The sequence below is a fragment of the Haliotis asinina genome, chromosome 11 (genome assembly GCF_037392515.1).
Source record: "Haliotis asinina isolate JCU_RB_2024 chromosome 11, JCU_Hal_asi_v2, whole genome shotgun sequence".
In the NCBI taxonomy this organism is placed as follows: domain Eukaryota; kingdom Metazoa; phylum Mollusca; class Gastropoda; order Lepetellida; family Haliotidae; genus Haliotis; species Haliotis asinina.
This window is the reverse complement of record NC_090290.1, coordinates 51536828-51608916: the sequence shown is the minus strand read 5'-3', so window position 1 is coordinate 51608916 and position 72089 is coordinate 51536828. Positions and strand designations below refer to the sequence as shown.

Sequence of the window (72089 nt, the reverse complement as noted above, 5' to 3'; positions counted from 1 at the left end):
GCTCAAGTAGGTATTTACATGGTACAGAAGGAGCATAGCCTAGACCTATGTGTGGCAAGATTATCCTATAAAAGAAGTACATCCGTAAGTGTGCACCGTTGTAGTTTATTATCAAAGTCGCTGTCTGAGCCCCGAGATTTGGTGGTGACAAAGGGTTATCAGAATTATGAGATTTTGGTTATTAGTGGTTGCATTGCATCTTCAGAGGAACTGAACATTTTTTTCCATTATATGTAATTGGCTGAGCACGTGCACGTAGAGGGGCTGGATAGGGAAAATTGATATTAGCTGTTAAACCACATTAAAGGCATCGCAATGCAGAGTTGGGAAGAAGTCGTACTGACCCCGAAGCAAATATATCCAAGAAAGCCCACACAAGTCTAAAAATGTGTCAAGTCTCCAGGGCTCCGTTTCATTATGTTTTATTTTGTTTACTGTTATTTTTTCTGTAAAATATGGTCATTTCAGAGACTAGTCTTGCAGATTTACAGATTTGATCTTCGAAGCATATCTTTAAAACTTTCTTAAACGACGCGACATTTAGACTGGTGAATCACACACATTCAACAGGACAGACATGGTCAAGCAAATGTGACCGTTTATCTTGCCTTGTTACGTTACTTTGTTGACAGGCATTAAACAGTTAATGTTAATTTGGCCAAAATAAATGTTTAGCTCATTAAGTCACTAGTTACTTTCCTAATGAAGTAAAAATATGAACTAACATTTTCACCAAATCAAATGCACTGCATATATCGTTCACTTCAAACATACACTTACATACCCTACATAGCCCTTGAGTGAGTAAGGGACTTATGCTAGTTTGAACGTTATTTCAGTAACGCCGAATGCGATAGTATACTCGGGGGATGAGGTGATGCAAGTGTGGTAACACCCCATGGGCATTAATCAATGAGAACATTGTTTACATACAGCCAGCAGCAGATCCTGGAAACAAAGGGAAGTAACTAATCAAACCGAGGTGTAACATTTTGACATCAGGCTCTCGTGGACGACGCCTACCAGCTGACGATCACTTCGCGAATAGAACGGTGTACTAGTTTTATTCAACGCATTTCTGAACATCATAAAAAGTCAACGGCCGTCAACTGGGATCGGGAGTTGACATATATTCCTGTAAAAAGAAATCGGATTAAGTTGTCATTGTTTGATCCAGGCATTGCCGTTGTCGACCTTATGTTGTGCTGTGTATGTTGACCCTTAAACATCTGATAGCTGGTGGAGTAGCGTGGGTGCTTACATCAACACCTGACGGAGACTGCCATGGACGTGTACCTATTGTATCGGCAATGTTTATCCCTGGTGTAGTTCTGGCCAGGATCTTCAAGGAGGACATGGGTGAGGGTCAGGTTAGGGACGCCCTATTGGTGACGTCATGGTGACGTTCACGTTGCAACACCTGGGCGCGTTCTCATTCATTACCATTTAAACTGAAACTGCGGATAACGTATTTAAGTTTCATCCTTTCCTTGATAACATTGTTAGGATCTACACCAAATCGTGGCATCTATTGCAATAAAATGTTTTCTGTCCATGGACAGTCTTCCCCTTGATGCTGCAGACCCGTGAAGGTCCCGGGGTAGAATAGGCCTTCAGCAACCCATGATTGCTATGAAAGGCGACTGTGCTTGTCGTAAGAGGCGACTAACGGGATCGGGTGATCAGGCTCGCTGACTTGGTTGACACATGTCATCGGTTCCCAGTTGCGCAGACGGATGCTCATGTTGTTGATCACTGGATTGTCTGGTCCAGACTCGATTATTTAAAGAGCGCCGCCATATAGCTGCAACATTGCTGAGTGTGGCGTAAAACTAAACTCACTCACTCACTTACTCGGTCACTTGATGCTGCACATTTGATAAAACCATTTAGATAAGAATGAGTGAAAGAGTGAACAGAGTTACATGCCCTTGGTATCGTGAGCTGTCGTGCTGTTGGGCAGAGATATTTTCCTGAATTGCTCTGTAAACCTCAACCCTTATATACACTTTCCTGGTGTAGTGCGTACGATCACACATTCTACCCGAGAATATGATTGCAATCGAAGTGTATAGAGCCAGAATTGGACCTTTCACTCACCCGAGGGGTACCCGCAAGTCACACTTCACAGAGACAGTACTCGTCATACGTGGCCGTCCCGGATTTTCACTTTAGACTGTTTATCTGCCTCCTACTGTTGGAGATCCATTTGTCAGCATCTTTCTGTGTTATTAACGGTTGTGAAAATTTAAATGTTGATGTATATTTGCCAACAGAGACGAACTTCTTTTGTGTAGTGTGTGACGCCACGAGGTTTGATTGTGACCCAGTTTTGTCTATGACGTCGACTCATGCTCCACGTGCACACCGGGCTTGCTTTCTAGGAGGCCAAGCTCTACTCGCGGGTGTGATGTCACAGTTACGCATGTGTTCTAACGACATCGAATCCAGTCCCGGCCCACTTACACTTGCAAGAGTTAAGGGATACTTTAATGATCGAGCTGCGTGACGTCAAATCAGGAGTGAGTGAGTTTAGTTTTACGCCGCACTCAGCAATATTCCAGCTGTATGGAGTATAATCGAGTGTGGATCAGACAATCCAGCGATCAACACCATGAGCATCGATCTGCGCAGTTTGGAACCGATGACATGTGTCAACCAAGTCAGCGAACCTGATCTCCCGATTCCGATAGTCTCCTCTTACGACAAGCATAGTCACCTTTATGGCAAACATGGGTTGCTGAAGGCCTGTTGCACCTCGGACCTTCTCGGGTCCGTCAAATCAGGACACTCCGACTTGTAATCTGAAGTTAAAGCAATCAACTCGAAATGTATTGATTTGGATGAAAGGGTTAGTGAGCTCAAGTCAGACATTAACGAAGTAAAATAGAACCATGATGTTATGTACAACGATGTCGATGCCCCAAATGAGAAAGTGGAACGTGTATCCTTTAATTAGATTTCCCCGCGTAGATGATGAACTGGACAAGCTGGAGTCATATAGGTGACGTGATAATATTATTCTTTATGGTGTGTCAGAATCAGGAAAAATCCATGGCTTGTAAAGAAAAGGTCCTTTCAGTCTTTAATGAAATTTAATTAACCTTTAAAACATGGCATCCGTGTGACATCCACCGTGCTCATAACCTTGGAAAGCAAAGCCAAAACGATGATCGACCACGCGCCATTATTGTGAAACTTACGGTGTTTGACGATAAGGTGAGAACTCTCAAGGAAAGACCAGCACTCAAGGCGAACGGTTACGGCATATCAAGCGATCTGACAACACAGCAACGGCAACAATTGCAAGCTCTCAAAGGAACAAATCTGTTTGGCTTTTTCAAGAACGGTAAACTCATTACGAAATCACGCTCAGTTGCGGAGGTACCACGCTCATTTCGAGAGGCAACGAATGTGAAATCTGAGCAAAAGAGATGGCGTATCGTCCAGTACCGATACTGAACCTTCGACTCCCTTTGTATAGGACGTCGGCCAAGACCCGATACTTATTTCCTTGTATAAAATATACGCATTACAGATCAGGAAATTTGTGAAGCATTGATGCACTTAAAAACGAAAAGTCAACTGGTTTGAACAAAGTTGTAGAAATGTTGAAGTGTTCACAATTTATCATTATGTCATTTTTGAATAAGTGTTATAATACGTTGTTCGAGACTAGTATATTTACACGCAGTTAGGCAGTGTCAGTTATCATCCGTGTACATAAAAAGGGGGATTGTACCAACCCTGATGATTACAGAGGTATTTCCCTCATGAGGTTTTAATACTGTTCTAAATAATCGACTATCAAAATGGGCAAATGTGAAAAGTGTTATTCCCGAAACGCAGGTGTTAGGAAAAAATACTCAAAGTCAGATCATTTATTTACACTACTTGCCCTAGTAAAAAAATGTTTATCTCACCGAAAACGGACAGTTGGATGTTGCCTTTGTCGATTTTCGCAAAGCTTTCGATTCTGTTGATCGTCCCTTTCGTCGATCGATCGCTTAACGGGAAAATATACGAAATTCTAAAAACAATGTATGATAATGGGAAAACGTGCCTACACTGTGGTGATGATTTAACTGATCTTTTTGACTGCCCGATCGGCCTGAGACAGGGTTCCTTTTTCGTCAAAAGTTATACTACGAAATTATGGCAAACGGAAAATCTGGTGTCCAAATATTTCCAGATCTAGTAGAAATCTTAATACTATTATTTGCCAATCATGTTGTTCTTCTGTCAGAATCAACTGCTGGGCTTTAGACACAATTAAATATGTTAGAACGTTACACAAAGACATGGGACTTATCCATGAACCTTCACAAAACACATATGTTAGAACGTTACACTAAGACATGGTCTTATCCTTGAGCCTTCACAAAACCCATACGTTAGAACTTTACACAACGACATGGGACCTATCCATGAGCCTTCACAAAACACATATGTTAGAACGTTACACTAAGACATGGCCTTATCCTTGAGCCTTCACAAAACACATATGTTAGAACGTTACACTAAGACATGGCCTTATCCTTGAGCCTTCACAAAACACATACGTTAGAACGTTACACTAAGACATGGGACCTATCCATGAGCCTTCACAAAACCCATACGTTAGAACTTTACACAACGACATGGGACCTATCCATGAGCCTTCACAAAACACATACGTTAGAACGTTACACTAAGACATGGGACCTATCCATGAGCCTTCACAAAACACATATGTTAGAACGTTACACTAAGACATGGGACCTATCCATGAGCCTTCACAAAACACATATGTTAGAACTTTACACAACGACATGGGACCTATCCATGAGCCTTCACAAAACCCATACGTTAGAACGTTACACAACGACATGGGACCTATCCATGAGCCTTCACAAAACACATATGTTAGAACGTTACACAAAGACATGGGACCTATCCATGAGCCTTCACAAAACACATATAGTCATTTTCAGAAAAGGTGGCACAGTTGCAGTAAGAGAAATATGGAGTTTCGACAATCAACTTGTAACTGTAAGAAATCAGTTCACAGATCTTAGAAATCAGCAACCATTATTTTTTAAAAAGAGGCTGCTGAACTAGGCTTGAGAGCAAAGAAAGCATTAATTAGTGTGTTATCAGTTTTGCATAACTTTGGCGTGTTGACAGCAAAAATATTTTTTTAAGTTATGTGATTCACAAATACAGCTTAGTTTACTCTACGGGATTCCATTGTTAATGGCACAGTGTGTGGCGAATATGGAAGATCCTCTCTATATTGATTCCTATATCAGATGTATAAAATATTGGCTGAAAATTATACATATGTATGAAAATAGACTACCTATGAAGTCTTACAATATGCTTGTTTATCTGGATGAGTTGGGTAAAATAACATGGGCATCTCATAACTGAAATCTCCTTTTTTCTCATAGTTATAGTTTCGTGTGTCCAAATCAGTCAACTGGCATTGTGAATCTGTTTTTTGTATCAGTTCCGAGAAATAACTTTCAATATATTCAATCTTGACAGGCATTCAGTTTTAGACAATAGCTCACGATACTGAGAAATTCATTAAAACGATTTAGATTAGGACTATCAAACTTGATTAGTGAGGGTAGACGTGTGTCCATCGACAGATATGAAACGCTTTTCCCATTTTGTAAATTCTCTATGGACAACGAAATTTATTTTATACTTGTGTGTCCATCTTATATTGATAGATTCTGTTAAAATCATCTCTGTTCAAACAGCATGTGAATGTTTAATGCAACTCTAATGTATATGGTCCGTAGGCCTTAAACACATTAAATATCTTTGACATTTGAGGGATTCAGTGAGTGAATTTAGTTTCACACCGCACTCAGCAATATACTCAGCAACATTCCAGCTGTATGGCGGGAGTGTGTAAATAGTCGGGTCTGAACCAGGCAATCAAGTGGTCAACAGCATGACAATTGATCTGTGCAGTTGGGAACTGATGACACGTGTCTACCAAGTCAGCGAGTCTGACCACATGAACCTGTTAAGCGTCTCATGGGACAAGCATGAGTCACTGAAGATCAATTCTAACCCGAACTTTCACGGGTCTTCAAATAAAAAAATAACAACAAAAAAAACCCCAAACAAACAAAAACAAGCCAAACAAACAAACAAACAAACAAACAAACAAACCAAAAAATACTCCCCATAACAACATAACGTCAAACCCCAGCACCTCGGTTATCCAGCCACACTGGGTGCCACATTGCGATGAGGCAGGGGCATGATATCGACAACTGATGGGTCCCAGATTCAAACTTCATCTGACTTCCTCACCGCTATAATTGTCGCTGATGTAGTGAGGTGCAGTGTTCTAGCAGCACCACTGTCGGCTTGGTGACCCTGATCTCTCCATGTACCCAGGAATGTACATACACACTGTGTTTACACACGTGAGGCGTTACAATACATCCATGCAATCTGCGTATATGCAACACATTTTCACCCATTTTCCAAAGTGTTAGCCGTTTTCACATCTATTACAAAATTACTTATTTTGCGTTGAAATAATAATATTCATAGGTTCATGGAACACTTGGTCACTTGTCCATGGGTACATTATTCTCTCACATCCCAACTGTCGGGGGCGGACAGTTCATAGTCCAGATTCCTGGCAGATGTCACTATTTCTGTTCAAATTGCGTATGTTTCATGATAAGATTCTCTTTAAAGTCAATTGTATTATAAAATATTCATCTGTAGTATCTACATCTACTGATGGAAAATATAAAACTTTGCCAGGAAAACATCGCGAATAGACATAGGACAATAGCCATAGGGACAAAAACATAGCGACCAAACACACATTGACCAAACACACATTGACCAAACACACATTAATGTGTGACTGATTTCTTTATTCCCGAACAGTGATGTTCCTTGTTCTTCGACAATCAATAACAGGAGTTAACTGTCATGTTTAGAGATTTGCCTTCCTGGGCGGAATCTAATTACAATTATACTTATCTTACCTCACACATGAATGTCGCTTTGTGATTGGCTAAGCGCTATTTTATTATATTCAATGTACCCCGCTTACAGGCGATGTATTATTTTCAGCGTACACCGCTGGGAATTCCGAACTCTTCTGGTGCTTCATGGTAGTACTTCTTTATTTCGAATAACATTGAATCACGCATGAAGCATGGAAATTACCGATGTTTTGCGATTGAAAAATCGATGGAAAGGGAGATAACTCCAAATCTGTGTCGTCTGCAAAATGACGATTCGCCTCGCATTCAACAGAAGTGCTTCAATCATTTTAAAATTAAAATTCAGGTGTTCGGTGAGATAAATATGTACGTTGTTCACTGGTCTCTCGGGGTCCATGGGCTCATGTACCCTCGAGGTTTGTTTTAAATTATGTTTCCCTCGCCCTGCGGGCTTGAGGAACATAAACAAACATGTGATGTCATCAGTGTTAAGATAAGGTAAGACATAACTTTGTTATTCCTGACGAAATTCTTTCTGCATAAGAACGTCCTTAAAATGAATAATACTAAATTAACAAACTATACACAATATGTACATGCACGATATGTATAGAATTAAACCACATAGATAGGAGGCATCGTAATCCCCCCCCCACCATTGAATGCTCTGAAAAATAATCACGCCGATGTTTTTATCTATATTATTGGCATGTTATGTACAAAGATAATAAGTGTTTGGTCTAAAGTCGACACATTACGTCAACATGTGCTTAGTATGGAATACAGGATGTCAACGTAGACATGGGCATCGTTAATGTCGTTACAGCACCCAGGCTGGAGTCCGATGTCAGCGTCAAACCAGCGGCTTGTAGTAATATCTATATCTCCTGGAATTTGAAACGCAAAGTTCATTTCTTCTCCTTAATGACAGAGAGCAGCATCGCGAGGCTTTATGCGTCATCAACTGTATCAACACCGACTTCCACGGACTATGAGGTTGATTTTGCCCAGCTCGACTTACCGATTCGATACGCCGAAAAAGTGTCTTTGATTTTCATATAAAAAGTTCATGCAGACTGTTTATCCTGGATATATCTGGCCGCACGTTCATGAAACAGGAATAGCCGATGGAATCCCTCCCTGCAAAGCGGTGCTCGGTGGCCTTTCATGGATAGATGGCGAACTCTAACACAGATTACAGTTAGTTATCACCTACCTATTCTTTACAGTAGACCTTATTGTATTTTCTCTGATGTTTTCAAAGGTTTTGCTGGCTTAGATAGGTGAAGGTCGACACGTACTCAGTTAATGTTAACCTAATGTTACTCTATCAAATCCTCTGTTGTGACATTTTACGTGGTATATTGGCTTTATTCGCCGCTGCAAGGAACACCCACCGACTAATATTTCTTCATTCTCCACTTGTTTGGTACAAACTATTAAGAAATACATGTTTTCTCAATGACGGAATGTTTTTTTTCGGCTTCACATTGTGCGACCTCTTCTCGCAAAAAAGACGAACACATATTTTCACAATAAGGAGAGAACTTTTTTGTCTCGAGGCATAATCAAATTGTGTGAGAAATGATTTCAGCTTCAAACACACATGTGTTTGTCTTGACAGAGGACTCGCTAAATGCTGAACATATTTGTTTCACCCCTGCACCAGTATGTGGGTCTTGTATTTGATACCATTCAGCAAACAGGGTGGTGGAGTTGCCAAGTGGTTAAAACGTTCGCTCGTCACGCCGAGAGTCCCGTCTTTGAATCCTCACGTGGGTACTATGTGTGAAGCCCATTTCTGGTGGTATTGCTGGAATATTGCTAAAAGTGAGGTAAAACCCAACCCCAGAACACTAGGTACTATATAGGCACTGTGTACCAGATAACCTGTCAGTGGTTCATCCTAAACATAACTGGCCTGATCATGCGTACCCGACATCGCACTGATCTGACAGGGAGTCATGAAAACGATGGGTTGTGATGTCTCCAGGATGTCCTGTGGCTGGGTTGTGACGTCTTCAGGATGACCTGTGGCTTGGTCGTTATGTCTCCAGGATATCCTGTGGCTGGTTTGTGACGTCTCCGGGATGTCCTGTGGCTTGGTTGTGACGCGAAATGTGAGGTTTGTTGGTCTGGATGTGTCCAGACACTATAATCATAATTTTCCATCTGTTTCCATCCATGTAGTTTGGTCGTATAATGGATGGACCTCTGAATCGAAGACATAAGTGAAAGATACTTGCCATGGTACTGTGCTTGTGCCATCACTTAACATCCACTGACAAGGTTGCTCCTTGCTTGTTCTACATTTCCCACATATTTTGATTCATAATCAATATCTGACGCTACGAGTGGCGGTGACAACCTTAGCTGCCTTGAGTAAGCCTTCAGGCTAGCCTCCTTGAGAGTGTGCCTTCCTTTGGCAAACTGACGCTGGGCCGAACTGATACGACCCTCTCCTTGGTTAACGCGCATTTAAGTATAGAACCAATGACATAATCAAGCTGGACAAATGGACTTTTAAGAAGACTGCAGAGTGCTTTTCATCATACCTTGCTATGCTTTATGCAAGAAATATGATGCACTCTATAATTCTGTTGGGAGGGGCGTCAATGCAATCGAAGCACATCTTCCTCTAGTAATTAATACACACAAATGTTAATGGGAGGTTGATGGCGTTGTGATGGTGTTGTATGATGTGTTGTTTAACATTATTCTCCGTGTACTTGAATTCTACCCGAAATGCGTCATATTTATCGCGGAGCTTGTCTCTAAGCAGCAGTCCTAAGTACGTATAGGCCTGAGCATCCACGAGATGATCCGGAACTCTGTCCCCAAATCCATGAATAGTGACTGATCCCTTTTCTCCCAGCTAGCAATGTTTCGGATAAAGAATGTGAAGGTACCGTGTACAAATGCTTGTTCATCTTCAATGCACCAATGTTATTTTGTGACATTAATTTGGAAGCAGACTTCTGTAGCATAATAACTTCCCTGTTATTTCTTTGATGTTCTGTTGGTTAACTATGTGGCTAAAGGGTTCTCCCACTACCACGAAAACCCAGGCGTGGCTCCAACATCGGTGCAAGGTTTGAGGATTGTCACCCTCAGTGCTGCCGCTAGAGTATTACTACTAGCAATCCATGCTTGTCGTAAGAGACCACACAGATCATGTGTGGTCAGGCACTCTGACCTGGTTGACACATGTCATCGTATCCCACCTGTGCAGATCGATGTTGCTGATGATGTTGATCACTGGATTATTTACTGACCTCCACCATACACAGAGTGTAGATGGAAAATTGCTGAGTAGGTCATATACAAACACAACACGTAAAATCATACTCGCTCATTGACTTCTTTGGTTAATGTTTTTGTTCTCTGCCATTAAAAATTGCGATCTATATCTATTCATGAACATTAGCCCCAGGAGCACCTGGCCGCGAATTGGGTTGTTCTTTTAAACGTTGACATATGCAGCTGCTCAGCATTATCTTTGGCAGCTCTGTAATGAGATCAGCAGGTGGGCCAGTCTCATGGTGTGTCGCAGCTTTCAGAAGTGTCTGCAATGTCCTTTCCGAGCTCTCGCTGGTCACGACATCACCAACTTATCACCGGAGTCGGAGGGACATATCTTCCAATTATACATGGTCTTGTCACACTTTGTATATGACGTCATCATCATCCACGTCAGTCAAGTACATAGTAGGGGACAAGGTGAACTCCAGTCAGTCAAGTACATAGTAGGGGACAAGGTGAACTCCAGTCAGTCAAGTACATAGTAGGGGACAAGGTGAAGTCCAGTCAGTCAAGTACATAGTAGGAGACAAGCTGAGCTCCAGCAAGGGAGGGTAATGTCATCGGCGTGGATGAGAGTGAAGGGCTCCTCCTTGCTGTCAAGTGCCTGTCGTGAAAAGGGACTTGATGTCTACTATTGTCTGCACTCGGTTCCTCAGATAATTGTGTGAGTTGCAGCTAGACTCAATTACACGTCTGATGTAACGGTCTTCCTGTGAGAAATTCAAAACCCAGAAAAGAGTATACTGAGTACGCTTGGAAATTGTAGCCGTTTAATAAACGTACAGTCATCTGACGAGTGTGAATTGTGAGCTACAAGACCTTGTCTAAGTCTTTACTCGTAGGACATCGGTCAGAATTGCTGTACTGTTTAGGATTATGTAGACAGTAGGAGATGCTCATGCGAAAGACGTTATATACAACAGTTTGTATCTATATCAAGATCAAGATCAAGATGGTTTATTGTACATAAGGCCTCTGGCCCGTATACATAGTGTTATAATGACAGACAGCATATTGACATGATTGCAAAGCGTAAAAAGCATCATAGCATTGTGAAATTAGTTACCAGGAGAAATGAGACTCTTCCTTAACGACAATGAATGTATTAGAAACAGAGCTAATTTAAAATTCTTTTGATGATAGAATTCTTGTAAGTGATTTCCTTGTAGGGTGACGCACTTGTTTCTGTGGAATGTACTCCTTTCTTAACTCGGTATAAGCGTCACATATAAACAACGGATGATATTCATCCTCGATATCCGCCATACAGACTGGACAAAATCTTAGATGTTTGGCCAGTGACTTGTGACGGCCAGTATTGATCATTATATCTGTTAAGCCAAGTCTAAATCTAATAATTGTATTTCTAAGTTTCTTGCTTGTAATGTTTGTCAAATATGTCTCAGGTTCTATCAACGTTTTAAAGGATTTATATACATCAAATCTAGAACTTAAATTAAGGGTATTCATCCAATTCTGTCGAAACATATCCACGGTTCTTTGACGGAATTCTTTCATACACAGCCGCACGTTACCGACCCCTTGGAAAATCCACACATACCCGAATCCATACGAAAATAACAGATGCCCAATATTATCCAGATACAGTAACATGTTATAACACTTTTTGGATAGACGCTGTTCATGCATTTTCAGTATTTTGAGCCAATATTTAATACAACGAAGCTGAGAGTTTATGTATAGTGGGTATCTTCCACATTCCCCATACACCATATAGTTTGGTGTTGTAATATTGACATTAAGGAACTTCTTACATGCTAGCAGATGTATTTTTTCAATCGGTTCGAAAGTCTGGAAACCCCATATTTCTGCCCCATACAAAAGCATTGGCTGAATCTCTGCATCGAAAAGTTTAAAAAATATTTTGGCGTTATTGGCGCTAATGGATAGAGTGACGACAGTAAATATACCAGAGCCTTTTTCGCTTTTACCGATAGGGCAACGGCAGTTTTACCCATATTCAATGTATATATTAATACAAAAGTATTCCAAGATATTTGTATTCAGGAATTATTTGCATTGAAATGCCGTTATAGTACCATTTTTCGCCACAAGCGACATGCCCTCCCCTTCTAAATACAACAATATTTGACTTGTCTGGATTGACATCTAATTTCCATACTTTCGAGTAGTTCTCCAAAATGTCTAGTTGGTTCTGTAGACCTACCACTGTGTCCGATACTAATATCACGTCGTCGGCAAACAGCAGCATTAAAATCTCCAACATATCAGGGTATAGTTGTACTCCATGTTTCCCTGTATGGATCATTTCATTTTCTAATTCGCTAATGAAGAAGGAGAATAGAATAGGACTTAACAAACATCCTTGCTTCACACCCAGTGGGCACTCTAAATAGTCCCACATTTCTGCGCACACAAGCCTTTACGGTCACCGTGGCATAAATACCTTGTAACATAAATAACATTTTCCCCTCTAATCCCGTCCGCCTTAAACAAGACCACAATTTTTGTCGATTTACCGAGTCAAATGCTTTCCTAAAGTCGATAAATGCTACATACAATTTACGTTTTCTTCTTATTAAGTACTTTTGCACAATTGCATACAATGTGAAAATATGATCAGATGTGGAGTAGCCTTTCCTGAAGCCAGCCTGTGTTTCAGGGATTTTGTCTCTAATATTTGCCCACATGTTTAGTCTTTTGTTGAGGATAGATGTAAACAATTTACCAATACCACTCGTCAAAGATATGCATCTGTAATTACCAGGGTTATTGATGTCGCCCTTTTTGTGTAAAGGTACTATAATAGACTGTGCCCAGGATTTTGGAAAATATCCAGTCTTAAAAACACAGTTAAAACATTTATGTAATGGCAATATTATGTTTTGGGAGGCTTTTAGCATCTCAACTAAAATCTGTCACTGAATGTCCTCCAGCCATCCACTGACAATGAGCAAGAACACAGACAGTCTCAGCAGCTATCTTACATAGGGTGATACCAGGAACTGTCGCATGGCGACAGTAATAAAATTATCTCATTGCTTGATGTATGCATTGCTTGTATCATCACTGAAATAAACAAAATGTAAAAAGAAAGAACAAGAAAAAAAATATGATAATCTCTCGTGGAAGAACTTGTTGCCAGTTGGATCTAACCGGACGGCTAAAAGTGTCCAAATCACTTAACTATCTGCATTACACCCTCATGGCAGCCTGGTGAAATAGCTGATCAGACGAATACTTATGGTTTCCAGAATTAAAAGGCCAATCGTAGAATTCTATTTGTTAAATTGTCAGACAAGAACAAAAAAAATCACACGATCAAGGCCAACAGTCAAGAATAACAATGCAATACACAGAGTGCCGGTTGCAATCAGATCACAAAGGATCAAAATACTTGTATGTGACAGCAACCTGCTCACCCTTGTGTTGGCAGTAGTACAGTGTCATATATCATCCTTAGATCGTTCATAGAGGAGTGTGTGTGTTTGGCAGCTATATGTGTGTGGACTCTAGCTCGAGGGTATAGTGTGAAGCTCAATACTAATGTACAAGAAACTGGATTTTTCTGCTTATCGTTCATTTAAATGCTTGTAAAATGACACAATCCCATTTGCCATTCTCGACATCTAAGAAATCCGGAGCCGATGCCCTACATGATAGTCCAAGCTGTCGTCACCGTTCCCGGAGTACGTCCTGTCTGTGTAGTCCCAGCTGTCGTCACTGTCCTCTCTGTCTTGCTGTCTTCGTTGACTCGCCCCGCTGTACTTCCTGTCTCCACTGTCCCTGCTGTCGTCACTCTGTCCCTGTCGTTATTTCTGTCTTCGTTGTCTCCACTGTCGTCGCAGTTCCCGCCGCACTTGCTGTCTTCAATGTTCCACCTGTCCCATCTGTTCTAGCTGTGATCACTGTCCCCGTCTTACTTGCTGTGTTTGTTGGCCTCTCTGTTCCATCTGGTCCAGCTGTGATCACTGTCCCCTTCTTACTTGCTGTGTTTGTTGGCCTCTCTGTTCCATCTGTTCCAGCTGTGATCACTGTCTCCGTCTTACTTGCTGTGTTTGTTGGCCTCTCTGTCCCATCTGTGATCACTGTCCCCGTCTTACTTGCTGTGTTTGTTGGCCTCTCTGTTCCATCTGTTCTAGCTGTGATCACTGTCCCCGTCTTACTTGCTGTGTTTGTTGGCCTCTCTGTTCCATCTGGTCCAGCTGTGATCACTGTCCCCGTCTTACTTGCTGTGTTTGTTGGCCTCTCTGTTCCATCTGTTCCAGCTGTGATCACTGTCCCCGTCTTACTTGCTGTGTTTGTTGGCCTCTCTGTCCCATCTGTGATCACTGTCCCCGTCTTACTTGCTGTGTTTGTTGGCCTCTCTGTCCCATCTGAGCCTGCTGTGATCACTGTCCCCGTCTTACTTGCTGTGTTTGTTGACCACTCTGTTCCATCTGGTCCAGCTGTGATCACTGTCCCCGTCTTACTTGCTGTGTTTGTTGACCTCTCTGTTCCATCTGTTCCAGCTGTGATCACTGTCCCCGTCTTACTTGCTGTGTTTGTTGGCCTCTCTGTTCCATCTGTTCTAGCTGTGATCACTGTCCCCGTCTTACTTGCTGTGTTTGTTGGCCTCTCTGTTCCATCTGGTCCAGCTGTGATCACTGTCCCCTTCTTACTTGCTGTGTTTGTTGGCCTCTCTGTTCCATCTGTTCCAGCTGTGATCACTGTCCCCGTCTTACTTGCTGTGTTTGTTGGTCTCTCTGTCCCATCTGTGATCACTGTCCCCGTCTTACTTGCTGTGTTTGTTGGCCTCTCTGTTCCATCTGGTCCAGCTGTGATCACTGTCCCCTTCTTACTTGCTGTGTTTGTTGGCCTCTCTGTTCCATCTGTTCCAGCTGTGATCACTGTCCCCGTCTTACTTGCTGTGTTTGTTGGCCTCTCTGTCCCATCTGTGATCACTGTCCCCGTCTTACTTGCTGTGTTTGTTGGCCTCTCTGTTCCATCTGTTCTAGCTGTGATCACTGTCCCCGTCTTATTTGCTGTGTTTGTTGGCCTCTCTGTTCCATCTGTGCCAGCTGTAATCACTGTCCCCGTCGCTGTTTTAGTTGACCTCTCTGTCCCATCTGTGCCAGCTGACATCGCTGTCCTCACGCTGAGGTGTCCTTTCTGTCCTTACTGTCCTTTCTGTCATCACTGTTCTTGTTTTAATAGCCTGCTTTATTTTCATCATTAGTCTAATCTATTCTCCAAGTGAAGCCGGAAGTCGTTCAGTACTGTTACAATCCATTCACGTTCTTCGATTCACTGACGTAGACTTAATACGCTGGGAAGTGCCATAAACTGGTACTGGCTTAATGGCCTGAGACAGCGGGCAGAGTGACCGAAAATAGATCCAGGTATACGTGCAACCATTGTTTTTCCCAGAAAAGTGAGTTCCACTGTCGGTTTGCTACAATGTGTTATGCGTGAATATCAACAACTGAATAATAAGTTTTGTCGTGATTCGGTTAAGACGGATGCAATAGCTTGCGAAACAAAATTCCACACGTCTTACGTGTACTCTAGATGATTGGACCAGATACGGTTCCATGAAAGATAAAATCACGATCAATAGGAAGATGTTCAAACACTGATGTTCGTAAAAAGCCCATTTTAGATGATTACTCAGTGAGCAGCAGCATCAGCCTATACGACACACACCGCGTCTCTCCCCTGCAACATCGGCCTATACGACACACACCGCGTCCCTCCCTTGCAACATTACAACATTACGTAACACGATCGCTTCAGAAGTAATCAATGTGTGAATGATCACAGTGGGATTACCAGCAGAGAAACATGAGAAAACAGCAAATCCATTTGTGTAATCCAGATCAATGGACAAGTACGACTGTGGCGTAAAGAGGATTCGAAACTACGTGGTGATTGGTCACATTTCAAACATGAGACGATAACGAGGCTATTACATCAATAACAATGAGTCCACTTTTGAGGAGACGGCATATCCAGAGATACATCATCTTCCATTAACACATCAGCCACAGATATAGCTCCCATAAGTAATCATCCATGAATACGTCATCGGTGTTTCAGATCTGTTCAGTTTCTGCCCACTTAGATGTATGTTGCTTTACGTTTTGACCAACACCGTGCAGCCAGTGGAGACAGAGACACATCGGGTTACGTGATCTGGAGGTTGTTGTCCACCACGTCGTAAACCTCCACAAGCTCACGTTGACGTATGTACGGAGTCCACGACTGATCCCTCTAAACGTAACATACATACCAGCTTGTAGGAAGCGTGACCTGTGTCAGTCGAGAACTGGCATTAATTAGTGTCCCCATTGCCAACCTTACACTGAGGCTTTCGACAGGTTTAACACAGGATAAACATTTTATAAATCTTGATTTGTTCATATCTACATGGAAAAACAAAGTTAGACAACTCTGTCGTTTAAAGGCTATAATACACAACAGTGTAGGGATATTTGAAATGTAATTTAAAAGAAAAAAGGGTGTTAACGTCTAGCCCTCTGCCGTGGAAATAACAAGTGTTTCCTTCATGTCGTCACATTCCCAGCCACCAGGGTCGAAGTAAACTACTACAGTGTAGGTGATGACTGTATTGGTAGTGGTTGAACTAATCAGACGGAGAGGTAAACTACTACAGTGTAGGTGATGACTGTATTGGTAGTGGTTGAACTAATCAGACGGAGAGGTAAACTACTACAGTGTAGGTGATGACTGTATTGGTAGCGGTTGAACTAATCAGATGGAGAGGTAAACTACTACAGTGTAGGTGATGACTGTATTGGTAGTGGTTGAACTAATCAGATGGAGAGGTAAACTACTACAGTGTAGGTGATGACTGTATTGGTAGCGGTTGAACTAATCAGATGGAGAGGTAAACTACTACAGTGTAGGTGATGACTGTATTGGTAGTGGTTGAACTAATCAGATGGAGAGGTAAACTACTACAGTGTAGGTGATGACTGTATTGGTAGCGGTTGAACTAATCAGATGGAGAGGTAAACTACTACAGTGTAGGTGATGACTGTATTGGTAGTGGTTGAACTAATCAGACGGAGAGGTAAACTACTACAGTGTAGGTGATGACTGTATTGGTAGCGGTTGAACTAATCAGATGGAGAGGTAAACTACTACAGTGTAGGTGATGACTGTATTGGTAGTGGTTGAACTAATCAGATGGAGAGGTAAACTACTACAGTGTAGGTGATGACTGTATTGGTAGCGGTTGAACTAATCAGATGGAGAGGTAAACTACTACAGTGTAGGTGATGACTGTATTGGTAGTGGTTGAACTAATCAGATGGAGAGGTAAACTACTACAGTGTAGGTGATGACTGTATTGGTAGTGGTTGAACTAATCAGATGGAGAGGTCATCGAAAGCTGTAGCATCTGAATCAACCTTGAAGCATGATTAACTATACACTTTACCTGCACCAAGAACAACACTGATTAACTTATTGTTGTATTGCAAGCAGGTGTTGTAATGAGAATTCTGCAAAGGACACTTGATCCACGCTAGCATGTTTGGTGCCTCAGCTAAACCTGGAAGTGACTTAGATGGACTGGAAATACAGCCGGCTTTTTTTCATAAACTTGTTATTCCTGCTTCGTGTGTATGTTGTTCCATAACATTTACATTGCATTTTTTCTCCGCTGAGGTTGAACACTATTTTAACGGCTTTATTGGCGACGCGAAAGAAAAGGACCGTTATGTTTTATGAGGAAACATGCGGCTTAGGTAAGTTCCATATGTCCGCAGTTTGCCACTCCATCAATGGAGGCTGAGGTGTCGATGTCACAGACTTTACATAATTGACAGTTAGTTAAATGATCGCACTGCCTTCTTATATAGTTGCAGCATGAAGTTCGAGATTTTAAAGTGTCGTTATTAAAGATAACCTGCTGCGTAAAAACTGGATATTGGAGGATGTCACAGACTCAAGACGGGGTGCAACCAGTAATACATGACAGAACAACCAGTACAGTTACTCACTGACTCAAGATGGGGTGCAACCAGTACTGTTTCTCATTGACTCAAGATGGGGTGGAACCACTAATACATGACAGAACAACCAGTACAGTTACTCATTGACTCAAGATGGGGTGCAACCACTAGTACATGACAGAACAACCAGTACAGTTACTCATTGACTCAAGATGGGGTGCAACCACTAGTACATGACAGAACAACTAGTACTGTTTCTCATTGACTCAAGATGGGGTGGAACCACTAATACATGACAGAACAACCAGTACAGTTACTCATTGACTCAAGATGGGGTGGAACCACTAGTACATGACAGAACAACCAGTACAGTTACTCATTGACTCAAGGCGGGGTGCAACCACTAGTACATGACAGAACAACCAGTACAGTTACTCACTGACTGAAGATGGGGTGCAACCACTAATACATGACAGAACAACCAGTACAGTTACTCATTGTCTCAAGATGGGGTGCAACTAATAGTACATGACAGAACAACCAGTACAGTTACTCACTGACTCAAGATGGGGTGCAACCACTAATACATGACAGAACAACCAGTACAGTTACTCATTGACTGAAGATGGGGTGCAACCACTAGTACATGACAGGGCGGGCAGTACAATAACTCACTGACTTAAGACTGGGTACAACGGCATATATTCAACAGTTGAGTTTGTTTCATTGGTTTGAGGATATATATTTTTGTTTTGCGTTGGGAGATATATTCATAACTGGACAAAAGTGTACACAGTTCTGTATATTCCATACACATGCAGATAAGGTAAACTCTAGAATCTCAAGGGGCATCAATAAGATTGTTTATAGATATAAGCGAACGTAAAAAGACATTGTATGACGAAAACAAGAGATAAACAAATGCTTATTTGATGAATGTTCTGAAACTTTTATCTTGATAAACCGAGTTGCAAGAGAACCAAGAAATATTAAACAATGTTTGAACTGGTTAAGTGCTCCCTAAGTCATTCAAAGTTCTGACTATCTCCTCCTTTCATTTGGTGGATCAATAAAGACAACACCAAACCGCCTACGGCAAACCAGCAAAGGAAAAGGTGTTACTGAATTTATTTATTCATTGACCCCTGTTTGCTAACTTGGAGAACAAACACGATTTCAATCACAAGTACCTTTTGTAAAGTGTCTATTAATACTTGATGTAGTGAACATATATTTATATGTATGACGGACTCTTATCAGAGTGTATTGTCTCTGTTACCACAACACTGAAGCGTACACAATTCCGACCAGTCAGTCAGTCAGTCAGATTTCAAAGTATGTTAACACGTCTTTGAACTCAGGACTTGATTCTAAATCTACACTTTTGAGTGGTTTGCTCTGCATAGTGCTCCCTATAGCCGTGTAGACTTCATTCGACTTGATGCGTCATAACGTCTGTATTTCACAGGTTCATATAATATATCCTTTATGTACATGCATTTTCTTTTTTACAGCCTTAGTTCATATCCCTGCAAAGGGAGCGGGATGGTGTGGTTTGTGGTGTGTGGTGTGTGGTGTGTGGTGTGTGGTGTGTGGTGTGTGGTGTGTGGTGTGGTGCGTGGTGCGTGGTGCGTGGTGCGTGGTGCGTGGTGCGTGGTGCGTGGTGCGTGGTGCGTGGTGAATGGTGCGTGGTGTGTAGTGTGCTGTGTGTGGTGTGTGGTGTGTGGTGAGTGGTGTGGTGTGGTGTGTGTGGTGAGTGGTGTATGATGTGTGGTGCGTGGTGCGTGGTGCGTGGTGCGTGGTGCGTGGTGCGTGGTGTGTTGTGTGGTGCGTGGTGTGTTGTGTTGTGCGTGGTGCGTGGTGCGTGGTTTGTCATCAGTGCTGGACTTCAAACATAGTACAGATACCGAGCTCCCTTTCAAGGGATGACCAATTAAGTCACACAGTTACCCGTTCCCACACTCGCCATTCCACACGTATTCATGTAAAGCGCCAAACGCCATAACAGACAAAACATACACCTCACAGTTATTAGCCAGTTGGTTCCTAGGCACGCTTACGGATCTGAACAGAGAGTGAAACATCGTGACTCCATCTTGTGTGCAGAGAGAGGAAGTTCGGTGGATTCCACGGGTTCTTGTATCTCTTAGAAGCTTAGAAATGGTGATAGAAAGACATATAGGTGCATCGACCCAACTCTCTCTCTCTTTCTCTCTCCCTCTCTCTCTCTCTCTCTCTGTATATATATATATATATATATAGAGTTATATATAATTATATAGACTATATAAAGGTAAAGAGGTGTAACGACTAAACAGCACCCTCATCAATCAAAGTTAGATTCACCATTTAAAATATGTTAAAGCCCAATCGAGGCCTATGGATCGAAAGGCATGTGATTTCCCTTTAAAATAAGCTATAAATAGTCAGAATCGGATCATTATTTCTCATCGAAAACAGCATCCTCCGCAATTCCATGCCACTATCATGACGGCGACACCCAAGACGGCGAAAACGCAGCTATTAAATTCATTTATTAATTTCAGACCCATTGACAGCACCTATGTAGGCCTCCATTCGATCTGCAGCAGCATTCCACCGTTCTAAAAACTTTTTGCAGCATCTATATAATATCATTTTCCCGACAGTACGCAGGCACTTTTTCTAAAATCCTCGGTAATCATACTCACTGGTCGGCCATAGACGGCTCCATCTTGTGGACAGACAGAGGAAGGTCGGTGGCTCCATCTTGTGGACAGACAGAGGAATGTTGGTGGCTAAATGTTGTGGACAGACAGAGGGATGTCGGTAGCTCCATCTCGTGGACAGACAGAATCATCTCGGTGGCTCCACCTTGTGGACAGACAGAGGAATGTTGGTGGCTCCACCTTATGGACAGACAGAGGAATGTTGGTAGCTCCATCAGCGGCATGCCACATTAAAGGGTATGTGATGTAACCATGATTGATCTTCATTGCAAAGGCGGGATATTTCATGCTGAAGAGACATATTATCTGTTTACGATCGAATCTAAACCTTCTTAACAGAAAAAGAACATTGTCTTTAATTGATCAATATAGGATGTTTATATAGGACATATATCCTTGCAACTAGTGCTTGCTCAGGACGCTGGTATTTGTTTCGATCAATGGATTTCAGTCTCAAGGACACATCTTTTTATCAATCTCAACTCCCTTGGGAGAATGCAACTCTTGCTGCCACCTAGTTTATTGTGGTTCACTCATCGTAACGAGGTACCCAATTTGCAGCTAGGTGGACTGGGACCCATAGTTACAGTTCTTTGTCCAAGTTTACTCCACGTCGCTGTACCCGCAAACTAGGTGTTTGCACGTATTCATGTGGCCACCATCTGGTCATATACCAATGAATTTGAGGGGTTATTTTAAGTGAACAGTGTTGTGTACTTACGCTAGCGGTTGTGACAACACTGAAAGAGTCTGCACTCGAAGGTTTTTACACCCTGTCAGTGTCATCAATATACTATCTTAGCTTGTCGGCCGGTTTGCTGGAGTCAGTATACTGGGAGTGGGTATACATGTTACACCGTGGCGTGATATCTCAGTGTCCTCCATCGATACACCGGACTGATACACCCAGCCACACACTCTGATCACTCTCATCCACTTTATCTCCCATCAAGTCATCAAGTGTCCTACTCGTTCATCCTAATCACATGAGAGTTCAATCAGTCATTCTGTCTGCCCAGATCCTTTGAACATATCTGTTAACTCTCCCTTTCCATGGAGCCAGATTATCACTGCATGTGGATTTGCAATTGTTGCCAGCAGTAGCCACGCTTCCCCGTACTGCATTTTTTCCTCTGACTAAGTGCTACCTCTCGACGACGCAAGCAATAACACAGCTTCTTCCGACTGTGTATTCATTGAGCTATTTACGATCAACACAGTCGTGACAGATCCTATTTAGACCATCCCATCTCATCCCACGCTACCTTGCCAATCGCCGATAAAGTACGATTATTGTTGGTAAAAAACATAATGTTAAAGTAAACGCTAGTGGTTTTTCTGTCTGTGGCTGTAACGTTTGACAATGTCTGCCCGTTTCACATCCCAAGCGAAGTCCGTGGTTTTATTTCAAGTCGTTTGTGCCTCGTTATAGATTCATCGCCTCGTTAAAGGTACTCAGGGTGCTCCCCTCATGTTGTGTGCTAAATAACCTTATCGTTGTTCAGCATAGGCGTAGGAAATTCATTTGCTGTAACAGTATATAATATGTGTTCACTGACCCACCCACCCCTTTAATAACGTCAGATCATCCAGATCTGTTCACATAACAATAACGACAGATCAGCTAGATCTGTTTACACAACTATAGCTTCATATCATTTAGATCTGCCGGCGCACCAATAGCGTCACATTGTCTACATCTGTTCACACAACAATAATGTCACATCATCTACATCTGTTCACACCACAATAATGTCACCTCCTCTAAATTTGTTCACTACAGCTGACTGCAGAAACAGGAGACAGAGAGACTTCTTGAGCATGGTTACTGTGCTGCTCTAAACCACCCTTTAAAATATCACTCTTCTTCATCAACTTTGTTAGCAAAACAGTGCTCCGTGTTCCTAAGAACAATGCACTGTACCACGTCGACCCCAGACAACACCCGTCTCAAGTATCCGCTGAAGCAGATGCGTTCATGTACAGCTGGCTGTATCTGTCAGACATGACGGAACCGACAATTACATGTCCAGCAATCAATGTTCTATTAGATCATGCATCCATTCATGCCGCAATAAACGAACATGTCTGATGTAACCACCAGAACACAACCTTCAATATCGATGTTCCACAAGGAACAGGTTGCTGTTTGTCCGCTGCTGTAATTTAAAGTTATAAATCTGGTTCAAACGGCAGTCGTTTGCTTGTGATCTCCAATATCAAAACAAAAACGGATTACCGCCGTTCTCCTCAAAGAACCAAAATAATCTTCCGTGCAGCTGGTATATAGAATAATGTGTTCAGGTGATGTCTGCAGCTTGCCATCTTCAGTCTCTGGTAGCTGCTGTCGGGCTGCTTCATACTGCTACTTACTGTTATGTGCTGATTCAGTGCTGTCATCGTCATTAGCAGAGATACAGAGTCCTTTGAATACTATGTTTGTAGTGCCAGCTGAATACTGTGTGTAATACTATCTGTATAGTATCTGAATAATGTGTGCAACATACATAGTCTATAGTATCCTCTAAATACTGTGTGTACACACTATGTATAGTAGCCTCTGAATATCGTGTGTATAGTGTCATCTGAAAGTTGTGTGTACGGTGCAATCTGAATAGAGTGTGTATAGTCTCCTCTGAATACCGTGTGTATAGTCTCCTCTGAAACCGTGTGTATACTTCGTCTCCTCTGAATACCTTGTGTATAGTTTCATCTGAATACCTTGTGTATAGTTTCATCTGAAACCGTGAATATAGTCTCCTCTGAATACCTTGTGTATAGTCTCCTCTGAATACCTTGTGTATAGTTTCATCTGAATACCGTGTGTACAGTTTCATCTGAATACCGTGAGTACAATGTCCTTTGAATACGGTGTGCATTATGTCCCTGAATCCTGTGTATACAGTGTCCCTTGAATACCGTGTGTGTAGTGTCATCTGAAAGCCGTGTGTATAATGTCCTCTGAATGTTGTATAAATATAGTATCCTTTGGAAATTATGTATATATATTTTGGTTATAGAGTCCCCTGTGTGTACAGTATCCTCTGAGTGATGTGTGTACACCCTGTATGATTACTGTGTGTAGAACGTTGTATTGCAGAGGGTGTGATACTGATGTGGGTCATTGTCCGCAGACCTGGCGCTCCTTTCTCGAAGCAGTCTTTACTAAGGTTAACGTCCATTCTTTAACATTGCACTAGGGTCACCTTAGGTCTTCTTGAAAGGATCTACCTTGTCCACACTAGGCAGGGCGGATAACCAGATTACCCTGCAGGGTCTACCTTGTCCACACTAGGCAGGGCGGATGACCAGATCACCCTGCAAGGTCTTCTTTGCGTCCCCTAAGTACAGGACAGCCTGGTTTCAGGAATAACTAGTACATCTAATAAGGTAGCTTCCAGAGATAAATCAAATGATGGTTGTTGATCTACATGAAAATAACACCAAGGCCATGTGGAGGTGCATCTCCATATGCCAGTGGACAAATATAGAGTGAACAGCAAAACCTGCATACGTGGAGTGCGATTTCTGGTTGTCAGCAATGTGTCAGAAATAGTATTTCGATCACTTTTGAAGTATTTAACGCATTCTGGGTTGTTTAAAAATGGGAAAATGTAGAATGTCAGTTTCAGACCAAAATACATTTGCTGAAAGAAATGAGGCTGTATAAACTGAGGTTTGTGGACCTTGTAGCTTGAAATGAAAACCTGTGTTTGTTCAGGATACAAAATGCTTGAATATACATGTATCTTCCTTTCCTCTGAGCTATGCTTTAGATCGGCTTCATGCCCATTTTGATCACATCCAAAGACTTGAGGAATAAGCTAAAAAAACATCCATCACAAACACACGTGTAAGCATGTCAGTTGTCCACCAAACATGTCGATTGTGAATTGTGTAACTGTGTAGCCAGCCAGCTGTCGTTACCCGAACACCGGGTGTCGTCACTGGTAGGTTAATGATTATAATGATTCAGCTCTCTGTTACCTTTCACGTCCATCAGAATCTTTCTGAGGTGATTAAGTTCCGGGGCTCAGTTTATGCTCAGAAGGTGAGATAGTGTGTTCAACATGAGTTTATCTACAGCACTATAGAGATACTTCAAGAAGTCACGTCGAAAAAACGTAAGGAAGATCATGTTTTAGATTGTGGATACATATTCTTTAAATGCTAAAATGAGGAATGCCCGATCGAAATTGTGATAAATGAAAGGCTTTGGTTACAATGGATACTTTATTGTTTTTTATTTTGTATTCCATACATATATATGTATTTGTTCTGAGTATATCTGCACGCATTCTCTCCCTACAGAGGTTACTTGTCATATATTCCTACGAGCCTCTGTTCTCTGCTCTTATACAATCCCCTAGAGGCAAAACAAAATCGCAACACGAATTATCTCCCTTTCTATCCACCCAGAACACGTGATACCTCGACTTAGATCTAACTTGACTGATACAAGCAAATGTGGGGCCCACAAATATCGCTCCTCTGCCAGGGACGTGTGTTGACGTGAGACACAAATCATTTAATTACTACCTTTACGTTGTCATCAAGGGCGATTGAGACGCCAGATAAAAAAAAACAAAACAAAAACATTTGCGCATTGCGCAGAAGAAGAGGTCCTAGCATTCCCGAACCATATGGAAATTACAGAGGCCTTTCGAAAGATCATTCTTGAAACAACGTCGCTGATTGCACAACTAATTCTGATTGGAACCAATCACGATTCCCGAACACTCGCACCACGAAAGGGTCGTATTAGAACAGAGGTTCACAGGAAGATATGACAAGTAACCTCCTTTGGAAGAGAAGGACCTGCACGGGACGAACGATTATCAGAAAGAGTCTTCAGTTTAGTACCATCTCCCTGTATCTGTAGTGTTTGATGTCAAAGGAATTAGTTGATGTGAATTTCCACAGCAGTGATTTCGTCACTGGATGTGACACTGAAGCCGTGTAGAGGAGAAATCAAGACCGTCAGGTTGTAATCACGTGAATTTAATTTGCAAATAACACAGGACCAGGTGACAGTAAATGAACTGAAATGTAACTTTTTAATTTCAAAAATAGCGTGGTGTTCAGGGGGAAGAAAACGCTCAGTAAGTCTTCCACAGTTCTATTGACTGGACGTTAGACTGAGATCTACGTCACGTGAATTGTGTTGTCAGTCCACTGGCTTAGTTAAAAGAATCTCACCTTGATCACTGTTTGTTTTGTCCAGAAATGGGTTAGAAGCTCTTTTTCATACAACATGAATATTTCCTGAGCCTTATTTCCAGTAAATTCCATGTCCCTTTAGAACTGTCATGTTGTTAACCTTGACACATGAGTTTTAAGGAATTCTAGTTATTCCAGTCAAAAACGTCAGCGCACAATTTATTCTTCAAGTTTCTTTCTCCCAACACCCAGAATAACGTTAACACAACCAGAGGATTAAACATAAACATTTTATTGAAAAAGAAAATGTCCAACAGAATGGCATGTAAAGTTAGAGATTAGACCTACCATGAAATGTTGTAATTTTTGTGATAATTGTCTGTATTATTTGACGAAGAAAGACGTTTACATATGATCTTCTCGAGGTCGAGATGCTTGAACCTATAAAACCAAGCTGGTAATTTGAGTGTCTTCCGGACATGCCTCTCCATCTTGGAGTAAACGCACACTTTGTCATCGCTCATATCTTCAATAGGGCGTGGACACGAACGACATTCCATAAAGAAATCACTGGTCTGGTATGACGAAGCTGCGATAATAATTTTCGACTACAGGCTGGTATCCTGATATGGACCTGAATGTTGAGTTTCCCAGGTTTGTTGACTAACCTGGAGATGTCCAGTGATGTTTTCGTGCCTTGGTGCAGGGAGGTAACACAAATGAGAGACTCGTGAAAGACAACAGAATGAGGTGGGTCTTTTGTTGTAAGCTAAGGCGCGTGCAAAGTTCACGCATTCGCACAACACAGACGCGTCTATTCTTCAGGGGCAACTCTCTTCTCGCCATTGAAGGTGCTCTTCCAATCTTGAAGCCCGTTCGTAAAGAACCGCTGGTAGTTTCCAAATTTGTCTGGGAATCCAGACAGCTGCCTCTTCCCTCGACCGCCATCAAACACGCTTCCCCAGTCCAGGAACTTGCCGCCATCTTGCAGGTAACGACCAAACGACAGGTCGTTGGACCCAAGCTGCCGCTTGACCATCCATTCATACCATTTCTGGTAGCGTTGGTCATTGTTTTGACCGTCCCCAAACGACTGGGCACTCTTTCCCATCCCCATTCCGCTGACACAGACACACAGGGTTGCCACGGCAACGACAGTAAACGCCATCCAAGAATTCTGCATTGTCAGGATCTGTCAAAGACAAGACATATCCATGAGTGAGTGAATAACAATTTAACGTCACAAAATCTTATTTAATGAATGCTACATGAAACAAATTTTAAATGATTTTGCTGAAAATATGAAACATGAACATATTTTATAGATGAGTGTTTCGTTAATATGAATCAAAATGTGATACCCGAAATATATTGCATAAACTTCTGATTTGTGTTTAGTATTTCGCATTGCTCCACACGCGGCTACATACCAAATATATACCAGTTGTGTACCAGATGGTGTATACAGCTGACCAGCAGCAACATGCCAGTTGTGTACTAAATGGTGTATACAGCTGACCAGTAGTAACATGCCAGCTGTGTACTAAATGGTGTATACAACTGGCCAGCAGCAACATGCCAGCTGTGTGCCAAATGGTGTATACAGCTGACCAGCAGCAACATGCCAGCTGTGTGCCAAATGGTGTAAACAGCTGACCAGTAGTAACATGCCAGCTGTGTACTAAATGGTGTATACAACTGACCAGCAGCAACATGCCAGCTGTGTACTAAATGGTGTATACAGCTGACCAGCAGCAACATGCCAGTTGTGTGCCAAATGGTGTATACAGCTGACCAGCAGCAACATGCCAGTTGTGTGCCAAATGGTGTATACAACTGACCAGCAGCAACATGCCAGTTGTGTGCCAAATGGTGTATACAGCTGACCAGCAGCAACATGCCAGTTGTGTGCCAAATGGTGTATACAGCTGACCAGCAGCAACATGCCAGCTGTGTACTAAATGGTGTATACAGCTGACCAGCAGCAACATGCCAGTTGTGTGCCAAATGGTGTATACAACTGACCAGTAGTAACATGCCAGCTGTGTACTAAATGGTGTATACAGCTGACCAGCAGCAACATGCCAGTTGTGTGCCAAATGGTGTATACAACTGACCAGTAGTAACATGCCAGTTGTGTGCCAAATGGTGTATACAGCTGACCAGCAGCAACATGCCAGTTGTGTGCCAAATTGTGTATACAGCTGACCAGCAGCAACATGCCAGCTGTGTTCTAAATGGTGTATACAGCTGACCAGCAGCAACATGCCAGTTGTGTGCCAAATGGTGTATACAACTGACCAGTAGTAACATGCCAGCTGTGTACTAAATGGTGTATACAGCTGACCAGCAGCAACATGCCAGTTGTGTATCAAATGGTGTATACAACTGACCAGTAGTAACATGCCAGCTGTGTACTAAATGGTGTATACAGCTGACCAGCAGCAACATGCCAGTTGTGTACCAAATGGTGTATACAACTGACCAGTAGTAACATGCCAGCTGTGTACTAAATGGTGTATACAGCTGACCAACAGCAACATGCCAGTTGTGTGCCAAATGGTGTATACAGCTGACCAGTAGTAACATGCCAGCTGTGTACTAAATGGTGTATACAGCTGACCAGTAGTAACATGCCAGCTGTGTACTAAATGGTGTATACAGCTGACCAGTAGTAACATGCCAGTTGTGTGCCAAATGGTGTATACAGCTGACCAGCAGCAACATGCCAGTTGTGTGCCAAATGGTGTATACAGCTGACCAGTAGTAACATGCCAGCTGTGTACTAAATGGTGTATACAGCTGACCAGCAGCAACATGCCAGTTGTGTGCCAAATGGTGTATACAGCTGACCAGTAGTAACATGCCAGCTGTGTACTAAATGGTGTATACAGCTGACCAGTAGTAACATGCCAGCTGTGTACTAAATGGTGTATACAGCTGACCAGTAGTAACATGCCAGTTGTGTGCCAAATGGTGTATACAGCTGACCAGCAGCAACATGCCAGTTGTGTGCCAAATTGTGTATACAGCTGACCAGCAGCAACATGCCAGCTGTGTTCTAAATGGTGTATACAGCTGACCAGCAGCAACATGCCAGTTGTGTGCCAAATGGTGTATACAACTGACCAGTAGTAACATGCCAGCTGTGTACTAAATGGTGTATACAGCTGACCAGCAGCAACATGCCAGTTGTGTACCAAATGGTGTATACAACTGACCAGTAGTAACATGCCAGCTGTGTACTAAATGGTGTATACAGCTACCCAGTAGCAACATGCCAGTTGTATACCAGCTGCGACATTCCAATCGCATAGGAGCTGCCTACCTGTAAACCAGCTGTAGACCAGCTGCGACATTCCGGCTGTACAAAAGCTGCGACATTCAGGCTGTATACTAGCGGTCTGTCGATGGCATGACCACATAATGACTGACATCAAAAGTATAGCTCCTCGTAGTTTGGATATGATGCCATGCTTCAGCCATTATCTTGGACTGAATAACGCCGTCACAGTATTACCCAGGACCAAGATTTTACAAGCTCTCAATGTTAGGTTAGTCGTAGTTAATGTGAATGTTTGTCACTTACGACCATCTGAACACTAGGAGAGCTAGAAAGTCTTGGGTCAGTCTCCGATCTAGTCACTGCAACACAACTACTTGGCACCCCGCGACCTTCCATCGTACCAGCCAGGGCGGCTATCGGTTTCCTATACGTCATTTCATTGGTAGGTCAAAGTTCTGAAAAGGGACGTCATAAGATCATTTGTGACGAGGTAGCTAGCACTAAGGCCTAATCTAAGTGGCACAAGTTACAGACACACTGTTGGTTTTGGTTCATGCAGATACTCTTGTCTTGCTGCCTGGTAAAGGTTAATAGACATATTGAATATGTAAGGTCTGTTAATAATATTGAAATGTCACGTGACAAAGTATTTGCGAAGTTCCGTATCCCTGGTCTACAAGGATTGAGTTTAGTTTTACGTGTAGCCAAACTCCAGCAGTATTACGAGGGGCACAGTAGAAATTGACATATCAAGTTGTGCCCTTGTGGGGGATCCAACCGGGTGGTCGGCGTGACGAGAGAACACCTTAACCACTAGGCTAACACACCGCCCTATCCCGCGGAGAGTCCGACCAACGACCTCTGCTTATCATGAGGCGACTCGTGGATCTGGAGGTCAGCTTTAGTGTTTTGGCTGATTGATATCTTACCCCGAGGTCATGTAGCGTTCCTCAGAATATCAATAACAGGTTTGTCTGATTCGGACTGGATTCGTTGCAGACTGCCGCCATAAAGCTAAAATAGTGAGTGCGGCATAAAATAACAACCACACAAGCTAATACGTGTGTGCAGCAGGTCTCTCCGTTTGCGTCATGAAGATCCCCGTGAACCGTGAAGATCTCCTTTGACCGTGAAGATCTCATTGGACCGGTGTGTCTTTTGACCGGACACTGATGGGATATATCGCGAAATACTGGAGGCGGATTAGAAGGTGTCAGATACGTGTTCTAATGTTGGCGTCGAAAGTTTTGCCATTCAAGAGCCTGTGAAGGACACGGTACAAAATGACAATATGGTGACGTGAATTTGCATTCTTAGCAGCTGGTACTTGTGTTATGCAACATTTCCGTTTTCGGAATGATGATATAATTCAATTTGTTCCCTTTTCTGACTGAATAATTCCTGTCCCAGCAGGAATGTTGCACGCCAGACTGATACGGCACGCACCCTAATTGGATGAAGCTATCAACATTATATGCTGGTCGGGCTTATGACGCACGCACCTGCGTTAGTTAATTAGACATACCTACACGCTACTGATATCCTGTTTTGGATATACATCCAGTACTGTTATGCTATAATCTACAGATACACGAAAAACCTGTGGGAGCTTCATGTATCACATGATCTGTCACACCACAGAATTATTGGTCCTTCGTATGAATGTATTTTCAAAAAGCCGGAGAACAATACTGTATCATAATATTTCATTTGTAAGAGTCCACATTCGCGATGAGGAGCATACAGTGGGAACGTTAGATACATGCGATAACTTTCACGTGTTTAAAATTTAGTTTCATCTGAAGTCTTTAAAAATTAAGCCGGCTTTGTTGTTTCAGATCCTGGTGCAGCGTGTGACCAATAGACGCCATGAAAAGATTAGTCTAAGTATATTTGTAGTATGTGAAAGGCTATGATCGTGAATCACATAATACCGAGTTATTTCGCATAATGTCGACTTTTGCAAAAACAACATAACTTGTATAAACTAATAGTGACACTGGCGAACGAACTAAATTTAATAAATTTTCGGTGCGAGAGACAGAACAAGTAACCATGAAAGTATTGTCTTTGAAAAGGAAATCGTTAAAAAATGAAGTTTTTACTCGGGGGTTTTTATTTGTAAAGATAATTTGTGTTTAGGTTATCTGGTAATGTTTCCTTGTCTCTCAGCTTTCAGTTTCACTATCGATCCCTCTCTACAGCCGCACTACACCAGAGCCATTCTGCCGCAGCCAGCCAGTGCTAAAGTTCCTCTGAAACCGAAACATTCCACCACGTTCAGCTGTGTGGGTGTGGGGACGTGGGGACGTGGGGATGTCACGTGCAAACAATTATTTATCAAAGTATATACTGAAACAAGACCACAAAACTATGTGTGTGAATCTACCAGTCGAGGAGGATACGTTTAAACTTTTCTGGAGCACTTGGTTCACTCCATCGTGTATTGACATTACTAATTTGCCTGTCATGCCTATTGTTGGCTCCCGGTTTGTAGAATGAAACTATGGACGTTCATGCGACAGAACAACTAGTTTCAATTTTCCGACCAAACTGTTTCTATTTAGCCGTAAACGGAAAAAATGTGTGGGTTATCCAATTGACAATGACACATAATAACATATATTTGTGGGACAAATCAACCAATATTTTGTCCATTAAATTTGAATGTTTGAGGAAAGGTGGAACTATTTGGACAAGGAAGTCATTAACATGGCAGAAAAATAGAATTCTGACTTTTCCCCATTGTAAAGGGTAGAGTTCGGAGCACAGTAAAAGCTGGACAATAAACTCTTCAACACTTTCTCTTAGTAAATGTGACTTCCGTCTTGTATTGCGAGAGTCTTTGTACAAGCACTGGATACCTTCCTTACTGCGACTGTTGGCTCAGGGTGGCCAAGAAGCACCTACTGGGAGAATATGATATACGTTACGAGTGAGTGAGTGAGTGAGTGAGTGAGTGAGTGTGGTTTGAGGTCGCCTTTGGTAATATTCCACACTATAAATGGACTTCACACATTGTGCCCAAGTGGGGAATCGAACCCTATTCTTCGGCGTGACGTGTGAACGCTCAAGCCACTGGGCTACCCCACCACCCGATGCCCGTTACGATTACAGGGCATTAACTGTTAGCCTCGGTAATAGGAATGCAGTATTGTCAACAGATTATGTATTTTTCAGTAAAATAATAAAACAATTGAATAATTCTTATGTTTTGACCATGTTGATTTATCCCAACAATGACCAGTGACCTCATTACTAATAAATCAAATATATCAGTATTCATTATCACATACTGAGATTGAAATCAGGAATATTTGATGCTAATGATTGCGAATAACGAGCATAATTCACCACCGGATACAATCACCGAGCTTCCAACTTGACATAGGGGCATGTGGCTGATAGTGTGAGCACCGAACACTACCTTGTGGACATAGTCGAGGTCATGTAGTGTGACCAACCACTGTCTGTGGACAAACATGCATTACTCTAGTGAAAACTCAGACTGATAGCATCTGTACACTGTGGTGACTGACCCCAGCGGGAAACCTCCCATCCATGGGGTTACAACAGATGACGCAGGCAAAACTTTGGGTCTCCTTATTGGTCCAGTGGGTACCCGGTGGGATCGACCCGATGCACGCACGTGTCTACCGTCATGCTTACCCTGGATGTAATATATTTCATCAGTATCACAGTAAATCAAGTATTAAGAGTAATCAATGAATCAGTGAACCATTAACGCACATTTACAACGGCGATCACGTGGTGCTGATTCTCAGATTTCGCTTGGTTAGTGAAATGGTTTTGTTCCATACGTTATGAGCAGTTGTGAAATCAGAGCGTGTACTATTCCCGAATATTCACCTAGAAAGGTTTCATCCGTAGCCGGTTCCGCTGGTCGTGGGCTCCCGTTCCAGGAATCTGTGTAGCACAATGGTATAGTCGACCGTCAAGACCAACAACTGGGTTCGATGCCCAACACGGTACAGTCTGCAGCAACTTCATACTGGCATGTTTGAGTACTCACTCCCCCGCTTCATTTGTCAATATGTTCTTTATTTATGCTGTTATTTATTGGGTACTTTATGTTTCTTGGTAAACAGATCAACTCTTTTGAAATGTCCATAAATGTCTGAGTGTCGGAATTAACGTCGGTCCTCAGGCCCAAAGCCGACATAAACCATTCGGACCCACAGCCTTTGTTTTCTGCAGGTCCTTATGTCCGACGGCTTTTCATCCCAGTAGCTAGAAGTATTATTTCCATTTTAAAATACAGGACCTACTCTTTATGATCAGGACCACATATGTTTATAGTCTAGGTCCTTGGGGCCTGCAACTTTTCAGAGTTAAGGGCAAAATCTGCGTTATAAGGATCTAATGGCTGAAAATGGAAACATTGTTTGAATAGTAGAGCCAGTAGTTCTCTCACTCGAAGTACACAGTGGTTGCTATAGTGATATTACTATAATTAGTACACACGGTCAAGTGCGGCAATGACTACTGCTTATTGTCCAAGCTTAGATTGTTGCTACCGTAAACATCTCTTAGCAGTATCTTCGATTATGTGCAATTCAGAAGTTGATAATTTCAGGTGATAATTACCCCTGTGCAGTCAGTGGTCCACTGCTGATTTAGAAACACGGTAAGAGTGCGATAACAGTTGACCATACTTGATTTAACTGTTTCCCGCCTAACGTTCACGAGTTGAACGCTGTTGTCAATTATGTCCTCCCATGGTAGTAAAAGTGCATTAGTATCACACATTGTTTGATCTTAGGTGGCGTTTCATATCTCCCAAAAGCACTTTCCAGAGTCGTAGGTGTTCGCGATCTCATTTCTAGGGAGTGAGTGAGTGAGATGATTTTGACTCGGCACATTGCAGCACTTGCATAATACCGTGTCAGCTTCATTGATGTTGGTCAGTTCCGCGTTATAACACGTCTGGGTGATATAACGAATGGTTATTCCATTCTGATAGTTAGTTAGATAGATAGATAGATAGATAGATAGTTAGATACAGATATTCTTTATTTCCTCCACAGAAAGAAGATTACATTTATATGATAAACAGAAGTACATAAAAGATTCTACCTCAAATCTAGGAAGTTCAAGACAGTTTGGGTAGCTCTCAGTTTCAAGAGGCGTTTATGTAAAGCACATTGATTTCAACATTCTTGTCCTGATCCAGGCGTTTGTCTTATACCGGGGTATCGACTATACACAATACACGCAATACATGTTTAAAAAAGCATTTGGAGTAATCTATAACGGGATGTCTTCTTGTGCTTTGGGAACCCACTACGGACGACAAGCGTGTCTTTGTGGAAGTTAATCGGTTCACGACAAGGCGAGAAATGCGTTATGTTCTTACAAAACATTTACTCTGTGCTTGATCACAGGTCAGAAAAACAGGCTGCTCGATGGTGGCTTGATCAGTGCGTTTATGTCAACCATTTACCTAAAGGAGATCATCCCAGATCGGTCACAACACTGTTGTCTTTACGCACCACTGAATCATCAGGCAGCGTAGTGGAGGTTTTAGTTTCCAGTCAGATTGTGACAGGGCTGAGTGACGGTGTCACCAACGATGATGACGGCACTACGTTGTTTTAGAGTCATGTGTCCGCTTTGATCTTGCTGGCATTCTGAGAATGTGTGTGGATGTCAGTGTCAACGGACCCCGAAGTGTAAGTGAACACGTTAAGTGGATCACGCCTTGGAAATGACCAATGAAACTACATGACCAGGAAGCGATGGTAGTTACTGATGCCGGAGCCAAGTCAGTGCTGTCAGGGTAACTTTTATACATGATCAGCGACAACGGCAACGTGATTGTTTCTCCAGCGTCATCGTGTAGATGGAGATGTCCCCAGGTCCCAGGTCCCAGGTCTCCAGGTCTTCAGGTCTTCAGGTTCCCAGGTCTCCAGGTCTCCAGGTCTCCAGGTCTTCAGGTCCCCAGGTCTCCAGTTCTTCAGGTTCCCAGGTCCCCAGGTCTTCAGGTCCCTACGTCTCCGGGTCTCCAGGTCTCCTGATTGTCGTAATAATGAAATCCATAATCTGACTGAAAATTTCAACTGTTCGTCGACAGTTCGTTAGTCCAGGTCGTCACTGTTCAAGTCAGTGAGATGGTGACACCATTGTGAATAATACGTCAGTTTGATCTGGGATGGAAACTTGTGTGGAAGGTCTTGAAGTAATGGCATCAGTAAAATCAGGAACTCTGACATGGAACAGACTAACTGTGGCACATATTGGTATGTGATCACCACGTGAGATTCCGGAACACTAATTTATTGTAAAACAGCTGTCAGTTAGACGTATCATCCAATCAGAACGCTATGTATATATTTCAAGCTCTAACGCTGAACACAACCGTAAACATTTCTATACACTTTAAATTTATGGTTGACATCATTTCAAATTGACATCATAATGTCTTATGCCATTCCCTGTTTTGAATTGTTCCCATGTATATTTTAGCGAGAGCTTTACGAGTGTTTGTGACACGGGCTATCTATGCCTCATGATGCGCATGGCATCACCAGTGCATGACAGAGATTCACTTGTACGTGACCCAGTAGGAAACGTACCTGGGCACTACTTTTCATACATACATCTTATAAGTCAAATCATGAAGAAATCATGGTGTATTTCATGTTTGATAATGATGACGTCACCGTCGTTTTACAATCTGATGTTAAAACAGGAACCACCGTTAGACAACAGCCCGTGGGCCCAGCGCCGGTTGTAATTGCATCCGACCGGCATTTCAAATATCTGCAGGCCCTTGTGGCCCTCAATAAATTGTCTGTCTTTTTTTACAACTGGAAACTTTCTCCTCTTTTTTTCTTTAATTAACGTTCGGGGATGATCCATGATTCATCATGTTACGATAACTTAGTTTCGCTTCTGGTATTTCAGCGCTTTGCGCATAGGAATGTCAACACCAGTCTTCGACAAATAAAACTTTCTCTCTGCGCCCGCGGCTTCACTAAATGGTTCTGTAGAAACAGCGTGAAACTGTGTACAGTAAGTCTATTCTGATTATATTGTTTAACTTTATCAACATTGGCCTGCAGATTTCACTCGGGGTCTGTATATTTTACAGCCTCCATGTTGCAGCGGGCCCTGATGGCCAACGAGCAATATTTCAAGCACCGGTGGAGACTGGTGGTCCTCGCACGTCTAACTGACTCCTCTTCCTGTGATCTGATCTCAGTATAATGCCCGTCCTGTCCTCCTCTGGTAGACTTCAATTTGAAGACGCTACAGTTTCCAGTCATTCGTCGGTGTCATCGAAACATACAGAGCGGACTTTTCAGATACTGAAGATATGACTTCATAGATACACCTTGTTGTTTAATGCACAACCTAGTACTTCTCACGACTTGGTTCTTGTCACTTTATGACGATCCAAGAGACAACGCCAAAGTTATCTGTATGCAATACACAAAAAGTTGTCTGCCTTAAAGTTGCACACTTCTGAACTTTCAAGCCTTAAGATAAAACATTTGGATTAATGTAAGTTTGATTAATGAAGTGAACTTGGAATATTTGATGTCATAGTAACAGTTGGTTATAAAGTCTCAAGCGTTATGGTTTGAAGACGTGCCTGTTTAATAATGATATTCATAAGAATGGCCCAAGACATGACCGTTAAAGCGATCTACAGATGTAGAAGACTGTCACTGTTGTCACGGCTGCTGGAACATGTTTTCAACCCTCCAGTGGGATAGTTTATCTGTTATAGCGCATCCTGGAACGGCTGAGGATGTTGCACCGTGGTCTTGAAAGTAAAGACATGGATGAGTTGAATCAAATTGTGTCGTGAACAATTACATACTAGAATTGAATCGTGACTTGGTGTGTTTTTGAATTTAACACAAATGCTGCCATACGCATAGGTATAGTGAAATTGACTAAACCTATTTCTTGATATAAAGTTTAGTTTGGAATGCCATCAATATAATCCCCAAAGACAGTATGCGAATGTGCGAGACTGTAACCATATGGATCAATGGATGAAGTTGTGCTGGTCTGCCCAAACTAGGGTTGGTGTCACTCACTAATAGGCTGTTACATTAGACAACTCGGTAATAAAGTATACATGCACTTGTGTGGTTCGTAGCAAGCCTACTTACTAAGGTTATGAAACGTGGTTTTGTACAGACCCCCTACACTGGGGACACAGTACCTTTAACGACTTTGAAGATCTCCAGGTGTGAAGGTCCATCCGTTCAGCAAATGGACAAAAGGACCACCAATCAGAGACTTTCAATTGGAGGTCTTGGAGATTTATCGACTTTGACCAAACTGCTTAACGATCCAGTGTATTACACACATACGTAATTGTGTCTACAGTGGGGAATAGTTCGTTCAATTAAGGTTGCAACATTCTGTGCCTCACAATCAAAGTTGCAACATTCTGTGCCTCAAAGATTTCACACACATGTAGTTGTATGGCTGACATGTGTGGGATATTTCTACATTTGAAGCATCAGTGACAGATATCCCCATTTTGACTTTATGACGAGCCCCACACCATATCAACACGTCCAATGCGACTCTATCGATCTATCTAACCATCATGTGATCTCGACATATTAACGAGTCCAATATCACTGTAGCTATCTCATCATCGCAACATCTCCACATTTTAACATGCCCACCAGCATCTTTTATCTCTTCGGTTTATTTATGCATGGCTGATCTTTAGTAAGCAGCTATATTCAAGACATGATGTTTTGCAGTTTTGTAATCACGTGTAATTGTTTTGTCATTGCTTGACCGATTCCCTTCGGAACAGAGTTTCATGTAAGGTGATGCGACAACATCAATAAACAAGAGTCTATATCGTTTCACATCACATCAAAACCAGCCTGTGTGATCGGATCCCGTTTTCACCCTATCTCTGTTTTTTTCGTATTTCTAGGTTAAGCTGTTGTTTCCATTTTAGACGTTGGATCTGATCATGTTGTGCCTAATGACCTAGAATTGTCTTACCACACTATAACAAGTTCACGTCGTCCAGACTGACTTGTTCCTAGGGCTGTGTCCCCTGGTCCATTGCGTATTATGTGTATTACAGGAGTACCGATGGGACAGTGCCCCACCCACAGTACAGCCCAGTCGTACATCCTCGTCCATCACTGCACGGGTTATCCCCAGTAAGTAGCCCACTAGTCAGAGCTCCTTGTCTCTGGGGTCCTGTTTAGTGAGCCAATTTGCCGGATATATTGTATTAGGGAATCTTCCGTGTCTGAGTGGAGACAATTTCAACATGACACGAACAGTGGTTTATATGCAGATCAAATCAGACCTTTGAACATGACTTTCAACTCAACAGATCAGCCACGAAAACAATTCTGATTTCCCTTCTTGCAGTACATAGTCACGCATTTGATCAAACGTAACAGTGACGGTTCAGATATTGTGTAGTTATGTTTTACTTACATGTTTCAAGAAAACAACAATGGTTAAGTGTTTGTGTTAAACTTCCATGAACACATCAACGCAGGTAGTTAGTTAGGTTGTGATCGCTCAGCGTTCAATTTCCGTCATAATCTGCGGTGGGCTAACTACTAGTATATGAGTACGCCTGCAAGTCGCTTTGTTTCCTTACACCTCGACATTACCAAGAACATTGTCTCGTTGGTTGAGGCAAGAGGTACATTCAATATGACATTGTTTTTTAAATAAAGTAAAGATGGATCTTCTAGTACCGATTAAAACAACGACAGGAGTCATCCTAGGTGAATGTCCACAAACCTTAACCTTGAATTGTGTATATCTGTTTATAATAAACATTGTTTCTAATCCATAGTGAGCGAGTGAGTGAGTGATTGGGTATGGCTTTACACTGCTTTTAGCAATATTCCAGCAATATCACGACTGAGGACACCAGATATTGGCTTCCCACATTATACCCATGTGGGGAATCGAACCATGGGCCTTCGGCGTGACGAGCGAACGCATTATCCACTTGGCTACCCCAACGCCCCTATTAATAAATGGCATCTAGTATGTTCCGTTTTAGATTTATTTAAACATAGAAACGCATGTACACAATATAGGTTAAAACATGCAAGGGTGCCATTAGTTCCCTTGCTAACACGTGTCCCAGATCACGTGGTAGGGACTCGGGCATGGATTTGCTAATCAAAGCACAAACAATAATGTTTAAGCAGCTATCTGTGTTTGAACCCTAAGTTTTTCGGCTAAAAGCTTACAAATATCACAAGGTGTTCTATTCGTTAAAGAGTAGGTGCTTGACTTTAGTTTACTTCTCATCAAGCAATATTCCAGCTGCTATTTAAAGAGGAGAAAAGATTTCTATTTTAGAATATTATTATTAAGTGATACTTTGATTTATTTGCGATGTAACAGTTAACGTCTCTTACCCGATACAGTAGTTACAGTTAACCCGGGGAGTAATACAATAGCTGCAGTTAACCTGGAGAGTGATGCACTAGCTACAGTTAACCTGGGGAGTGATGCGTTAGCTACAGTGAACCTGGCGAGTGGTGTGTTAGCTATGGTTAACCTGGGGAGTGATACAGTAGTTACAGTTAACCTGGGGAGTGATGCAGTAAGTGCAGTTAACCTGGAGAGTGATTCATTAGATGCAGTTAACCTAGGGAGTGATGTGTTAGCTACGGTTAACCTGGGGAGTGATACAGTAGCTACAGTTAGGCTGCGGAGTGATGCATTAGCTGCAGTTAACCTGGGGAGTGGCACACTAGCTACAGGTAACCTGGGGATTAGCTACAGTTACTACCGTTTACCTGCTAGCTCGTGGTACACTATCTACAGTTAACCTAGGGACGGATACAGTACAGTACACGGAGTGTCGGTTTACGTCGCTTTCGGCAGTACCCTGAGGGTCAGATCAACTGAGTTTTTCAAAGTACCCATTTGGGAACCCGAGGAGAGAACGATTTAACCACCACGGTGCTTATTAATGAGTGTTGGTGCCAACTAACGAGGTGGTCGTACACAGGACACTGTCTGTCCATCTGTATCACCGGCTCTACCACACACATGGATCAGCCAGAGCATCGTCTCGAGACTCATTACCCATTACTGTTGTAACGCTAAACTCATGTTCACATACAAACGAATAAATACAGCTCACAAAATTAATCATTTTGTCTTCATATATCCCAAGACAAACCTCTTTTATCTTCGATGAACCTTGTGAATAATTTGCCTTACGGGAATAATAAACCCATCATTGTAATTAGCTGCCAGCGGAATGAGGGACATAAATATGAACATGAGATCGGTGAGCTCCCTACAGCGCCGTGACATGTACCTATCTGTTATCTGTAGTCAGGAATGACGGATGGAGTGGTATCAAACTTTTTGTGGGGACAATATGGGACGTAGAGCGAATAATCAGGCCTCTGACAGAAGCTAATGTGCATAGTAGTTAGTTTGCTGAACAGTGAGTGAGTGAGAATGGTTTTACGCCGCTTTTAGCAAAGTTACAACAATATCAAGGCGGGGGACACCAGGAATGGGTTTTACATATTCTTCATATTGTGAAGAATCGAACCCGGGTCTTCGGCGTGACGATCCAAAGCTCTAACCAGCAGCAAAAACATATTCACTCACTCACTCAACCACCCACTCACTCACTCAAAAACTCTACCACTCAACCACTCTCTCACACACCCACTACTACTGCCACATCATCGCTGGTGTTACTGTTTTGGCAACAGTTAATAATGAAATCTGCATTACAATACAGGATGGTTCAAATGCATCATTGGTCTGAGATGTATATCATTGCTCCATTCATCCGTCCTAATTTAGTCTTCCGGTATCAGCGGGGAGACAAGCCGGAGGAAGACTTCTCCTGGGACCACGTGACTAGAACAGATGTCTTAAATAGACGATGGTTTGGACTTGACTTCAACAGCTGCTGCGTGCGTGACTACAGACGATGCCGTACGTCCCCAGCGACGTCGTGGAGACAAAGACGGCATTACGTCTGTGTCTGTCTCACACTGATGATATAAAGTAAACCATCCAACTTTAGACTGAATCAGTTGAGAGAAAAAATATACCGACCAATCAAATATAGTTTATCCAGAGAGGGACGTTGTGTAGGGTGAGCGACTATAGTTGTACGCCGCTTCAGCAACCCTTCCGTCCTGCCATGTCGGAAGATACAAGAAATTGGCTTCCCGTATTATCTCAGTGTTTGGATCCACACATTGTACTTATTTTGGGTGTCGATACAATACCCCCACGAGGGCAATCAGCACCTACCCATGAGGAGAATCGACTGCCGCTTTGACCGCTCGTCATTAAATGGCGGAAATAGTGTCGATGTGACGTACAGCCCAACCCAGCTCACCTTTGAGCACGAGGTTACCCTACCAACCCTGCAAAATGAGGGACATTGTGAGTGTGGTCACACTTCCATGTATGTCCGCCAGTGGGACCAGGGTGTTTAACCTAGTAGTTTGTGAACCAGTGCGTCCAGAGCATCTCATATACACACTGGAGTAGGAAATGGGGAGGGATGGGGAGGGAAGTGGCGGGATGGGTGGGCTTCCATGTAACGCTACCTGTCACAACAACCGATACAACATATCGAGAAACGATATTCTTTAGGTAAATCACTGGATTTTCAGGTTGAATATTACAGACCATTACGTGCAGTATCAATTTACAAGAAGCATGCCATTTTACGATCCGCCTTTAGGCATTTATCACCACAAACTACCTTGATATGATTAAAACCATGCGACATGAAACACGATTCACTCATTTGATCAGATGAACCATTGGTAATTGATATCACATCAGTGAGCAGCAATCCACCTTTAAAACACACTCTGGAAATAGTTAAACTATATTGTCCCGCGGCTGGTGAGAGAGGAACTCAACCTTAATGTTCATTGGCTATAACAGTGCTCCAGTGAGCTCCCCCTTGTGGCGGATTCTACTTTGAAGCGCCTCGTGAAGTGGATACTGAGATAAATAGCACTATCGGCCTTATAGTATACATCGATTTTAGCTGAAGTTTAACTGAATTCAGTGATGTGAAATCCTCATCACAGATGTTACATCACAGTGACTCTCCGCGTGATATAGTCCATTAGCCGCATCACGGTGTAATGTTCCGCGTGCGCAACTTCGCGAATAAGCAAAAGTTTCAAGTCAGTTCTCTCCATTTCACATGGAGAATTAACGATAATTCCCTTCCAAATGCTGAAAGGTCATGTGCCTTGTATAACATGTTCCAGTAATGGTTACAGTACATACTGGTACTCAAGGTCTGATTATCTTTTGGAGATTCTTTAAAGTATTTCAATGACTTTTACCATTCCCACATAACCTTAAGGACAAATTCAGACAAACTCACAAGGAACAAAGCAAAGACAGCATAAACACTGCTGTCATGAAACGTCACTTTCATCCTTTCGCTCAGAACCACTTACTCAGTTCCGTCGTTTAGCTGAATGCGTGCATGCCGGCGTTTTCAACGTTTCCCCACATTTTTTTTTGAAAAATCGTTTCGTTACCCGAACCTCACGTGAAACACAATCTGTTGTCATGGGAACAAAATCATTTCAGACTCAAAGAACAGGCATCCACAGGCATGTTGAGTTTTCCTGTTGTAGAGTTAAAGGGGAATGTCTTCCTGTAAAATATCTACAGCCCGAAGTTCAGAAAAATCGCAGATTCACGGCGTATTCACCGGTTTTACGTTTCAGTTAATGCAAACAATACTGAAGTCAGTTTTGAATTGTTATTTTAAGACCTTTGGTAATGCGATGCAACTTCATTACGATAGTTAAGATTTGTGAAGTGACTTCCTTCACATGGGTGCTTGAAAAGTAACTTCAAGTACATCACTGTCTGTCAGCTTGATATGGGATTATTTTAGTTATATCCTGGTGTGTCAGCTTGATATGGGATTATTTTAGTTATATCCTGGTGTGTCAGCTTGATATGGGATTATTTTAGTTATATCCTGGTGTGTCAGCTTGATATGGGATTATTTTAGTTATATCCTGGTGTGTCAGCTTGATGTGGGAGTATTTCAGTTATATCCTGGAGTGTCAGCTTGACATGGGAGTATTTCAGTTTTATCCTGGTGAGTCAGCTTGATGTGACAGTATTTCAGTTATGTCCTGATGTTTCAGCTTGATTTGGGAGTATTTCAGTTATATCCTGATTTGTCATCTTGTTGGTGACTCTCAGGTCACCCACACGCAGGGCTTTGCTGAACACAAACCTGGAATATAGCCAGAGTGATTTTATCCGAAGAACAGTTCACTGGATTCACTAGAATCTGTGCTGGAATGACAAGTGGATGACAGCATGAGCTGTCTCTTACATCAACACAGCTGCGGCCTACGTCATCGGTGGATGGTGATGTATAATCCGCCACTACAGGAGACCGATATTCATAACAGTGTGATAAATGCATATATTTGTTGAATAGATCATTCAGATTTATTTTCCTCAAGTACGTGCCTGTAACGGCTTGGAATTGAATGTATCCATACTGTTGAAAATACCCGCAGCATTTATTTCATCATCTGTGCAGTAATATTAGACGTGCATGTCCACCACAACCTCATCCAAACAACATTCGTTTGAGTGTTCTATTAAATCCTTCAGCGCTAAAAACGTTTTCGCAATTTGTGTATTTATCTAGACTCTGAATACCGAAATTGCGAGAAGGCAAAATTGTGAGAATGTCGATTACAGTTCTGCATAAAAATAGTACCCACATAATTGATCCACTTAAACAACGTTCATGACTAGCAGGTGATTGTTGTCATTTTTCTAAAAAGCTAAACGTGGGGTTATTTTGCTATTAGATCGTCGTTAAGGACTTAATGGCTAAATATTGACAAAATAATTTTCGAAGACATTGGTCAAACACAATATAGACACAGATCTTCCTCAAATACACAACAGAAATCGCACCAGAATAGCACGACAATCCCACGCTTTCCAACGCAATCCATGTGATTGACGACCAAACAACGATCTCCAACAAAATCCAAAACAATCCCAACAATCCCAACAATCCCGAAATATTCTTTGAAAGCTTACACAGTAACTAATGTTGAGAACTGGACGTCACGCCAGACATAGAAGGGTTTTTGGTGTGTCGGTGAGTTTGATCAGTATTTCAGCCCTATTTCTGTTTGATATGGGGTATGGTGTAGATAAACCTAGGCTACCGGGATTCGAACCAACTATTGTAATGCATAGCATAAAAAGATAAGTTCTGCTTGGCGTCGCCAACTTCCTGTTGGGAATTAACGTTTGTTCAGTCCCATTTACAATTTTTAAAATCTCATAGTGAGACAAACACATAAATCCAAGAATATTGCTTAAACGCGTTGATTTGAATAGGAACTGTTCTTTGCCGACGGTAAGTGAGTGAGTCATGTCTTATGCCAGTTTAGCAAATTCAAGCAATATAACAGGAAATGGGCTTCACACATACATAGTACCCGTACATAGGACGAAAAGACGTTATTATACCAGTCTAACACCAAGCCCAGTCACGCAGTAGTTATTTCTAACAGACGGAACCAAGTTGGTGTAACCGTTATTATGTGTTAGTCCGTTCAGGACGACTCTAAGACATCTGATGTTGTGATTACAATGGTTTAAGTCTCCACATGGCTGTGTGAGATGACCTTGAAAGAATCTGGAGCAGTGACCCATGGACACCTGTATCTGTGAGGGATACTGGCCTCCCCCCTCCCAGTCACAATCCACCCCTACATCGATGCAAAGGTCTGTTGTCACCACATGGGGCATGGTTGATGGAGCGATGCCGTCAACACATGCTTGTGTTTTCTGGTGATGCTGTTCCTGGTCGTTGTGCCAGGTGGGCTGTTGACGCTAACATCGCCACTAGAGGTCATTCATTACATAATAGTGTTGGGTGATTGACAGGCAGTTTTTAATAACTACGGTTGAGTTGTTTTGTTTCTTATGAAAATGGATTTTGTTACTTATGTATGATATTTGCTACTTTAGATTTCAAAAATTACCAATCATGACGTCATGGATGTAGATATAGAGGAAATCAGCTTACGTCACGTGACTTATTGCTTACTGACACCCAGCATAACACACGACAAGACGTGAGAAAGCTGATACTGACGATATCTTTTTTCATTTGACATTTTATAAAAAATGTAATTTGGTGTTAGTGATATTGAGCTATTTATATCTGTGCTGGACAGTTAGAGTTAGTATATTTGTGTGTAATGCAGAGATTCGGAACACAATTGTCATCGATGCGTGGCAACGTGTGTACATCAAACGTACTACAGCTTGAATTTATACGGGATTTAATTTACGAGGTAGCACGATAATTACTGCGATCGACGAATCAAGGTCATCCATGAATTTAGGTTACGGTTCTGTAAGCATAATGGCGTTTAGAAAGAGTTAGTGAGTGAGTGAGTTTAGTTTTACGCCGCTTTTTGGCAATATTCCAGCAATATCACAGCGGGGGACACCAGAAAATGGGCTTCACACATTGTACCTATGTGGGGAATCGAACCCGGGTTTTCGGCGTGACGAGCGAACGCTTTAACCACTAGGCTACCCCACCTCCCCGTTTAGAAAGAGGTCAGATGTATCATGTGTTATGTTTGAGATTAGACTTGTTATGATGAGTTCTATCCGGGGTTTAACCCACACACTCAGTCAGGCATAAAAAAGTACTATAGTTCTAGGACACTAGACATCGACAGTGCATGTAGTCCCAAATATAACACTATAATGACGTCCTAAAAACACTTATACGAAAGTTCAGTTTACTGCCAAGCAGCAGGACGCAAGCGTATGTATCTTGTATGCATCACGTCTTGACGTCTTGAAATATTACCTGCGTAAAGTTACATAACACGGAACCCCTCCAGGATTGGCGTGGGGAGGAAACGAACCTGTGTGGTGACCACAGAACACGCTACCTATGGAGCCAGACCATGCTCCCTTACTCCACATGCCTGTGGATGTAATTCTGTAAATGCTGATTTAACGACACTTTGACTCAGGAATTCCTTCAGGAGGTGAACATTTAATATCTTAATAACGGACGTAGCAACTCCTTAGCTGAGGTCCGCATAGATTTGCGGATGACTAGATTACTAGATTACAAAATTCAAAAACAAAACATCATAAAACGGGGTGAAGCTCGGATACTGTATGTTCTAATCTGAATTAAGTGCCCCTCTGTTTCCCAGAAGTCGGGGGTAATGTAACGCCGGACTGCACGGAGTCGCTGCAGCTCTAGTTAATCTCCAACTTTATGCCAGATCAGGATACACATGTCACGTGCCATGTGGTGTTGAGATGAGAACTAGTGTCATATGTCTAACATTTCCTGGATGGTTCAGGCATCCCACTCTGATGGATTAACAGTCAGTGTGCTTCTGGCGACACTACACACTTCTTTAAAACCAATATAACCTGATTATTATTTAGAAAGTGGTCAGTGCAACATGTCATATCTGGAATTTCATTTTCTTAGTAAAGCTCAAATTCTAGTACTTATTTTTTGGTTGAATCCCATCCGGAATTCGAACCCGCACTCTGCAGGCATAGTGGCAGATTATACAGATCTGGTGACGTATTACACATTGATGGGGGTATAGGAATAGGCATGGCAAGAGATGATTTGAGGTTGGACGTTTACACCAAAAGCTTTCCAAGACGGCCCCTTGTCCTGGCCAAACGATAGATACGGGTGCGGCTTGGTATTACGGCACCTAAGGGTGAGTAGGTGAGTAAGGTTTAACCCCCTCCGTCAGCTTGTTATTGAAGGAAAGGAGGGAGAGGTGCAGTTCTCAGATGCTTACACCTTGGTGAAACACAACGATACGGGTATGGTGCTGAGAAACCTTGAAATATAAGAAAACATGATTAGAACCCACAGCCCTGGTTGTCTTGCCTTTCCGCACCCTGAATCGAACCTATGTGATGCGAAATAAAGACACGGCATCAGCAGGACGGAATGGCAGGATGGGCAAAATCACGATAGTTGAGTATTCATGGTGCCATGAATCTTTAACAATGCTCAGACCAGACCAGACAAGAACTGCCTACAAACAAAACAAAAGTGCATCATGGGTGATTGTGAGCATGTTCCCAATTGCGCAGATCGATGCTCAAAATGTTCATCACTGGGTTGTCTCGTCCACACTCGATTATTTACACACCGCCGCCATATAGCTGGAATATGGCTGAGTGCGGCGTAAAATTAAAGTCACTCACTTACCTGATTGAGTAGAAACTCATCTGACATTTACGACAAGTAAAGGATGCGGTCTTTCCAACACATGAGGTCGGGTGATTTTCTTACCTTGACAAGTAAGTTGTCAACGCCATTATGCCTACAGAATATCCAAGAATTCAAGTTATGAATGTTTCCACTACACCAGACTAAAGGGATTTATACGCAATAGAGTCACAAAGTCATTATCACCATCATCAGCTTCCATACCATGACGAGTCAACATCAAATATACACAAGGAGCTTGCTTAACTATCCCCTGAAATATCTCACGACTGAATAAAGGCGATCTTAACCCTTTTGAAATAATTTTGGATATGATTGGTCGGCGTGTACAACAAATGTATCCTTCCGTACAGAACCTGGCCCAGATGGGGGCTAATTTAAAGGTCACATGCAATGTAAAACACAACTTTGCAGATTCTGGTACCTTTCGGTATGCACTTACCGAAACAAATCATAAAAAATGCCAATTCAACGTATAAAGTTGAAAAAAAAGCGATAAAAAAAGCCCGCGAAATCGGAGTTCAAACGTTTCACTAAATTCCCCCCAGCGCTGGGGGAAAACTGGTTTCAACAGCTGTGCTGCGCTGCGCTGCGTCCATAACGCATGCGCAGTGAATAGGTTCGCGGAGCTTGAAACCGTATGCATGCCCAGCGTCTGAGGTCGTGAGCAGTAGTCTAATCTTGGTTGTGTACACAAACAAGTAAATAATCTACTCTTTACGTAAAACAACTTGTTGATGGTGGTAAGCAGTCTCAGTCACAGAAAAAGCTCAGTGTCTGGTTTATTCACACCTATATGTCTGTATGCCTGTCTGCTAAAGACAACATGCAATACACAGCTTCAATCATTGACCACGTGCAGTTTGAACTTAACACCTATCAGACTATACAACATAAAGAAAATAAGTTGATTTATAACTCGTGCACCCCAGTCCCGTGTCTGCCACATTATGTAATTAGGCACGTGTGATACACATGACATGTTTTTATGTCTGTGGGTTGCAAACAAACTACATTCATGTTTTTCGGATGACTGGATCTGACGGAAACTGGTGCAAACTCTTGTCAGTTTTAAGTCCTGCTTTGTGCTTGGACGAATGACAGATTCCAGCCACGCAGTAGTTTACCATCTCTACTGACATGATTTTTGATTGGATCGAGCGCAAATTCAGAGAACATGTATTTTCCAAACCCAACATCTCTATATACATTCTTCATGGATAATTCTTTTCGTGTATATGATTTTGTTTAACAACAGTATATGAATCCATACTGAAACGAGGCATGAAGTACACAAAAAGAAGTTGTTATCTGTAGTATCTTCTTGGGATCCATGTCTGCTCAGGGACACACACGACATGCGAGTAGTTCCAATCACCCGCTTTATTATTCTGACGTAGTACGCAAGTTCACAAGTTACATCATGTGACCTCAGATGCTATAAGGCATACAACTACATCTCACAACTATGAGAATACTACAATCCTCCCACAGTTAGTACTGAAAACATCCATTATTTTCAAACATAATATTTGAAAATATTTAAATCTACCACCAATCAAGCATGTAATAAATTCCTTAATGTGTTACAACAAATAAATACACCATCAAACATATCCCACTTTCATTATTATACAAGTCTAACAATGACATAATGAAACATTCAAATATTCATTTCTTTACATAGTCTTTCAAATATGCAGGAGCACGACGTGTCCTTTGAGATCTTCTTAAACAAGCAGTATCTGCTGACAGTGTAGCAGATCCACTCAGTTCATTTTCTTCTTCAGTTTCAGTCACATTAGTACTCATATCTACAGCTAGATCAGTACACAAGTTATCCTGCTGAACAGTAAAGTTCTCTGGCACTGAAATTGCTTGTACTTGTGACTCAGTTCTGTCTGATACTAAGTTTCTCGGAATCATATCTTCAGGAATCTCAACATTATCAAAGTTCACTGGATCCTCACATGGAGCATGTCTAAGAAATTTAGCATTTCTTACACTGATAACACCTGTATCACAGTTCACAACCTGGAATGTATCACGTTGTTTCTTGTTGATGATCACATATTTTACAGGTTTGTACGTTGGAGTTAACTTACCACGCACAAAATTAGCAATGTACACCAGATCACCAACACTAAACATATGATGTTTCACACTGTTCTTCACATCTGCATATGTCTTCATCTTCTCTGCATAACAGAGTTTTCTTGATAATAATGGATCAGGTTTTGAGGAGTACAGCATTGGATATTTAGTTTTAATGTTCCTATGAAGCAATAACATAGCTGGAGTTTCACCAGTAGCTCGATGTGGAGTAGCTCTATACATTTGTAGAATTCTGGGTAACTGTCGTTTCCAGTCATTCCCATCAGTTGCTGCAGAACGGAATGCATTCTTCAAGAATCTATGAAAGCGTTCGATCTTTCCATTGCTCTTGGGAAAATATGGTGACGAACGGATATGTTTAATCCCTGCCATTCTCAAATATTTCACAAACTGTACGCTCACAAATTGGCGACCATTATCTGAAACTATGCTCTCTGGGAAACCATGTTCAGAAAATATTATTTCCAAAACTTCAATGATAGCACTTGATGTAATGTCTTTAATCACCACTGCAAATGGATACGAAGAAAAGTAATCTATCAACGTTAACACGTAGGCTGAATCAATAGGTCCAACGATGTCTATACCAACTTTCGACCACGGTCTTGGTACTGGATCTACAGGTTGTAATGGAGTGTCATTTCTTAAAGGTTGATTCAGAACACAGGTAGCACACTTGTTAACAAGTTGTTCCACATCAAAATCCATCTTTGGCCAATAGAATCTTGTACGAAGGAATTGTTTAGTACGTACTATGCCTTGATGTGTCTCATGAGCTATACTCAAAACTCTCGACCTTAGTGATTGAGGAATCACTATTCTCTCTCCTCTCAAAAGAATTGAGTCATATGTTGAGAGTTCATTCTTGAACTTCAGATATTCCACCGACACATCACTCCAATCATCCGAGTTTATAGCACTTAATACTTTCACAATTTCTCCATCTTTGGATGAACAATTCCTAATTTCATCTATTGTAATTGAATCAATATCTAGTACACATGTGTCAACCACAGATCTGATATAATAGTCAGCCACATTATCACAATTCTTGGATGATAATGATTTTCTTGAAAAGAAATCTGCAATATTAGATTTGCCAGCAATGTGTCTAATTTGGAAATCATATCCATTTAACTTCCATGCAAATCTTTGAATTCTAGGGGGTAACTGAACTGTTTTCTCTTGAGTTAGCATGTGAATCAACGGACGGTGATCTGTTTGTAAAATAAACTTCCTTCCCCAAAGATACTTGTGGAAATGTTCCACAGACCAGATACATCCTAATGCTTCTCGTTCTATTTGTGAATACCTACGCTCAGTTTCTGTCAAAGAACGACTAGCAAATGCGATAGGTTGAAAACTACCATCATCTTGCTCTTGAAGTAAAACTGAACCCAAACCAACTGGACTAGCATCACAAACCAGAATAGTTGGAGCATCAACATCATAGAAAGCTAAACATGTGGCTTTACTAACAGCCTTCTTCAAAGATACAAATGCTGACTGACAAACATCATTCCATCTCCATTTCACTCCAGTTCTAGTGAGAAGACGTAATGGTTCACACAGATCTGCAAAACTAGGAATAAACTTCACCAAGTAATTGCACACTCCTAAAAAAGAACGTAACTCAGAAACATTTTCTGGAGGATTAGCTAATTCAACAGCTGACACCTTCTTTGGATTAGGTCTGACACCTTCAGAAGAAACCACATGTCCTAAAACCTCTATCTCTGTCATACCAAGTTTACACTTGTCCTTGTTGAGCTTTAAATTATACTCCCTACATCTTTTAAAAACTTTTCTGAGCAAATTTTCAAGTTCTTCAAGAGAATCTGCATAACAAATCAAGTCATCAATATATTTCTCCAAACCTGTAATATCATGGAAAACATAGTTCATAGCCTTTTGATATGCTTCAGAAGCTGAATTCAAACCAAAATGGAGTCTTTTGAATCTAAAGATACCTCTGTGTGTAACAAAACTTGTCAAATCTCTAGATTCTTCTGCCAATAAAATCTGCCAAAATCCCCGTTTACAATCAAGCTTGGCAAAGTAGCGTGCTGATCTCATAGCATAGAGTGTATCATCTACAGTAGGAATAGGAAACCTCTCACGAACAACAGCCTTGTTGACCTCACGTAAATCACAACAAACTCTAATCTCAGAAGTATTTGGTTTTGGAACACAATGTATATTTGAAACCCAAGGTGTAGCATGATGTACTTCTTCAATGATATCATCAATCATTCTATCTAACTCAGAACTGACTGCTTCCACCATAGAATAGGGTAACCTACGAAGTGGTTGTGTAACCGGTGTGACTGATTCATTAACCTTGATTGTATGAGTAAAATCTTTAATTTGACCCAAGCCATCAAATACATCTGAAAATTCATCAAAAAGATGATCTAGATTTGTTGAAGAACTAACCTTGTTTACGTTGATCTGAAGCAAAGACAACTCAAGACTAGACTTCCTTCCAAGCAAAGATACCTCATCACCAGACATGACATAAATCTTATCTTCAACTTGATTATCACCAACTTTCAGAAGAACATCAAAATAACCAAGACATACCATAGGCTGCTTCTGACCATAAGCTTTAAAATGTTTAGCTGTAGGAGAAAGTGGGAAATGTTTGAAATATCTATCATAAGTCACCTCTGAAATTATGTTCCTATATGAACCTGAATCTAAGAACATCTCCAAATCTCTACCATTTACATTCACAGAAGTACAGAGATCTGAATCAAAGTAATACACAAACTCAGCATCTTCTGAAAATGAATCTGATTCAGATGTTTCATCAATCAATACTGCCTTCAATTTCTGCTTATCATTCTGTTGCTGAAATTTAACCTTACCACCTTTCTTTTTCTTTTTAACAGCCTTCTGCTTTGAATGAGCTTGCTTATCAATATCTAACTTACCTAACTGAAACCTTGATGTATAACTAGACCTACTACCTGGAGTTGAACTACCAGCTGACTGTCTAGCTTTACATACTCTAGCCAGATGACCCTTCTTTTCACAGAACAGACAGTTGGCATTAATAGCACCACATTCAGAAGCCTTGTGATCTGAAAAACCACATCTGTAACACCGGCTATAAGACTGATTACCAGACTGAGTAAAGCTAACATCAACTTTGTTAACAGAAATTCCTGCAATAGCTTTAGAATTCTCCATAGCCATCTCATAAAGTCTTGCAACCTTAAGAGCAGAATCCAAAGTTAAATCATCCTTCAGCAGAAGTTTCTCACGGAGGTGTTTCGATGCACATTTCTCAACAATCTGATCTCTGATCATTTCATCATGCAAAGCACCAAAATTACAAGTTTTGGCAAGTTCTCTCAAGTCAGTAACATAATTATCAATACTCTCATCTGACCCTTGTGCTCTAGAACGAAATCTGTAACGTTCTGCCACTACATTTCTTTTTGGATTGAAGTATGCACTCAAAACAGTTTTAGCAGTATCATAAGTGTCCTTTTGACCAGGCAATGTAAGAAAAATTCTCTGACATGGAGTACCTAAACAGTGCAACAATGTTGCCCTTCGAACCTTATCCTCTTGTGTTTCTAGACCACTGGCAACCTCATAAATAGAAAAAGATTCCATCCAAACAGTAAATTCATTACTCATATCAGTGGAATTCATATTTAGAGCTGGCGGGGGACGTAAATGTACGTTAAAGTTCACAGGTGCTGCGACTAGTTCAGGTTCAGCCATATTGGATACACACTGTTTACACAGTTTGGCAAAGTCAAAGTTTATGAAAGTCAAGACAAGTTCGACTAAACAAAATATGGAGAATGTTCTCAATACCCAGTTCATGATGACAAATATGATAAATATTCACATTGAACACATGCTGTTGAAAAGGTGTAGACAGCTGTAGACAAAACTTGCGACATACTGTGAGTCGTGACACTGACAGGCGAGATACATGTGATGCACGAGAATAAATGGCGTCTTCATGAGTGCAAAAGTTCTCACACAAAGTTCTGTTCAGAAGTTCCACCAATTAGTGAGAGTTCGTATCACTAACATAGTTCATGTCGCGTGTATATCACCTTCCCTTGAGGCATTACGACGAATCCCATCCTCGTCGCCATTGTAGTATCTTCTTGGGATCCATGTCTGCTCAGGGACACACACGACATGCGAGTAGTTCCAATCACCCGCTTTATTATTCTGACGTAGTACGCAAGTTCACAAGTTACATCATGTGACCTCAGATGCTATAAGGCATACAACTACATCTCACAACTATGAGAATACTACATTATCCATAAAGAATCTTACTTTCTTGTGACTGGCTATACTTCTAAAATGCCCATCAAACAGATCATCTTTCTGTACACAGAATGAACCCTCAGCATATCAGCAAATGAAACAGCCAATCGGAAGCCGTCGTTACACTTGAGTCAGAGTGCATATCCACCCGCTATGACTGGGTTCGGTCTCCCGAGGGCTTCGTTTCGGGGTAAGTAAGCCCAAGTACAAAATATTGCACTTTTGAATCGCGATTGTACGCTTATAATTGTGTTTATTTGTTTTTCTAAAAGCAGCAATGTATATTATATGTTATGAATAAGTGATAAATGTGTTTTAATTATGCTTGATTTTTTGGTTGCATGTGACCTTTAAACGAGGAATGACGTAGACTTGGCCTTCAGAGGATCAGGAGGCTGACAGAGGGGATGAGGAGGAGAGATAAGGCTGTTACACTCGGCATTATGAATCAAAGGATCCGAAAGGTCACCACTAGAAAATGTATGCACATTGTACGTGTTGACAACCTATCATTGCAAAAATACAGGTGTGCTTGAATAAGTACTTTTATGTTTGGACTAGGTGTTCGCTTAGGGCAAATACAGTTTCTCGTTGAACAATACAGGAAACATGTGGTACATGACTCAAAATAAGATAAAGCATGGGATATCGTTCTGAGGACTCATCCATGAAATCCTCCTAGGTTTAATTGTTGTAAACCTACCTGTTGTAGCCTTGATAAAAGTCGTTAGATGAAATCTTCTCCTTGGGAAAATGCTTGATTGGTCGTCAGAACGTAAGACAACAAAGGCTGGATCAGATGGAATGCTGCTGGACGTAAAGAGAAAGCTGACTGTTGGTGTTTGAAGTAATTTCTCCTGTCCTAAAGTGTTGTGGATGGATGTAACACGAGAAACAGAGGAAGTCTCCAAGTACCTCTTGTTTCCAGGTAAGTGGGTGATTGGTGGGAGGAACCTGGTGGCTGTTTGACCATTATTGAGCAACAACAGATCGTAGATGTCCCCGAAGCATGAGACAAACGTCTTGGTCAGATTCCCATGTTTTGCCTTGGACAATCGGAACAGAAATGTCAAAGGAACTGACCAGCAAGAAGGGGAGCAAGGTAGTGCTTCGTGGTGATGTCATTACACCCTGGCCATTGCCTGCATGGTCTGCCATCTCAAGCGAGATGCTCCAAGCTCAGGTGTATGCATCACGTGTAAAGCTGACTCTACCTGAAGGGTAGTAGGGTAGTCATGTGGTTGAAGTGTTCGCTCGTCACGCCGAAAACCGGGATTTGATTCCTCACAAAGGTGCTGTGCTATTGCTGAAATATTGCTAAAAGTGGCGGAAAAACCCAACTCACTTTCTTCATGAACTGCGCATACCGTAAATACCTAATCAAGTCGGATGGTAACTATGCAGAGCCACCAGCTCCATCACATGTCGGACGCTCTCACTTTTAATTGTCTTCACTAATTTCAACCGAACGCATAAACATAACATAGGCAAGATATCTTCGCTTGTTTAATCGTTTAGAATTCGATCAGTTAGAAAAAAATATTGAGGTACAAACTGAAAGGTCTGACGTCAGTAATCAATGGCAAGGAAACAAATACCATCTACAGATGGACCTGGTGTTTCGCCTTATCAGGTACCCTACGCTTCATATAAGTATAGATATTACTGTGGAAATTGTTCAAACTAGATTTGAAACTTAACAAAATCAGCGCGTTATGTATTTCAGCAGAACAAAGCTACTTTGCGTCAATTAAGATAAACACATATGATGTCGATCGAAGAAAATACATTTTAACCAAACTAAACATGTTCATTTTCAAACATCCTAAATTCATCACAAAATAGATGTGATGCCAGAGAAAGTTTAAGGTGAAATGAGGTGGATCAGTAGTTCTCCAGCTACGGAAGGACAATGGTGTCACAATTCGAAGAGCTCGGCTGGACGGTGAGGTTCTAGTCAGGGGTTAAGAGTATTCCCCTGTCACGCTGAAGCCCCAAGCACACTCACTCATTCAAGCTTTTCTCTGTATTACAGTTGGAAGTTCAAACCGGTACGTCAGCCGTTCACATTGATCGACTGGATCTTTGGTTAAAACGTTGATGAATTGATGAACATTAATGATAGGCAAATTTATGAAGACAATGTCATATCACTAAGTCGAGAAACAAACTGGTTCTTGGGAGAAATACGCATATTCCAAGTCATTCCGCTAAGTCTATGTTTGTCATCAGACAGGTAGTGAATGGTGGTACAGAGTGCACGACACAGTTTTCACGAAGGTGAATCGTGTGTGACTGTAAGGCGCCTCTATCAGTAGTGTAGCAATATTACGGCGGGGGACAATGAAAATGGGCTAAACAAAATTGTTCCCACGTGGCGCATCGAACCTGCCCCATCAGCGTGATGAGCGAACACATCACCCATTATGCTACCGTGCCGCCCTAGAGAATATCATAATGTGTCTTTCGTTTGACTCGAAGACTCGATGACATGTCCATTCCTCCTTTGTATCGGATTCCAAAGTTCTATCGTTTTGTATCGGATTAACAAATACCTCAAACAGCGATATATTGCAATTGCCTGGCCCAGGAAATATAGACATGTCTCTTGTCTCTAGACTGACCTTGATTTAGTTAAATCAAGAAACGACCGCCATGAAGAAGCTTTTGATACAAATCATAGGATTTTCTTGCTTTTACTAAAAAGATCAAGGTTAATTTTTGTTCGAAATAAGAAAACATTCGCTTTTTCAACTGTGGCCACAACACAAGACAAACATCAGTGCAATATTCGTGCCTTGATTCGAGGGACATTTGTCAATAAATCTGGATATCTCGGACACACTGGTAGTTTTTTCTTCAGAGGTTCAGAGCGATTTGTCAAGGTATTATTTACTGGGGAAATGGTACTTGCAATGCCGGGCATGTTTATAATTAAGACGTGTGTGATGTTGGGACATCTAGGGACGCCAAGACAAAAGCAAAGACATTTATATGCACTGTTTTACTAATACAAATATTAAATACGACCCACGTGCTTCCTCTAGCCCACAACACACAGTAAAGAGTTCTACAGGAAACCGACCTTGATTTACAATCTCTGCGAACTCGCACGACCAAAAGACCCCTTTGAGGACTTAATCAGTTCCACAATCATCTTGGGGGTACCTCTCAAAAACGTTTTCTATCTTACGTTGAGGAACTGGACGTGTATCGTACAGTAACCATTGCCCTGAGAGACCATGGCGTAAAGACAGGCACATAATTATACCATTAAATGTTCAATACATGTTTCTATAATTGCCCCAACACGCGATATTCGAAGATCAAAGAGGCAACTTTTCTGTGACACATATTCACCGTGTTCTCATCTCAGTCAACGAGATGACTCCACAATTATTGACGTTTGAGCCCATTGGAAAACATTCTCCCAGTTCCTTGAACAGTGCAGCTACAATCTGTTATCACATTCATACATCTGTCTACGTTTCTTCTAATTAATGAAACTTCTATCAACGAGACATGCCAAAAACTAGAAGCGACCGGAGCACACCCTAGCGGCGAAGAGCGTTAGCCGATCAGTCACGTGCCAAAGTGGTCTATTAGTTTTGGGTGCTGAGAATCAGAAACCGACATAACTATGCAAAAATTGGCATGGCGTGACAGATGATATGGATAAACTGGTGAAAAGAACAGACCTAGTTTACAATGACGTATGATGATGCATGGGGAGAAATAATTTCTTTCGAACTCGCATACATCACTGAATGTATTTTATTCACTTTTGTAGCAGGAAATGCTTACTGATGAGGCGGTCTGGCGCTAATGTCTTTAGGATGTGCTGACGTGGTCATGTCAGGGTTAAAAACGTTTGGAACGGAGTCTGGCAGGTTTGTTGACAATGACAAACTGATTCTCGACTTTAATTGTCACAGATGAACTAATGACTCGGTACCCGACCTGCCTTAGACCTGATAGATAAATCTTACATAGACCTGCCTTAGACCTGATAGATAGATCATATGCAGACCCGCCTTAGACCTGATAAATCCTACATAGACCTGACTTGATAGAGTTGATAGATAGATCTGGCGTAGATTTGACTTAGATAGACCTGACAGTTCTGGCACAGACCTCTCTTAGACCTGATAGATAAATGTGACATAGACCTGACTTAGACAGACCTGACAGGCAAACCTGACATTGACCTGACTTATACAGATAGATAGATCTGACACTGACCTGACTTTGCTCGACCTGATCTCAGATCGACTAAGAAGTGTAATATAAGAAAGTGTTTTTGTACTGACATATCTAGTTTTTGAATCAAAATGACGTCTCTACCCAATCGTGTGATGTGTACAGGCATCCTAGGTAGCCGTGATAATCTGGATTAGAAATGGTCAGGCTCGTGTGTGATACATGGCATTGTTTCAGTATTACGCACATCGATGCTCGAGATGGTGTGACGCCATAAACGAATAAAGACATCCAGGTTTTGTTGTAGAGGTGGCACAATATACCACCAATCTCTGCATGAAGTAGAACCTTTATAGTTGCTGTTTGTTTGCTGCTTAATGCCTCGTCAGTAACTATCCAAGTCGCTGACATAACCCTGTGATTGACATATCGAGAATCGCGTACTGCTAAAAACAACCATCTTGTCCTTTTCGTCACTCGTCTGCACCAGCAGTTGGGGACATTTCTGATCCGGAACAATGCATGTGATAAACTGTGCAGCAAACTAACTAACAATACAGTATTATTTCTGCTAATTTACTCATGTGTGGATTTCTCAAGAGATTGGAAATGAATGTATTTTCCATGTGTTTTAGGACATATTCTTCCAAGAACATCTTCAGGAATGGCTTGTCAGTCAATAATCCAAGAGAATAGAACACTATTCTTTAAATACATCTTTGTTAGAACTCTATTTAGAATCTACAAGATAAATCGTTAATACGGGCGTTGTGTAAATTTTGATTTGGCTTTCGTCACTATTTAGTCCCTATTTACCCAAATCCAACAGAATGTTCAGTGATGACTATGAAACCACCTGTATAAACGTTTATACATGCACTATTGAAAGTGAAATCCATGTAATTTATGTGTGTGTCAAGAATTCAGATTTACGAAATAAGTATCTGTCATTTATGTCAGCTCATGTAAGAGATAAACACACATTGTTCAGTCTATTAAATTCTAAGAATATTTAAATTTATGTCACCATGACTATTGCCGTTTATATAGAACATTTTTTCAATACACGAAATGTCACCACTACTACCACGTGCATTTATCCGTATAAAGTGTATTTGTACTATAGGCTTATAGGGGTGAAATAATGAATCTGAATGTAGTTGTGCTTTCTAAACTATTGCCACTGAATATAAGTTGGAAAATGAACAGGTACTCATATCATCAAATAACATTGAACGATAATAACATTGAGTGTGACTGACTACTACTACTACTACTACTACTACTACTACTACTACTACTACTACTACTACTACTACTACTACTACTACTACTACTACTACTACTACTACTACTACTACATACTCCAAAGCTCCAGTAAGAGGTTAATATGAGTTTCTGCAAGTGAAGTCGATGCATGAGGTAAATGAAGGCAAGACTTACCTGAGCGTGTGAGCGTCCACCAGGTAAGTCTGTCTGTGTGTCAGTCTGTTGTCTAGTTGACAAAGTCCAGGTTTTATACCAGTATGGAGCGCGTGGCGCGTGCACTGAGCGCGAGCTGGCTGTGTCTTGGTAATCAATGAGGACTGATCGACACGAGTGGACAGAGAGGCCGGGAGGGGCGGGGCACACAGTGCGGGGGTTGGGATCGATTGAGTGTTGAAGTGGTGTTCCATGAAGGTTAGGTGCTGGATGTATCAAGCAGTTGCAATAGAAGGCGTGGCTGGGAGACGCTTGACATCGGAGTCAAGGAAATGATTAATAAAAGCTGGTAGTGAGTTACAAATGGGTGTCACCAGTTTCCATGCAGTGGACGTCGGTCTCGGGAAAGTCACCAGGAGACATATGTAAGCACACGTACAAGTAGAAATACACTTATATCCTCAAAAAACAACAACCCAAAAACAAAACCAAACCCAAACCCACGCTAAACAAAACAAAAAAAACCCAAAACAAACGTGTCTGCAAAAGAGGAATAATTAACTAGACCGGCAGAAACAGGTAAAGAATGCCTAACCAGTGGTGCGCTTGTGTGCGCTTGCGTGTCTGAATGTAGAGGGCCTGTGGGTGTGTTTTTTATGTGAAGTGGTGTGTATGTACGTTGTGTTTGTGTTGTGTTGTGTTTTTTTGCTGGTTGTGATTAGGGTGTTTAAATGGAATCAATATTCTAAATAGTTCTAGTAGCAGTGCATCCTCATACCAAAAAGTATTTGCCGCACTAGTACTGTGTCTTTAAGGGTAAGTCCGGTGTTTGGTGGAAGAGCCTGGCCCAAATAACGCTGCCATATTCTTCACCAGAAGTTGACAGGCGTACAAAGTTGGACAAAAGTTGAAATGAGTGTCAGCATAATTTGACCATGCATATAAATGAGTCTCAGGTGGCAGCAGTCCTACTCCAGCCAGTCGTTAATTACAGCTGACCAAAGTAAACGTGGCAGTGGCAACCGAGTGATATGACCACAGAGTGTAATGGGACATGTATGCTGGGATTTATGACATCCACGTACACAGCAGGGGTTCCACTGTTGGGGTAACAGGAGGGCGAGACCTCTCCTGTTGGTGATTGTACTCCTGTAGCAATGTTACAGGTCTTCCTCTAGGGGTAGAGGGGATACTGATGGGCCACTTGCCGCGCAGCTTAAACTCAGCCCGATGTATGTTAGCCTCTGTCAGGCCAGCACTTTAGCAGTTTCATTTATATAGTGAGGCCGAGACTACATTTCTGATATAGAGGCCGGGACTACATTTTCTGATATAGAGGCCGGGACTACATTTTCTGATAGAGAGGCCGGGACTACATTTTCTGATATAGAGGCCGGGACTACATTTTCTGACACAAAGGCCTTGACTACATTTTTTGATATAGAAGTCTTGACTACATTTTCTGATATAGAGGCCTTGACTACATTTTCTGACACAGAGGCCTTGACTACATTTTTTGATATAGAAGTCTTGACTACATTTTCTGATATAGAGGCCTTGACTACATTTTCTGACACAGAGGCCTTGACTACATTTTCGGATAGAGAGGCCTTGACTACATTTTCTGACACAGAGGCCTTGACTACATTTTCTGATATAGAGACCTTGACAACATTTTCTGATATAGAGGCCCGGACTACATTTTCTGACACAGAGCCCGGGACTACATTTTCTGATATAGAGGCCGGACTACATTTTCTGACACAGAGGCCTTGACTACATTTTCTGATATAGAGGCCGGGGCTACATTTTCTGATATAGAGGCCTTGACTACATTTTCTGATATAGAGGCCGGGACTACATTTTCTGACACAGAGCCCGGGACTACATTTTCTGATATAGAGGCCGGGACTACATTTTCTGATATAGAGGCCTTGACTACATTTTCTGACACAGGGGCCTTGACTACATTTTCTGATATAGAGACCTTGACAACATTTTCTGATATAGAGGCCGGAACTACATTTTCTGACACAGAGGCCTTGACTACATTTTCTGATATAGAGGCCTTGACTACATTTTCTGATATAGAGGCCTTGACTACATTTTCTGATATAGAGGCCTTGACTACATTTTCTGACACAGAGGCCTTGACTACATTTTCTGATATAGAGGCTTTGACTACATTTTCTGACACAGAGGCCTTGATTACATTTTCTGATATAGAGGCCGGGACTACATTTTCTGATATAGAGGCCGGGACTACATTTTCTGACATAGGGGCCTTGACTACATTTTCTGATATAGTGACCTTGACTACATTTTCTGATATAGAGGCCGGAACTACATTTTCTGACACAGAGGCCTTGACTACATTTTCTGATAGAGAGGCCGGGGCTACATTTTCTGATATAGAGGCCTTGACTACATTTTCTGAGACAGAGGCCTTGACTACATTTTCGGATATAGAGGCCTTGACTACATTTTCTGACACAGAGGCCATGACTACATTTTCGGATAGAGAGGCCGGGACTACATTTTCTGATATAGAGGCCTTGACTACATTTTCTGACACAGAGGCCTTGACTACATTTTCTGATATAGAAGCCTTGACTGCATTTTCTGATATAGAGGCCTTGACTACATTTTCTGACACAGAGGCCTTGACTACATTTTCTGATATAGAAGCCGGGACTGCATTTTCTGATATAGAAGCCGGGACTGCATTTTCTGACACAGAGGCCTTGACTACATTTTCTGATATGGAGTGAATTTACATTAAACAGTACGAGGAGAACGGCACCGCGTCTTTTTGTTTATACTGAGAGGTCGTGACTAGGAAAAGGCAGGGAATATCCGTGTTAATGTTGACAGGCCAATTTTCGCCTGTTACGAGTGTGTGGACTGTGTTATCTCATATAATGGTGCAACGTTTCCTGCTGTGCAGATAGGGTATGTCATCTAGTTGAAAACAGGTAAAACGCCATTAAAGCACACAAGAATCTTTGAACACACAAATGTATTTCCTGTTTTTAATGATAACGCAGGGAGAATACCAGCAGAGGAAACATTCACACTGCATGTTGCCATTAAAAGTTTTCTTTGTGGAATGTCCCACAGCATAAACCTTACAGACTTGTCCCTACAATGCATGGCAACATTGAATCAGCTTTCTCAGTAACATTGTCCCAGCACAGCATAAACCTTACAGACTTGTCCCTACAATGCATGGCAACATTGAATCAGCTTTCTCAGTAACATTGTCCCAGCACAGCATAAACCTTACAGACTTGTCCCTACAATGCATGGCAACATTGAATCAGCTTTCTCAGTAACATTGTCCCAGCACAGCATAAACCTTACAGACTTGTCCCTACAATGCATGGCAACATTGAATCAGCTTTCTCAGTAACATTGTCCCAGCACAGCATAAACCTTACAGACTTGTCCCTACAATGCATGGCAACATTGAATCAGCTTTCTCAGTAACATTGTCCCAGCACAGCATAAACCTTACAGACTTGTCCCTACAATGCATGGCAACATTGAATCAGCTTTCTCAGTAACATTGTCCCAGCACAGCATAAACCTTACAGACTTGTCCCTACAATGCATGGCAACATTGAATCAGCTTTCTCAGTAACATTGTCCCAGCACAGCATAAACCTTACAGACTTGTCCCTACAATGCATGGCAACATTGAATCAGCTTTCTCAGTAACATTGTCCCAGCACAGCATAAACCTTACAGACTTGTCCCTACAATGCATGGCAACATTGAATCAGCTTTCTCAGTAACATTGTCCCAGCACAGCATAAACCTTACAGACTTGTCCCTACAATGCATGGCAACATTGAATCAGCTTTCTCAGTAACATTGTCCCAGCACAGCATAAACCTTACAGACTTGTCCCTACAATGCATGGCAACATTGAATCAGCTTTCTCAGTAACATTGTCCCAGCACAGCATAAACCTTACAGACTTGTCCCTACAATGCATGGCAATATTGAATCAGCTTTCTCAGTAACATTGTCCCAGCACAGCATAAACCTTACAGACTTGTCCCTACAATGCATGGCAACATTGAATCAGCTTTCTCAGTAACATTGTCCCAGCACAGCATAAACCTTACAGACTTGTCCCTACAATGCATGGCAATATTGAATCAGCTTTCTCAGTAACATTGTCCCAGCACAGCATAAACCTTACAGACTTGTCCCTACAATGCATGGCAACATTGAATCAGCTTTCTCAGTAACATTGTCCCAGCACAGCATAAACCTTACAGACTTGTCCCTACAATGCATGGCAATATTGAATCAGCTTTCTCAGTAACATTGTCCCAGCACAGCATAAACCTTACAGACTTGTCCCTACAATGCATGGCAACATTGAATCAGCTTTCTCAGTAACATTGTCCCAGCACAGCATAAACCTTACAGACTTGTCCCTACAATGCATGGCAATATTGAATCAGCTTTCTCAGTAACATTGTCCCAGCACAGCATAAACCTTACAGACTTGTCCCTACAATGCATGGCAATATTGAATCAGCTTTCTCAGTAACATTGTCCCAGCACAGCATAAACCTTACAGACTTGTCCCTACAATGCATGGCAATATTGAATCAGCTTTCTCAGTAACATTGTCCCAGCACAGCATAAACCTTACAGACTTGTCCCTACAATGCATGGCAACATTGAATCAGCTTTCTCAGTAACATTGTCCCAGCACAGCATAAACCTTACAGACTTGTCCCTACAATGCATGGCAATATTGAATCAGCTTTCTCAGTAACATTGTCCCAGCACAGCATAAACCTTACAGACTTGTCCCTACAATGCATGGCAACATTGAATCAGCTTTCTCAGTAACATTGTCCCAGCACAGCATAAACCTTACAGACTTGTCCCTACAATGCATGGCAATATTGAATCAGCTTTCTCAGTAACATTGTCCCAGCACAGCATAAACCTTACAGACTTGTCCCTACAATGCATGGCAACATTGAATCAGCTTTCTCAGTAACATTGTCCCAGCACAGCATAAACCTTACAGACTTGTCCCTACAATGCATGGCAATATTGAATCAGCTTTCTCAGTAACATTGTCCCAGCACAGCATAAACCTTACAGACTTGTCCCTACAATGCATGGCAACATTGAATCAGCTTTCTCAGTAACATTGTCCCAGCACAGCATAAACCTTACAGACTTGTCCCTACAATGCATGGCAATATTGAATCAGCTTTCTCAGTAACATTGTCCCAGCACAGCATAAACCTTACAGACTTGTCCCTACAATGCATGGCAATATTGAATCAGCTTTCTCAGTAACATTGTCCCAGCACAGCATAAACCTTACAGACTTGTCCCTACAATGCATGGCAATATTGAATCAGCTTTCTCAGTAACATTGTCCCAGCACAGCATAAACCTTACAGACTTGTCCCTACAATGCATGGCAACATTGAATCAGCTTTCTCAGTAACATTGTCCCAGCACAGCATAAACCTTAGAGACTTGTCCCTACAATGCATGGCAACATTGAATCAGCTTTCTCAGTAACATTGTCCCAGCACAGCATAAACCTTACAGACTTGTCCCTACAATGCATGGCAATATTGAATCAGCTTTCTCAGTAACATTGTCCCAGCACAGCATAAACCTTACAGACTTGTCCCTACAATGCATGGCAACATTGAATCAGCTTTCTCAGTAACATTGTCCCAGCACAGCATAAACCTTACAGACTTGTCCCTACAATGCATGGCAATATTGAATCAGCTTTCTCAGTAACATTGTCCCAGCACAGCATAAACCTTACAGACTTGTCCCTACAATGCATGGCAACATTGAATCAGCTTTCTCAGTAACATTGTCCCAGCACAGCATAAACCTTACAGACTTGTCCCTACAATGCATGGCAACATTGAATCAGCTTTCTCAGTAACATTGTCCCAGCACAGCATAAACCTTAGAGACTTGTCCCTACAATGCATGGCAATATTGAATCAGCTTTCTCAGTAACATTGTCCCAGCACAGCATAAACCTTACAGACTTGTCCCTACAATGCATGGCAATATTGAATCAGCTTTCTCAGTAACATTGTCCCAGCACAGCATAAACCTTACAGACTTGTCCCTACAATGCATGGCAATATTGAATCAGCTTTCTCAGTAACATTGTCCCAGCACAGCATAAACCTTACAGACTTGTCCCTACAATGCATGGCAACATTGAATCAGCTTTCTCAGTAACATTGTCCCAGCACAGCATAAACCTTACAGACTTGTCCCTACAATGCATGGCAACATTGAATCAGCTTTCTCAGTAACATTGTCCCAGCACAGCATAAACCTTACAGACTTGTCCCTACAATGCATGGCAACATTGAATCAGCTTTCTCAGTAACATTGTCCCAGCACAGCATAAACCTTACAGACTTGTCCCTACAATGCATGGCAACATTGAATCAGCTTTCTCAGTAACATTGTCCCAGCACAGCATAAACCTTACAGACTTGTCCCTACAATGCATGGCAACATTGAATCAGCTTTCTCAGTAACATTGTCCCAGCACAGCATAAACCTTACAGACTTGTCCCTACAATGCATGGCAACATTGAATCAGCTTTCTCAGTAACATTGTCCCAGCACAGCATAAACCTTACAGACTTGTCCCTACAATGCATGGCAACATTGAATCAGCTTTCTCAGTAACATTGTCCCAGCACAGCATAAACCTTAGAGACTTGTCCCTACAATGCATGGCAACATTGAATCAGCTTTCTCAGTAACATTGTCCCAGCACAGCATAAACCTTACAGACTTGTCCCTACAATGCATGGCAACATTGAATCAGCTTTCTCAGTAACATTGTCCCAGCACAGCATAAACCTTACAGACTTGTCCCTACAATGCATGGCAACATTGAATCAGCTTTCTCAGTAACATTGTCCCAGCACAGCATAAACCTTACAGACTTGTCCCTACAATGCATGGCAACATTGAATCAGCTTTCTCAGTAACATTGTCCCAGCACAGCATAAACCTTAGAGACTTGTCCCTACGATGCATGGCAACATTGAATCAGTTTTCTCAGTAACATTGTCCCAGCACAGCATAAACCTTAGAGACTTGTCCCTACAATGCATGGCAACATTGAATCAGCTTTCTCAGTAACATTGTCCCAGCACAGCATAAACCTTACAGACTTGTCCCTACAATGCATGGCAACATTGAATCAGCTTTCTCAGTAACATTGTCCCAGCACAGCATAAACCTTACAGACTTGTCCCTACAATGCATGGCAACATTGAATCAGCTTTCTCAGTAACATTGTCCCAGCACAGCATAAACCTTACAGACTTGTCCCTACAATGCATGGCAACATTGAATCAGCTTTCTCAGTAACATTGTCCCAGCACAGCATAAACCTTACAGACTTGTCCCTACAATGCATGGCAATATTGAATCAGCTTTCTCAGTAACATTGTCCCAGCACAGCAATACTCGGTAGTTCTCACAATATGGTTTCTCGGTAGCATTGTCCTAATACACGGCAATACTGACTCCATGCCCCCCGGTAACAATGTCTCTACAATATGTGGCAGTACTGACTATGGTTTCTCGGTATTGTTGTCTCAACAATACACGGCAATACATTCACTATAATTTCTCGGCATTGTTGTCTCAGTAATGCAGGACATTACTGACGATAGTTTCTCGGTAACATTTCCCAACAATGCACTAGAATACTGACTATGGTTTCTCGATAATAGTGTCCCAACAATGCACGACAATACTGACTATGGTTTCTCGGTAACAGTGTCCCGACAATGCATGGCATTTCTCATCCTATGGTTTCTCGGTAACATTGTCCCAAGATTGCACGACAATGGTGATTATGGTTCTCGGTAACAGTGTCGCAAAAATGCACGGCAATATTAATTGGTTTCTCTGTCTGATCATTTCTCCCTGATCGATGCAATTTGTAAAATCCGTGACACCCCACGCTGTGCTACAAAGGCATTGCGACAAAAAAGCGGGATAGGGATGGAAGACAATACACATCGCCGACAGCGTCATCTGTGACGTTCATTCAATATACATGTATTGTTTAACAATTACTCCCCCTCAGTGAATATAGAACACTAGTGCCCGGAGGTTGGGGTTTCAAGTAGACAAATCAACAGACTGTTTTGATTTTTTTATTTCTGTCTGTTCTAATGGTACAATATTGAATATTGAATGTTTACACTGCCAGAAGCGGATTTTTGTTAATGCGCGTGTATTGTTGTGCAATAAGATCTCCTCTCGGCTTCAAGGTATAACCACACTATCTGTAGTAAGTGTGTGGCAAGCTTCCGACGGCAACACACTTACGGCGCCATAAGTAATTACATTAACGGTGGTATTCAGAGTGAGTTGTTTCAAGTCCAATACATCATCGCTGACGACATAAACTGACGTCACGATTAATTTAGGTTAAGCTGTATATCAGATTGAATTGTATGGACACCGTGAGACTCAATATGTTTCTGGTCTTGCTTCCGGAACAAGTCATAACTTAAGGTCGTGACAGGAAACATCAACAGCATCAGTGTCAGGTACATTCAGTCACAGAAAATACCAACAGCATCAATGTCAGGTACTTGGGGTCACAGGAGACACCAAAAGCTCCAATGTCAGCTACATTCAGTCACAGGAAACACCATCAGCACTAATGTCAGGCACATTCAGTCTGAGCGGACTTTGTTTCAAAGACTGCAAGTTCTCTGTCGGGTGTAAACCCTATTCAAATGCAGTATTCACAAAGTTTATGGAAAACAACTTCTTTTATCTTACCCCACACATACATGTCCTTTCCTGATTGGCTAAGCGCTCGTCGATTATTTTCAGTGTACCCCATTTACAAGCGAGGTACATTTCAGTGTAACCCGCTAAAATGGCAACTCATTCTGTACTTCGTGTTGGTACTTCTTTGTCTCAAATAACGTTACATCACGCATGAAGCACGTAAATTACCGATGTTTTGAGAATGCAAATCGATGGAAAAGAGATAACTCTAAATCTGTTTCTTGTGTCGTCTACAAAATTTAGTGATGACTCCGAAAAAAATTTGCCTCGCATTTCAATAAATAAATTTTGACAAAAATGTTCAAATGTAGTCCCAATGAATATTAACAAGAGAAATTACACAGTGGCGACTTCATTAACACAATACCGGGAAAAGCAGCAAGACGCAAGATTCGAATCGTTTGATTCACACAAGGTGGCTGAAGTGTATGGTCCGATACTCGTTCTTCAAACATTTCAAAATTAACATTGAGGTGTTCGGTAGGGTGGATGTTGAAGTTGACAAAATTGGTGAAACTGAATTACCAAAATAAATTTAAATACTAGATAGAGATTAAAATTAAGCTATAGTCAATGAGAGCACGTGCTCCAGTCGATAGAAATGTTTTTTTTGAAATGACTATTACTTGTAAATTAAGCCATTTATGTTCCTAAATATCATCACACACAGATGAAATAGTAAATACATTTCAACAAGCCTGTTTCAAATTTGTATGGAAAGGCAAACCTGATAAAAGTAAAATAAATTTATTTTCTACACCACCTGAATATGGAGGAATTAGTGTCCTACTCATTAAGAACACTATTTATGCACACAAAATATCGTGAATAAAGAGATTATTTTTCAGTGTCTGCAAATGGAAAGCACTAGTGGAAAATTGCATACCTATCTACAGTAAACTTTGGTTATCTGATTCTGAATATATGGAAAAACCCATAAAACCTTACATAAGAAAGCCTTTTTGGCGAGATGTAACCCCTGCATGGGGATAATATTTACATATGACACTAAACTCAATTAACATGTTCAACCAAAATATTTGGTTTCATTACATGTTGAACATAAGTGAAAAGACATATTTCTGAACAATTGGTACAATGTAGGAATGCACTTTATTCATGATCTAATGAACCCAACTGCAGGTTCTATACTAAAGAAGAACTACCAATATATATCAAGTTAAATCAAATATCTGAAGATATAATATTATCACATACCTAAGATATATATATATGTATTGTTACACATTTGAAATGTCAAAATGTTTAATCAACGGCAAAGTGTTCAATAGTCAATTAATAACGGCAAATCAGACAATTTAGCATTTTCCAATGTTATAAGAGACCGCTTTCAGGAACCGAGCCTTCCTGACACCTTCCATGGTGGGTTGTGTTCATATTTTACCTGACACGTGAACATCCGGTTTAGAATTGGTCTTGAGCTACCGTAAGAGGCGACTATGGGGATCGGGTGGTCAGGCTGGCTGACTTGGTTGACACAAACCATCTGATCCCAACTTCGTAGAACGATTTTGATGATGCTGATCACTGGATTATCTGGACCAGACTCGATTATTTAAGCAGCAAATCAACTAACCAATTGTGCCAGGATCACCCGAATCATTGTTGTTGAACTTATCTGTAAATAATGCTGCAGACGCATGTTCAACTCTTAAATCCTAAATGCTAAAAGAAGAGCACCAAATATAGACAAGAACTGTGTATGGTCCAAATACTCACAAACGTTAAGTTCCAGGGAGCTTGGACTGAAGAAGTAATGTCGCACATTTCAAATCCATTGGCAGGAACTCCCACAGTTCGGCAGAGGTTTGGGCCAATGTTTCCAGTGTCTTACATGTTTAGAGCGAGGCTTTGAAAGGACGTGCAGGGAACTACTTGCTGACTAGTTTACACAGGTGATCAAGAGCTTTTCCAACAGTTACGCAAAACACAGTTAATTATGTGTGACAAGCAGGCAGTGACCAGGGTCGTCGAAATCAAGTCATCAGATGATCTATCATCCACGTAGCTTGACTTTTCAGCCATGCTATCTATTGTGATGACGCCATTACCTGGGGACTGTAACACACTAACGCCTGGTCCCCAGCCGGGAACGGGTGAGGCTCGACAGGATTCCGTGAAGGGTCCCAACAGTACCAGTGTTTTCTCGGGGAATTACTTTTCCCTTTTCCAGAGACACAACCGGGACATTGCCTTAGAGTGAGCACTTTATATTGACCTTGTGCCCCCGTGGTATATCACTTGGCCGTGGTATATCACTTGGCCGTGGTATATCACTTCTATGATATACATCGTGTTCTGTATATGATATTATGTTTTACATGCCGCAGTTCAAGATCCGTAACATTGGGGTGCCCACCATTCCTCGATACATTAAGACACACAGACGCACACAGACGCACACAGACGCACACACACACCCACGCACACACACACACGCACACACACACGCACACACACACACGCACACACACACACACGCACACGCACACACACACACGCACACACACACGCACACACACACGCACACACACACACACGCACACACTCGCACACACGCACACACACACGCACACACACGCACACACACACGCACACACGCACACACACACGCACACACGCACACACTCGCACACACGCACACACACACACTCGCACACACACGCACGCACACACACACACGCGCACACACACACACACACACACACACGCACACACGCACACACTCGCGTAATTTTGATTTCTGGATATAAGAGTGGTGAGAATCATATTGTAAAAGCGTGATTTCATTCTGTGTATGCACTGATTATTATATTCACTGATTCACCAAATTGAAAATGAATAGTATTACACTCTTGAATGAAACGTTTGTTTATCGAAGCCATTTGAAATCATCACCCATTCAAGTGCTCACAAAATGTGACGCCATCTTGTTGCGTGGATGACGTGGCTGGTACTTTATATCTCTATATACGAAAACCTCCATGCAGTAAGTATTGACACCAAGGAAAGCAGACGCCAAGAAGTGAGAATGTTAGAGCTAAAGGTATCTTTTTTACTTGATATATTGTAAAAATAAAACTTTTGTAAAGGTGGAATTAGTGCTGGACAATTACATTTTGTGTACTTACATGTAATACAGAGATTCGGGAGATGTTTGTCAACGAGGCGTGTACATCAAAAAGTACCGCTTCGTGACATCAGTTGAGACTTAATATACGAGCATGATACAAAGGAATTTAGGTTACGGTTCTGTATATCAAACAAAATATTTCAACTAAATATTATACTCTTTCATGCATGAATCAGCTGTAAGTGACAGACTTCAGGTTGACTTTGAACAATAAACTTTTAATCCTGTTGATTCAGGATGAACTGAAATTATAATTGCATTCAAAACGTTTCAGGCAAAATGATCATCAACTGAATTCGGACTGAACAGTTGGAAGTAGTTTCTTGAATATACGAATAATCAGCATGTTTCCAGCT

At 41.7% G+C, this 72089-nt stretch overlaps 2 protein-coding genes across 2 annotated transcripts; both read right to left on the bottom strand.

The window, feature by feature from the left end:
• Window positions 1-14051: 14051 nt before the first annotated feature.
• On the bottom strand, window positions 14052-15380 carry LOC137255518 (putative per-hexamer repeat protein 5). Its single transcript, XM_067792951.1, has one exon. The coding sequence runs from the start codon at window positions 15378-15380 to the stop codon at window positions 14052-14054; it is 1329 nt and encodes a 442-aa protein (XP_067649052.1).
• A 10976-nt stretch (window positions 15381-26356) lies between these two features.
• LOC137256101 (uncharacterized) lies at window positions 26357-59866 on the bottom strand. The gene is made up of 2 exons (XM_067793800.1): window positions 59739-59866; window positions 26357-27277 (listed from the first exon to the last, which is right to left on the bottom strand). Exon 2 carries the CDS (start codon window positions 27266-27268, stop codon window positions 26900-26902), a length of 369 nt encoding a protein of 122 aa, XP_067649901.1. The 5' UTR covers window positions 27269-27277; window positions 59739-59866; the 3' UTR covers window positions 26357-26899.
• Between the last annotated feature and the right edge of the window lie 12223 nt (window positions 59867-72089).

Coding starts and splice junctions, on each gene's coding strand:
- LOC137255518 (XM_067792951.1), bottom strand. CDS start 15,380: ATGTCAGCTGGCACAGATGGGACAGAGAGGTCAACTAAAACAGCGACG.
- LOC137256101 (XM_067793800.1), bottom strand. CDS start 27,268: ATGCAGAATTCTTGGATGGCGTTTACTGTCGTTGCCGTGGCAACCCTG.